The 72089-nt window shown below is 39.9% G+C and overlaps 2 protein-coding genes across 3 annotated transcripts in view; one reads left to right on the top strand and one right to left on the bottom strand.

Annotated features, from left to right (window-relative positions):
• Nucleotides 1–3433, top strand: part of scnm1 (sodium channel modifier 1) — a 4452-nt gene extending 1019 nt beyond the window's left edge. Inside the window, exons 4-8 of the mRNA XM_083989961.1 lie at nt 285–379; nt 1438–1538; nt 1652–1779; nt 1890–2010; nt 2801–3433. Coding sequence (XP_083846087.1) covers nt 285–379; nt 1438–1538; nt 1652–1779; nt 1890–2010; nt 2801–2912 — 557 coding nt within the window. The 3' untranslated portion in view covers nt 2913–3433. The remainder of the gene's footprint in view (nt 1–284; nt 380–1437; nt 1539–1651; nt 1780–1889; nt 2011–2800) is intronic.
• Nucleotides 3434–6259: 2826 nt separating this feature from the next.
• Nucleotides 6260–28560, bottom strand: tmod4 (tropomodulin 4 (muscle)). Of its 2 annotated transcripts, none has more exons than XM_083989947.1 (10): nt 28379–28560; nt 18197–18364; nt 17365–17521; nt 16100–16219; nt 11305–11397; nt 11052–11182; nt 10333–10440; nt 9181–9324; nt 8781–8925; nt 6260–8216 (listed from the first exon to the last, which is right to left on the bottom strand). In XM_083989947.1, the coding sequence occupies exons 2-10, from the start codon at nt 18296–18298 to the stop codon at nt 8194–8196; spliced, it is 1023 nt and encodes a 340-aa protein (XP_083846073.1). In that variant the 5' UTR covers nt 18299–18364; nt 28379–28560; the 3' UTR covers nt 6260–8193. The 2 variants fall into 2 exon arrangements, with proteins under 2 accessions (XP_083846073.1, XP_083846074.1); XM_083989948.1 differs by lacking the exon at nt 28379–28560 and adding an exon at nt 20383–20404.
• Between the last annotated feature and the right edge of the window lie 43529 nt (nt 28561–72089).

The following is a 72089-nucleotide window of genomic DNA, read 5'->3' on the forward strand; positions in this document are numbered from 1 at the left end:
ACAAGTCACTTAATCACTATGATACACAAATTTTAAGGAGTATAATGCGATCACAGCACTAGATTCCGCCACCATCCGTTAAATCCAATAAAGCAGTCAAGCACATTGGTTTATAAACTTTCATTTGTATGTTGTCGTGCCCACTAGGATGTCATTTTACAAACAGAGATCCCTATGGTACTCCAAATGATTGGCGTAATTGGTGTGTTGAATAATGTTTCACAATCCACTCATGCAATTCTTAGAAAATGAAGATATCTATTTTTTATGTTCTATCTCCTCAGGATTAAAGGCATTTTATGGCAAGAAGGCACGGCTGAGGAATGAAATAACAAAAAGGAAACAAGAAAACTTTGTCCAAAGTGAAGACAGTGGACAGGTGGGTCACTGTGTGTGTGTGTGTGTGTGTGTTTCACCTATCAACAAACTCATTCAGTCTAGTTGACTCCATAAATATTTCATAATCTCAGAAAGATTGTGGATCGGAGCAACAACAGATATGAATCAGTCTTCTTGTCATTCAACAAGGAGATCGGTCAATGAATTATTTTAGTAAGTAATAAGGAGCAACAACATGAGCTGAACAGACTCTGTCTTTCTTTCACTGATGGAGCAAATCAGGCCATGTTGTTGTTGTCTGGCGTCACAGTCGTTGTGTAGCAGTGATGTGACCATCATATGACCGTGACGCACAACATCCTACAAACCAATTTCTGGTGGTTTTCTCCTGTGGAAAACATAAACAACGATTGACAAGAGCATTTGATTGAGTTGACGACTGACTGAGTGGGCTCCCAGTAGCATTTGAGACATTTCTGCAATCCACACAGACAGACGTTAAAGGACAATTCCAGGCAAATTCAACTCGGGGCTGTATTTTCCTAACATTTTAGGTCTAAAAGAAGGAATCTGAAGATTTTCTGTTTAATTGCTCCTGTTTTGCGGTAGTTGTGTCTGTCCCCGCATCGCCACAGCAGTGATGAATGGGAGTGGATGCAAGTACCGCTGCTTAGGCTGTTTACATCCCTCAAAGCCGTCATTTTTTTACTTGTCGCACTCGGTGTGTTTACGTGCTTCCGACTGCACGTAAACACACCGAGTGCGACAACTTGGGTTTCGCGCGAGACTCTGCGAGACTTTGAATTGAATTGCTTGAAGTAAATAAACTTCTCGGTGCATGTTTGAGTCGCCATCTGACGCTGTCAAAAATTGTGGCTTTGAGGGATGTAAACAGCCTAAGCAGCAGAACTTGCATCCACTCCCATTCATCGCTGCCATGGCGATGCAGGGACAGACACAACCACCGCAAAACAGGAGCAATTAAACTGAAAATCTTCAGATTCCTTCTTTTAGACCTAAAATGTTAGGAAAATACAGCCCCGAGTTGAATTTGCCCGGAATTGTCCTTTAAGTTTGTTGTTGTTCTTGTGATTTTAGGAACCCTCCAGTTCAGCACCTTTACTGGAACAAACACGGAAGATCACACATCACGCTTTATTGAAGACGGTACCGTACAACAGTTGCCATCGAAAAACCAGGTGAGTGAGACACTTGTTTAAAACACAATTTACATTCCCCCAATATTTTCTACCACAGAAGACATGAAGGGAAAACACTATTTTAAACACAAACCTGTGATTTTTTTTTAAAGCACAAAATCTGAGAAAGGACCAAGTCCCAGTGGCAGCGCCTGCAGCAAATCATCATCTGAACAAGAACACGCACACTGGAGAACTGGCGCTTCAAACAGAGTCTCACCAAGCAGCGCTCATGCAGCAGGTAAAGTCTGTGAAGGGAAATCTTTTATTTTATTTTATTTTATTTTATTTTATTTTATAAACCTCAGACCTGATCATAGTTTAACTGTGGGGATGTATTGTCTCCTCTAGCCAATGAAGAGCCACAGCCATCAAAAGATGTAAAAGGACCTGAGCTCACAGTGTCACAGGAGGCAGAGCCAATAACAGCCCAGAGGAGGAAGGAGCTGGAGCACTACCTCAAACTGAAAAGGTACAGAAGAAGAAGAAGAAGAAAGCTGCTGAATATCCCGATTATTAAAAGACAGTTAAAGGGATAGTTCAACATTTTTGGCAAATTGGCCCATTGCCATAATCCCTATAGTTTTAGGAGTAGGTTTGTTACCTTTATTTGTCGGTGCAAGCTATTTTTAGAACGGCGGAACAGAGCTGCTCAGAGCTACGCTACAGAGGCTCATGGGATTTCTTGGTTTCCCTCATCAAACTCATCAAATACACAATCCAACAACTCTGGTGGACAAGTTGTGACCCCCAGGGAGTCTTTAATAAACATAAACATAAACATTCACCACGCTATGAGATAATAACACAATGTTACCAGACAGAGTTGTTTTAGAGGGAAATTCATGCAAAACAGCTGATGCACGTTGCCTTCAGGGACAGTTTTTCAGCAAGCAGTCTCTGCATTTACCTCTAAAACAACTCCGTCTCATAACGTTACATTATTATCTCATAGCGTGGTGAATGTGCAGGTCACAACTTGTCCACCAGAGCGTTTTGGAGTTGTTGGATTGTGTATTTGATGAGTTTGATGAGGGAAACCAAAAAATCCCATGAGCCTCCGTAGTGTAGCTCTGAGCAGCTCACGGCTCTGCTCCGCCATTCTAAAAATAGCTTGCACCGACAATTAAAGGTAACGAACCTACTGCTATGACTATAGGGATTATGACAATGGGCCAATTTGCCAAAATGTTGAACTATCCCTTTGAGGCATTTTGATGATACAATATTTACAGTGCATTTCATCTTTATGTCTTTCATAGTGATGGGTGGGTACAGGACCGCAGTGGCCAGTGGATCAAAGACGAGAATGTGGAGTTTGATTCAGACGAGGAGGAGCCTCCGTCAGTCTCCAGCCCCCACACAACTCACTGAGAGAATCAGCTTGTACCACGGACGGTGGTGCGTTCAGGAGCGGCGGTGCTGTTCGAAACAGTCACAGCTCCACGTGCAAAGACTTTATGTAACAGATTTGTGCATTTCATTGAATCACATGATTTGCTTGTGTTGATTCTACAGCACAAACTTACTGTTGCTGCCTTTTTTTGTCAGCTGATATCAAATTTCTGTGACTATTTTGCTGAAAATGTTTTATTTTTGTTACGACAAAAGATGTAAAACAGAATTAAAGATTTGAACAAAAGAAATCATTGAGCTCTTTGTATCTCTTGTGTCTTTCTTTTCTGTATCCACCCAAAAAGCTCCACTCATGCCTGTTTCCTAACATCTAAAGGATAATCCCGGTTTATTGCTGCTTGTGGATTACATAGTTTTCACCATCATTTTCATTGGTTATGATGATGGAGTAGTTTCTAAGATCTCCTGAGATGTTGCATACTGTAAGTGTTGCCTCTCATTGCACAGGAAACTGTACACAACCGTGAGTCAGGAAGTTGTGTGTGCAGGGATTCAAACAGCGCGCCGAAAAGCGAAACTCGCTTTTTTCATGACCAATTAGGTGACTTGTGTGAATCGTTCAGATCCGAAGAGTTTTTGTTTTTGGGAGGGGGGGGGGGGTCTCAGCGTCTCAGCTGGGGGGGGGGGGGGGGGGGGGAGGTCTCAGCTGGGGTCAGTAAAATGTTTTTCTAACAGGCTGACAGTGACAATCACGTGAAACTGAGGCGAACTCATTCATGGTTGTCTCTGGTTATAGCCTATATGTCCATTACACACTTTTAGGCCTTAAAATGTCTTAAATTTGTTGAATTATTGTGTTCAAGACTTAAATAAGACAGCTCTTAAATTTTCGTATGCCCACCATGGGCGAGCATTTCGCTCGCATTTGCCCCTAAAAAAAACAAACATGTGTGAACCAGGAAAATCACAAAAAAGAAAGAGCACAACCTGCGATTGGTCAAAAACTACAAATCCCACAATCCTCTGGCCTCAACAATAACAGTAGTTAGTGTAAGTAAGGGAGAGTGGAGCTGTAGGTGAAAAGAGGAAACAACGCCACGTCTGGTCCTGTTCTATGTTGTTGGTTCACACCGTCACCGTTTATTCGTTACGTCCGCGGTGTAAAAGGCCGTGACGCAAAGACGCGATTAGGCGCGAGACGCGGTAGACGCGACTTTTTTTTTTTGCGACGCAATACACCCGATTCTTTTATGGCGACGGGACCCTCGCGTCTTCGTCTATTTCATCGTGTTTGGTGGGAAGACCCAAAGGGGCTTCCCACTCAAACACGAGGAACGCTTTTTTTTCGCGCGAGCTTTTACGCGCAACCAAACGCGAGATACGCGAGATAAGCGAATTAGCGCTCGTTTTCACTCGTTTCAAAAAAAATTCACGAGCCCGCCTATTTTCACTACAACAATTTTTTTTTTTTTTTTCAAAGGAGGTTAAATCGAAAGCAACTGGACTTAGTTATTTACTTATTATAACTAAGTCCAGTTGCTTTCGATTTAACCTCCTTTGAAAAAAAAGTCTAGGAAGACGTTTCACCTTCATCCAAGAGGCTTCATCAGTTCATGTAGCATCTGACCAGGCTGGGACTGGTCCAACTATCTGGTGTGGAGACTCAGTATAAGTCCAGTTGCTTTCGATTTAACCTCCTTTGAAATACTATGACCTGGACAAATGAGAATATGCACAGGCCTACAACAACATTTCTGCTCTCACCAACCATGGTAACGACGCACAGTATACTGTTATGAGACACATTATGCATCCCAACTGTCTTTTTTTTAGAGGATTTTTTTTTTTTTTTTTACCAAGAATGCGCCCAAAAAAATCATGATCCAGGGGCCAAAATTCGAAACAAATATATATATTTTTTAATCATAATTCTCATTATTCTCCTGATGTCGGTTTAATGTAAACAGATTGCGCTGATATGCGTCATGTGACAGCGGGGCAGTGCTGCAGCTGCTGTGCTGTGATGGACCTGATCAGACTGGTGGTGGTCCACAGTCAATCAGTCCCAGAGCCTTCCTATTCACCTCCAATGTAGACGCGACGTGCGCGCTCGTTACCCAAAGCGGCGCGTATCCGCGTGCATTCGGTGCGACGGCGCCGCCGTTTTCCCCCCCGTGCATGTCCGTTGCTGTGTCAGGCAGGTGTCTCCCACGGAGCTCTGCCCCGTTTCTACGGTGAAGGAGAGACGTCGCCTCCGCGATGTAGAATGTGTTCAATTAAAGTGAAACTAACACATTATATCGGCCTATATGTCCATTACACACTGAATGGGATGTTAAATCCCATGTCTTTATTTCTTCAGTTTATTTTAATAGTAATAATTATGACTAACATTCAGTGAAGACCTAAAAATCAGTATCTCCAAAATTGAAATATTGCAATGGTTTTTATTTTTTTAAAGCATTTTTAATATAGAAATGTTGGCCTTCTGAAAACTGTCCATCTATATGCACTCAATACTTGGTTGGGGTTGAACTACTGGAAATAGACTTTTCTGTGATATTGTTAATGGTGAGCCCCCCCCCCCACGACAATTCCTCTCTTTTTTGGTCCTGACCCGTTTGCATCCCTGTGTGTGAAATGTGGTGAACGTGTGCAACCCAGGATTACATCAGATGTTTGTTTACACCATGTCTGCTTGTGTTTGCATTGACTTCACTAGGTGACAAGGTGATTCATTTTGTGAGAACAGATGTTATTACTGATGCAATGCAACGACTCCCACACTGCACCATCTTGTCTCAACAGGAAACATCACAGTTAAGCATCACTGAACTGAACTGTTTTGACTCTTTGAACTGAATGGATCACATTGACCACACACCGACATCGGCCCTCTGTCTCGTTCAGGATCAAAAAGAAAAGCACTGAAGAGCTGAACAAACACTTGAATTTTCGGGCTGAATATCTCTCGTCTCCCAAAAGCCGTTTTCATCCCCCTTTGTTGTCTGTTTTACTCCTTTGAATAGGAGTTCAATCGCCTCGATCTGGACGGACTAATCCTCACTCAATCAGCAGTATCGGTGCTAATCTGGGCGGAGAAGCCACTGGTTAGCATTCTCCACAACACACACACAGTTGGTATAAATTGGATAATACCATCAGGGTCAGTGGGGATGGAGCTGAGGGACTTAACATGGGTTAGTTTCTGATGACGCCGCTAATATGTGTCGAAAGCTCACTTCATTATTTTGCAGCTTCGCCACCACCACATGGGGACGCACTTAATATACTGTATGAGTTAAGGATCTTTGTCACTCGTCATGGAGACGTGTCAGGATGAAATAGAGACAGTGGTGCGATGGTTATCGACGTTTAAATTGTGATGACCTTTAATATCAGGCCTGACCTTTTTAATGGTACAATTTACACAGTCCTTTGACGCAAATATGACAACAACAAAAAAAAAAAAGAAAAGAAAAGGAGAAGAAACAATTGGAATACAATATGGTGAATACGTCTGTCACAGTAGTACGCATGGCATCCTGCATTACAATCCCAAAATACACCTGAGTTTTATTGCTAAACACCAATCAAAGGGGAGAGGAACTCAGAATAGACCGTGGCCATGGAGGCACCGCTGACTTTAAATCATTTCAAGATGTCAGATGCCAGTGGAGGAGTCTACACGGCTTCGAGGGAAAAAAACAAAAACATGACCTTTGGAGAAGTCTAGAAATCAGTTGGTGTTATGTCAGATTTGACATTAAGTCAAACAGCGTTTTAAATAAAACAAGGAAATAGGTTAAAGTAAAGACACGGACGGAGGGGGAAGGAACCAGAGCAATGCTGTCAAAATCCTCAGAGGTTAACAGCTGTTTCTGTTCATAAATCTCCACGGGTGCACACAGGTGCAACCCTCTTAAACTTGGTTCTTATATTTGGAACAAGGTAACTCAAGCCCAGTGGACTAGGTTACGTTTCCCATCAGGGTTTGGCGGTGGAGGGGGGGATGGGGGTGGGTCGTGAGGGTGGGTGGGTGGGGTTAAAAATAGCTCAGGTGCTTGGGGGAAGTCAGAGGATCAGTGGAGACTAAGGGATTAAAGAGCTGTGAACGGTTCCTCTCTAAAAGCACTGTAGTGTATGTTCAATTTTTAATAATTTTATTAATCACTATATAGTTTTTGACGACATCAACATTTTGTAAACAAAGGACCGGGACATCAAGTGATCCTCACCTGATAAAGGTACCAATAAGGTCAAGTTTACATTATTATTATACATTATTATTATGTCCATTAGACCTATCATGAGTGAGTATTTCCTCCTTAGGACAGATAAGTATGAATTCAGACATTCATATATGATATAAGTTATAACCTAAGGAATCAAACTTGACAAAATAAACCCAAACTCTTGTCAGAGAACAAGAGTTAGCATTAGCATAGCCACCAACACTGTGCTAGTCGCTGCAAGTTACAAGCTAACAGTCAAAATAAAGTCGAAATAAATAAAAGATGCTAATGAAGAATCATAAATTTGTCTCTCTGAGACCAAGCATCATGATTTTGGCGGATCAGAAGCATGAATGTGTTTCCGGATCAAAATATCAATCACAAAGGACTGACACAAACTTAAACACTTGTTTGTAGGTGAACTTTGAAGTAAATTTGTGCAGGTTTCTGAGCTTTCCCCAGGATCCAGTTCTACCTGTAAAAACTGAAATGTAGCAGAATATGAGCAGTTTTGAGGCATTTTATCCAATATTATGGTAATATGTATGTATTCACATGGCCAATGTAAGATACCCACATCTAAATAAGGTGTAGTAGAAACAATAGAGTTAAACTTACCAAACATTTACAGAGAATACTTGAATATATATTTTTATTTAAAGTATTTACAGATTGTTGTCTTACCATAGATAGATAGCACCACATTGAAAGTGTTTTTCATAGATGAAAAGAGTTGACCTTTTTTTGGGGCGGGGTTGATGTTGGCAATGCAACAAACTAAAAGCACAAAAAAAAGACACTTCACATTGTTGCTTGTGACCTATACATGCCTTTATGATGAATTCAGCAGTCTACAAAAAGCTGGCCGCGGTAAATGATATGAAATGGTTGGACACGGATGCTTCGTTAGTTGTTGGATGCACGCTGACCATGACTTGATTCAGGAGCATTGATTCAGCTCTGGTGCACCACGTTGAGAAAGCTGGCACGCGGCTGTCGCTGGCTTGTCTTTGGAGGCCGTAGCGGCCCAAACTGGTTGATCTTCTGTTTGCTCCGTGTTGCTTTCATCTTAATCTCTGCTGGCGGACTGTAATGAGGAGGAAAGAGAGAATTATGAAGCAATTAATTTGAGCATCTTTGCACATGGGCGGGCGGCTCTTAAAGGGATAGTAGCATTTTTTTTTAAAGTGGGGTTGTATGATCTACAAATAGCCTCTAAGTACTTTGATTGCAGTAGAAGACTCTCTGCACTCCTCCCGTTAGCAACGCCAGCCCATAGCCCTGCCCAGAGATTTACAACATACAGTGTTGTGAATGGACCCAAAGAAACGGCCTATTTTCACGGCCTAAAAGAGGTTTTACCTGAAAAAAAAAACACAGTTCCATTGTTCGCTATAATATAATTTTTCCGCGAAAATAGGCCGTTTCTTTGGGTCTGTTCACAACACTGTATGTTGTAAATCTCTGGGCAGGGCTATGGGCTGGCGTTGCTAACAGGAGGAGTGCAGAGAGTCTTCTACTGCAATTAAAGTACTTCAGGGCTATTTGTAAATCATACAACCCCACTTTAAAAAAAATGCTACTATCCCTTTAACGGCAGACGTTCTTTTCCATGCTGCAAATTCTAATTGATTTTCCAAGTGTTGCTCACTCATGTCGTTGTTTCGTGTGATGGCCATGGCGGCTCTGGCGCGGGGCCCCTGCTGGGTGAAGTGGTAGCCGAACTTGAGGATGCAGGAGTTGTTCTCCAACATGGAGGCGATCTCCATCTCAACCGAATCTCCCAGCTTCTGCCTCTGTAACCAGGAGAGAAGGAAAACCACATCAACATTCACCGTATTAAACTGACAGCCACATCATATACAGGTCAATAAGTCAGTAAGTAAAGTAAAATTGTATTTATATAGCACTTCTCACAGAGAAGACTCACAAAGTGCTTCACAGATACATAAAAAATACAAACATGATACCACTATTATACAAAATAATAGTGGTATCATGTTTGTATTTTTTATGTATCTGTAATATCTGTGCAATAAGCTCTGTCCCACCTGGTTGTCGATCTTGAACTCCACCAGCGTGGCGTTGTTGGCCATCGCTTTTATGATCGCCATCATGCCGTCTGAAGTAATGAAGTTGGATTCGATATTAAGACTCTGCAAGCTGGTGTTCTCCTGCAGCATCTCAGCACACGCCTGAAACACACACATACACAAGTTATTTAACTGACATCCACATTTTACAACCAACTTTGTGAAACGGCCTCGTCACCAGGTTTAATGGAACAAGGCTTTAGAGAAGGAGATATTTACTTCCTTAGCTTCATATCTCCAAAGCATCTTCTAAAGAACTTGGTTTATTTTTTATCTTCACCACCAGACACCATACACAGGTTTTTAAAGCCTTTAGAGACACCTGTAATCCTTCAATGTAGGTCAGAGGGTTGAGTTTAATGGATGTTTTTACATGAAACATCACATACTGGCGCTGGCGATGTAAGTTAACCTCTAATGTGTTTTAGATTACACCAATACACATACATTCTTATTGAAAGTGCAGCCAAACACCAGACTGAAGAGTGAGGAACAGCAGAGCTCCTCTGACAGCTCCTCTGTGGAGCTGCAGGAAAGCCTTTTTTTCTTCTTTTTGCAGTGCCGTTGTGATGCACATCTATGTCCGTGTAGGCTACATTTATTGTCTGATCTTCCTTCATGGTGCACAGTGTCAGTCCTCCTGTGAAACTTTTAGCTACTAAATATGACTGAAGGCAGTGGAAGTTTGCACGTGTCGACACGCCCCCATGAGTTGACGACATAAGGAGCTAATAAAAAAATAAAAAAATAATTAACTGGTATTATTCGGTCAAGTTCTTGTTATAGGTTAATGGTTAAACAGTTAACCATGTGCAGCCCTAAAATAAACCTTTTAGGAAAAAAAGGCAAACTTGACTCCTTTATTCCACACAAAAATATGCTAATAGCTATGATATGTGTTAAAAATGCTTATGAGTGTATTATAACAGTTCAACACAATGAAAAATATACAAAACAGCTATAATTTTTGGCCAGTAAAAAATCTTTCTGGCCAGTAGATTTTTAAAGCTCACTAGCCAGTTGGCCAGTGAGCAAAAAAGTTAAGTTTGAACCCTGAATGCACCTGTTAGCTACATACAAAACCTGTTTTGCTGGAGACAGTGAACTCACGTAGGCCACAGGGTCGTTGCTGCGGGTCGCGGCAATGCTCAGAAAATCCACGTGAGAGTTTCCCTTCATCGCCTCAAAGATCTCTTTCAGTGTTGGGATGGGAATGTCCTGCAGGAACGATAAAGAGATGTCCTCTTTATGAGTATTGGAGCTCATGCATCTGCAGGTTTTATATTATATTCACCTGATCAATACAGTAGACTAGACCAGGGGTCTTCAACGTTTTTCAGGCCAAGGACCCCCAAACTGACGGAGAGATGGAGCAGGGACCCCTAAAATTGTGTATTATATTGAACTGCTCCCAGTATCATGTATAAACCTATTGTTATTGTGCATTCAATACTAAGCTACTTATATTGTATATATTCATGTTTTTTCTAAATGTGTACAAGGTACAGTAAGTAGGGGGCTGTCCCTCTGCCATTTATAAACAGACCTTGTTCACTGATGACAATGCCAAAATCAACTTTGTGTGTCAACTGTATGATAATCATGCAGAGAAGCTATTCCAATTGACATTTTTATCTGAAACATAAATGTGGAAACTAAAAGATATAAAACATTGTCTAGTCAACGAAAAATTTCACGACCCCCCTGCAGCATCTCCGCGGACCCCCTAGGGGTCACGGACCCCCTGTTGAAGACCTCTGGACTAGACGATTTATGGAAATCTATCTTTGAAGACTAAAGTATCTTTGTTTTTCTGCTTTTGGACCGACCTTGATGTTGTTAAGGTTGACTTCTGTCAGGCCGCTGTCGTTGTTGTGGATCCTCTCCAGGGTTTCCTCCACGTTGGTGGGGTTCGGTGGCTCATCGGGAAAGATCTTGAACGGATCTGGTTTCACCACACCTTGAACGGGCCAGACAGTATACCACGTCAAAAAAAATAAAAATAAAATGACGCTAACAAGAAGCTACTTTCCCAGAATATCTTTCCAGCCAATTGAAGACGAGGGCGTATACTGTACGTACTGTTGATGCCCTCTGTGTTGGCGATGGTGCCTGTGGTGCCCAGAGCGTCGTAGTACTGCTTGTTGCTCATCAGCGTGTACATGCCGAGGATAGCTGCAAGTACAAGAAAACAATCACTATGAATACACGTCAGGGAGGAGGCGATTCAGATAAAAATATCTCCGTGATATTTGAAGAAGCTCATGTGTCCAGGGTTGTTGTTGCTTCTGTCGTGTTTGTTTTTACAGCGAGTGCTGCCTGATATCCCCAAGACAAATACATGTCTGTCGAGAACATCATCACCCAAAGTGTTTCTGACTTAGAGTCCAGGACACAAAGAGACAGAGTGAGTGAGGTGTGTTACCGTCATCTCGTCATGTTTGGCTCTGCTCTGTGTTGTCTGTTTGCTGAGATAATAAAGATATGGTTGTCTTATTTCAGCAGGAAACTCGGTCACTGGCTGTTTTATCACTGTTTCCCCACACAACACAAAAAAACACAAGTTACAGCAGGATGAGGTGGTGGTGGTGGGCCTCCAAGTTTCTCAATGTTTTTCTTGTTGATGTTGAATTAGTTGTACAGGAACACATCTAATTTACATTTGCTGCCGCCTTGGACTGCCAATCTATGTTTATGAAGGTCAGAAATCAGAAAGTGAAGAGTCACAGTTGTGGTTTGATCTGCACCGACTCCTGAGGGAAACATCTGCCTCCTTGAAATGAGAGAAAAGTTAGCTTGTTGCTAACTAGGTCTTGTCTGCAGATTGACGCTGAGCAGGCCGGCGATAAATCATGCGTTTATGTAACTATAAAAACAAAACTGGAACCAACCAAAGCAATAGCCCGAAAGGTGCTACAATCCTTTGTCGAGCTGAGAACAACTGCAGAGTTGGATGTCAATTCTCAGAGGGTTTGTCACCACAAAGTCTACAAGTCATATTATATCTAGTTATTTTGTCCACCCTTCAGAAAGATAAATTACTCTCTGATGCATTTTGATATTTTCATGTATCAAGAGTCAACAGCAAAGAATACATATGTGTCTATCTAACTGAAATCAGCCCCAACTGTAAGCACTTTTAAATCCAGGTTAAAAACATTCTATTATCTATTTTCTTTTCTTTTCTTTTACTTTTATTTGCTCTTGCTTTTAACCCTGTTTTTAGTGTTTTGTTAGTTTTTATTCTGTTTTATGCTTCTTTTTTTAATGTTTTGTCTTCATGTAAAGCACATTGAGTTGCCTTGGTATGAAATGCGCTATATTAAAGATGCCTTGCCTATCTTTTGAACGTCTAAAGCTGAAGTACTGTATGTGTAGTAAAATTTACATTATTCTCCTCTGAGAGAGAGTAAAAGAAATTAAAAATCCTAAAAGTATCGTACTTCTGGTAGTTTCATTGATTTGGAGATTGAATGACAACGTATTAGAAGAACTCAGTTTACATTGAAGCATATTTGCTCTTGTTCCAGCTCCTGTTGTTCATCTATATGACCAGCAGGGGGCAGACCTGCTGGCTCATTTCTTGCCCTTTTTTTGTAACCTCTCAGAAACTGTGTCACGAGCCAACTGCTGTGACAGCGACCCCACCCCACCCCCTATATACCCACCACCACCACCAACCCCTTCCCACCCACCAGCCTCCTGACCCGGTGTAGGGAAACCATGGAAAGGAGAGGGGGCCTTGTGAGGAGGAGACCAGGCCAGGCCAGGGAGACAGCTGCCTGCTCTGGTGTTGGTGTTGGTGTTGGCGTTGGGGGGGCGTTATCAGCCCCGAACACCCAGACGTCATCCGGTCTGGCCCTAGGAATAACCCACAGTAGCTTTACAGAACAAACTAGGCTGCAGATAACTAAAAAGCTCAATATAGCAACGTGTTAATGTCATAAATATAACGTGAAAATTAAGTCTCCAGGCAGGGTGACTTGTTGGCCCCGAGCTCACGGAGCGGCTCGGCCAGGCTATTCATCCCCTTTTAGTCCGTTTGCCAAAAAGTCCAAACAAAAGACTGACAGAGGCTAACTGAGGTTTAATCCTCCGCTGGACCCGGTCCAGGGTCTCTCCCTCTGACAGGCCGATGGAGCCGGACAAACAGGCTCCCCTGCTCTGGCTTTCCGGATGCCTGCCTGTTCGGTCTGTCACAGCAGTGTGGCACAGGGGGGTGTTCACTATGTGAGAACGTTTTACAACTCAATTTGGCCTTGATATCATATTTCAATGAATCTTACACTACATATTTCTTTTGATTATTTTAGTGTTCAGTATTTATTTTTAAGGGAAAATTCACATTCATTGACATAACTGACCATTCGCTAACCCCATCTCCAACTGGCCACTGTCCAGTCATTGATTAGCGAGGTGCAGCTAGGTTTTTGTTTTTTTGTATCTTTCTTTACCTTTCTAACACAAGTGTTTGCCTTATTTTGCCTCCTTTGGGCCACATATTTGTTTTCTTTTGACCCATGTATAAACTTGGTTCCACGGCCCAAAACTGGCCCATATACAGCATGACTGTCAGATGCTACGACCACATCTGGACCAGTTCTGGCGCCCACATGGAAAACCTGTCGACTTTCAGCCAGTACCAGGACAACAGCCAGATTCTGCCCAGATGTGGAAGTACTGTACAGGCCCGAGGACCTGAGTACAAGTTTGGCTAGAAGTTTAATTTGGTTATCTAGGTAAAACATCAAGTTTGTCAAAATATGTTTACAACCTACGTTAGCAGGACATGTAGCTCTAGCTTCAGTCTTTTAGCCTGATGTCACATTTGTATTATAGTAACAACCAACTCCTTTAGCTATCTTAATTAGCATGCTATTGCAGGACCTGAGGCCGCACAAACCTCAGAATTGGACAAGAGTTTAATTTGGTTATCAGACTATACTTCAATTGTGCCAAAATATGTTTACAACCTACATTACAAAATACGAATACAAATACGAATTGCTTTATTAATCCCCATGGGAAATTCATCTGGCAGGCCATGTAGCTTATTCAGTAGCCTATTTTAGCCTGATGTCATTTGTATAAAAACTAAACATTAATAAAGAACTAGATGCACCCCCACCCCAATCATTTATCAATTTGAATTAGCATGCTATTGCTAGCTGAGAGTTTGGCTAGGAATTTAATTTGGTTATCTGGGTACGCTTTAATTGTGTCAAAATATACCTACATTAGCGCATGTAGCTTTAGCTTCAGTATTTTAGCCTGTTTGTGAAAACAAGTCTGTTTAAAACATTAGTAAAACAACCAGAAACACATTTTTTCACCCAATTTTAATTAGCACACTATTGCTAGCAGACAGTGCAACAGCTGTAGGTCAGACAGCTTATTGTGCTATGTCACTAAGACAACTAATTATAGTGTATTAATAAAATGTCAAATCTACACTTCGCATGTCTAAACATTGGTTGTTGATATTGATCTTTAGCTTCAGAGGACAACACCTTCCCACTCTCTGTTTTAAAGAGATACAGCCTAGTATCTCTGCCTCCACAGTCCACACATCCACTCCACCCTGCTGCCGTCGGTGGCCTGGGGGGTGGAGTGGAGTGGGGGTTGGACAGGCTTATTTATTTCTGTGCTGCTGAGTGTGGGGAATCGGACCCCGTTGCATGTCTGTCCATGTCCGTTAGCCTGGGACCAGTGGACTGTCTGAGTGTTCAGACTAGGGAACAATATGGAGCAGCAGCAGTGGAGGAGATAACTGGGTTCGTATAATAAAAACTATGTGGGTCAGAGCCACTGTGATGAAAACACTGAGGTCACACTATGCTGTGTATGTCATACCAGGTTAATAAGCGCTTTGCTGCTGGGAAACAGCGTGAGGGCAAACAGATGACCTCATAGGGAGAACAGACGTTTTGGGAAAAGCACAGGTGTAATTGATAATGAAGAACTCACTCTATAAGCTCAGAGCTTCAAAGTTAAAACATGTTGGATATGATGGTGGTGAAGCTGGTTTGTTGTGACATGATTTTTTTCTCCTGTTGCTATTATTATGAATTTCAGTGATTTTCCATCATGTCTTCATTTGGAAGTGTGACTGCATTACTTTACCCAATTTTAATCTCTCATGCTTAACTCTAGATGTTTCTGCTTGATAGAAGTCACTGTTTTTTCATCTCTTTTCATTTTTTTGCCCCTAATTTTGCAAATCTGAATCTTCACAACCTTGCTTATCATCAAACCACTACTGTTTCTTCATCGTTTCCAAATTAATCAAATCCCTGGACACATGTATTTGGAAATAACAAGCAGTGCAATATAAAAAACAACTGCTTAACAAAAAAAAAAGTTTATAAAAAAAGAGTAGAAACAAGAAATGTGTAGAAAACCAAAGGTTAAAAATCAAAACAAATAAGATAACTGTACAGAGCCATAGGCTATGTGCAATTAAATCTGCAGGCAATGCAAAAGTCTTTGTGTGCTCAGTTAAGAACTGAGGTAGTCAGATACAAAGTTACTTCTTCAGTTATCTAATTAGTTTGGTTTCAATTTGGGATTTTTAATGTAGAGACTTTTATTTTGGAAGTTTTGAAAGTTAAGAGGCTTAGCTGTTGAGACAGAAGATGCTGATAGATTTTAACCTTGTGTCATTTTAGAAGTGTTTGTGATGACTTGTTATGTTTTCATATTCATTCAATGATTGACAGAAATAGAGATGTTGAATGGTCAGAGTAGAAGAAGCACAGCTGGATATGTTAGTTTGTACCTCCTGTGTTTACGATGTACAGTTTGTCCTTAGTGAATGTGTGTTAGACTTGGTATTATAGACTTCTATGAATAGTATTAGTGACAGTGTTTGTCTCACCTGCAATATCACACATCTCAGCGTCGGTGGCGTTCTTCAGAGCCTCCTCCAGCTCCGGTTCCAGCTTTACCTGCTCGTGTTCGGGGATCTCTGCTGGTTTCTTTGGCACGAAGGTCTTCCCTGGTGACACACACAAAGAGACGGGAGTAAATGTGACACTGTGTGAACAACACTTTCCCACAGTATCTTTTACCTGACCACGTGAATGCATCAGTGTCTAAAACCAAATATCCCAGCGTTAATGGCCGAATTGTACAGTAAATGTGTCTCTGTTTGCGGTGAAAGCTCTCTTCGGATCATGTTTCCCCAAAACACGAGTAAACAGGGGGGGCTTATCACAGATTTTACAGACCGGTCTAATAAACCCAGTTTTCCACTGGAGTCTAAACCTATCTCTCGTTGTCACAGAGATGTGTGTGTTGTTGCACTGGAACTACAGAAGTCATTTCCCGGCGTAGGTGTAATAAGACGTGTCGGCCTGTGTGTGTGTGTGCGTGTGGACTTCGATGAAAATGGCCCTGAAACTCAGTGAGCTGCAAAAAACCACACACATAACCTGAAAGTATAAGAGCTGAAGCTGCTGCTGTGCACCGGTGCATCACAAACTACAATAGAGAGCAGCTGTCGGAGTCAGGAGGAGGAGAACTGGAGTCTATGGAGACTGAAGGTATGTATGTATGTATGTATGAAGTGTTATGTGTGGTAAAGACCTACTGAACCATTATATCCAGTGTATAGAGCTGTGGTAATTATATCATTACATCTCTGCTGATGCCTAATTATGCAAAAATGGCGACAACCCTGAACAGAGATGACTCCACTGTGCTGGTTGGACACACTTTCTTCATTGTTAAAGGGATAGTTCACCTAAAATTCAAATTTCATTCATTATCTACTTACCCTCATGTCGAAATCAATACATGACGGACATTACATACGAGCAGCATGGAGGTATTTGGATGTTTTTTGGTGTGTCTTTTTGTTACGAAGACAGTTGGTATCCATTTGCAACCGTTATATGGACATGCACTGCTACGCCGAGACCCCCTGTAACTCAGAGAAGCCACGGAGGACTCTGAAACTTCTCCCAGCCCTTAGTCGACATGAGGGTGAGTAGATAATGAGTGAAATTTCAATTTTGGGTGAACTATCCCTTTAATCTAATAATCTTCCTTTGCACACATGCAAACATGATCATTTTAGATTATTATGTGTTTTGTGTAGGTGTAAATATCGAGCCTTCTCCTCCTCCAACACACTCCCACCTTTCTTCTCCCCAGTGAAGGGCACCAGGTCGTCCCTGTCCGGGTGCTCAATGGCCGTCTTCTCCAGGTGCTGCATCAGGGCGTCGCGGTCGTACGGCCCCGTCGCGGTCTTCTTCGTCTGGTCGCGCTGCCGGTAGCCAGCGGGAAGCATGGCATTCTGGGAGAACAGGGGGGGTGAAAGGTTATGTTGATGTGACCTTAGGAGCAGAGTAGAAGAGAAAGACTAGAATGACTGCTAAAGTGTCTGGATGGACAGAACGAGAGGAGAGGAGAGGAGAGGAGTACATTTTAAGACAAATTTCCTTTAGAAATTATAATTATTTTTCATTTTTCTTGGATTTACAAGCAAATCATTCATGCATTTCAACACGACGCCGTGTAGTGCTGCACGCTTTTGCACTACACTACACTACACAACGAAATTTACAATGAAACCTGAGAAGAAAATGGGACAAATGTGTCACTGTGACCTGACGAGTGCAGGAGCAACAGAGGTCACTGAGCTTGTAGATCTTCAGCGTCTTCCTATTTTAAATTCAGTGAAGTATGGCACATGGCAAAATGTCTGTTTTGATATTTAGCCTACTAATCACAGTTGTAGATGCCTGTCTGGATGCATCTTCATTCAGTTATGACTAATTGTGGGAGAAGAAATAAACTGGAAAAGTGCACAAAATATGTCCAGTTTTATGCGTGCACATTATTTTAGTCATGAATCTACAGAGTTTTCTAGGAACACACTGATCGACCACCTGGAGAAACAAAAACCTGCAGGACTTGTGGACTTGAGGCACCACATCCGGCCAATCAGAGGAGTCAACCTGGTTCCTACCTCGGGGTCCATCTCCTGCAGCTCATACTCCAGCCGATCCAGCTCCTCGGCGCTGAGGCCCTTGAGGATGGCATCCTCGTCGATGTCCCTGGGGTCCGACATGGCTCCTGAGGCTTCGGCTCACACACAACAACACACACACTCACTCATACACACCACTGCACACCCCTGGGTGGGGAAGAAGAGAGAGAGAGAAGAGGGGGAGGGGGGAGAGAAAGTGAGGGTCATAGTGAGGTTTTTTTTTCTGGTTTCTTTGAACTTTGATCTTGTCTTTTGCAAAATATTTAAAAGGGATAGTTCACCCAAAATTTAAATTGTTATCCGTGGCTTCTCTGAGTTACAGGGGGTCTCGGCGTAGCAGTGCATGTCCATATAACGGTTGCAAATGGATACCAACTTTCTTCGTAACAAAAAGACACACCAAAAAACATCCAAATACCTCCATGCTGCTCGTATGTAATGTCCGTCTTGTATTGAAGCCTTGAAATGCAAAATTGTTCCGAAAAAAATTAAATTAGTCTATATTTCAAGCTTGTTTTGTAGCGGAAGCTTCTCAAAGCTCCTCTTCGCGCTACAAACAAGCTTGAAATATAGACTTCTTTTATTTTTTTCGGGACAATTTGGCATTTCGGGGCTTCAATACAAGACGGACATTACATACGAGCAGCATGGAGGTATTTGGATGTTTTTTGGTGTGTCTTTTTGTCACGAAGACAGTTGGTATCCATTTGCAACCGTTATATGGACATGCACTGCTACGCCGAGACCCCCTGTAACTCAGAGAAGCCACGGAGGACTCTGAAACTTCTCCCAGCCCTTAGTCCACATGAGGGTGAGTAGATAATGAGTGAAATTTCAATTTTGGGTGAACTATCCCTTTAATGTCGATAAAGTTGGCTGAAATATTGTTGTTCTGTGACGACAACGTCTGGAGCTAAAGGTGTTTTGTATACACGAAGACCTCCGTCCCGTTCACTGGAACCAGAGACCTTGAACCCCTGATCAGATATTTGGTTGTGAAAGGTCAAGGGTCAACATCACCGTGACCTCACGCCTCATTCCCGCTCTGGTGAACACGATACACCAGGAACAGTTGGACAGAATTACAGAAAAACATCTGGCACCAAAGTCGAAACTGTTGGTGGTCAAAGGTTAAAGGTCAAGATCACTGTGACCTCGCCATAAATCAGGAACTTGACACCTTTTTTATTATTATTATTATTATTATTAAACTCTTCACTGCTTTGTCCTTAAATCTGTCCCATTGTCAAGAACACAACTTCTGAAGAATTAAAGGTCCAGTATGTAAAATGGGGGGAAAACCGTGATATCCAGCGTTCAGATTATAGTTTGCAGTGCTCGCTTGCACTCACCCCTCTCATTGGCAAAGTGACGATGGCCTCCAAGGACAAAAAAACTTTTTTTTTACCACGACTGGGACAACTGGGAGTATTTCAGGAGCATGGAGCGACCAATGAGGTGAAAATCTAAACCATTTTACGATATGTCTGCTGTTTCCTACTCCTTCTTCTTTCCTTCTGCCTTCTTCTTCTTCGTTATGAACGTGAAACTCTTGAAACGCGCTCTCTAACTGGCTGGATTTTCCGTTCGGGCTGCCGTACAAACATGGTGGCGCAAGATGGCGACGCTCTTTAAAGCAAGACCCTTGCTATATGTAGATAATAAAGAATAATTATAAGGCTACGAAAACCAAATTAATTTTATTTTATAGCGATTATACACTTATACAAATGTATTCATGGGTAGTATTATATTAAGATTTAGCCAATAAACCTTGCCAAATATTACACACTGGACCTTTAAATTTTGTTGCTCAGAAGTCAATGTGACCTCACAAAACTCTTTTTTCTATTTTTTTCTATTGATTATTGTATATCACATGATAAACGGTTCAGTTCAGAGACCCTCCACTGTCCCACTGTCCTTGCCCAACAATTCCAGTGATCTTCATTGGGCTTATCAGCTGCCCTCAGCCGAGCGCTTCAATACTGCGACAATGATAATAATAGTTGCATTTCCAATAACAAAGGTGCAGTACTCAGGAGGGCACAGTCAGGGTAAATATGCTGCAGCAGCCTCAGCTTCAACCTCAGGAGGAGGAGGAGGAGGAGGAGGAGGAGGAGGAGGAGGTGGGGGCGCATTTCTTACGTAAGCTTCATTTTCACCTCAAAACAGAGGAGAGGTGATGCCACCGGCTGCAGTCTTCTGAGAGGCAAAGAGGCCGAGCGTTGAGGCAGAGAGAGGAGTGAAGAAAGTGAAAAAGAGAGACAGAGAGAGAGCAAGAGAGAGAGAAATCAAGGACCTTGTAACTCTAAACCCTGAGCTCACCACACTAAGAATAGCAGGATGGAGGAGAGAGAGAGAGAGGAGAGGAGAGGAGAGGAGGGTGGAAAGTGCAATCCCTTATTTATCATTGACAGACATTCACTCTTCTTACAGTAGGGGACCCACCCTGAAACATATCAGCATGAAGAGCCATACACACACATACACACACACATAAACAACACAATTAGCTCTGTGTGATACAGCAAACAGCAGCAAGTTCAAAACAGAAAAAAAAAACGAGGAAATACCACAACGATAACATACGTACACCCACCCGGGGTCAGAGTATGAGTAATGCAGCTATCGGGTTTGTGAGATCCAATGTTTTTAATTTTCGGTCCAAATTTCATCCCAACTTGGCCAGAGAAGAACCCCCGCCCCCCTCCCCTTCCCCTCCTCAGGTCACAGATGTGTTTTTTTTTTTTCATTCAGCCAGTTCTGCTTGTAGTAGGCCTATGTCAGTAAGCATTAACATCTGGGATCTGTGATGGCAACACGGGGTTCAAGTATCGTACAGTTTTACTTTACGCTTCAGGATATGATCGTGTTTATGCTCAGGGAAGAAATGAAAAAGGAGGAAAAAATGCAACTTTTTCTTGCACATGGACAAGGATAAGGGTCGTAGCTGTATCCTGCATTAAAACGGTGAGGCACAGTGAGACTGCAGAGATGCCAGGAGGAACAAGGTAACAGGTAATGACGCTGCACTTTTCTGCAGGTAAAAAGCCTCTGTAGGTTAAGTGTTAGCAAGTTTATACACAAAGGGAATTTAAAGTGTCTTACGTAACCCACTAAAAACACTCAACAGAGCTTGTACCTCCGCCTAAACCTGGCTAAACCTTCCTACACACGTCAGATAGATTCAGATTATTATGAGGAAACTGTCAAAACTGAAACCTTATTTCCTGGAAGATTGATAAAAAAATAAATAAAAAAAACTATTCCTGGATCTGCACTTTAATCAAATCATTGACAAACTGTCCCTGGCCCCTGTCTTCATCAAGGTTTTCACAAATCAATAGTTTTTCAGTAATCCTGCCGATAAACAAACAAGTAGAAAGGTAAAAACACCTCATGGTCGTATCCCTCCACCACTTCTTAGACCAGTTGTGTGAAATGTTGTCATAATTTTTTCGTGTCTGAGATCATTGTGACCTTTCGCCTTGAGTCCAATTGAACTGAAGGTTTAGTGCCAAAAAAATTGTAGTCATGGAAGTAAGTTAACGTTACTGCGTCGTTCAGAGGGACAAAAGCAGATCAGTTTGCGGTTGAATCCAGTTGAACATTTAATTTAAAGACATTACGATGCTGGATGATGGAGATGCTGCGTTCACAGGCGGATATACGATGCTGAATTTGCAATCTCAGTGTTTGTCAGATGTCATAGCCTATCCAGAAGAACAGGACAAACAACCTAAAAACACAGCATGGCTCTGACTTTTAGCAGCAATAATGATATAAATTAAATTTAAAAACTCACAGTGCCTGACCTGCATCCGCCTCAGAAACACAGCTTACGATGCAACAACTTGTTTACAGTGTAACTTGTCTGTGGTGCCATCCTGATGGTTTCCTTGACAACAGGACAGTCGCCACAGAAACAGAACTGGAGTGTTCCATTGAGGAACAAATCGCCTTGTTGTTTACAACTACTTCCGGGTAGAAAACCAGCATGAGAACAATAGTGACGGACGAGGGTTTCGCTATCATCTCATTTTTCATGTCACTATATCACCGTTTAGACTAATCTGATGTTTGTAAAGTCATAAAACCAATGATTGGACAAACATCACTATTTCTTTGTGCACGTTTTCAGTTACTCAATAAACGGTCGATGAAAAAATATTTTCTCCAGCGGATATCTTAGTTACAACATGACTGAGCTAACTGGAGTAGTTTCATGTCGTATATCCGACAAAGGAAGGGTTTTAACAGTTGACGTCCTGATGTTAGCTTAGCTACTGCCGTTAGCTCCACTGCCGTTAGCTTAGCTACTGCCGTTGTCCCTGTCAGCTGAGCCACTGATGCTTTCTAGACACAGTGATTCCCCAAAACTGAATAAATACCACACATAGCAACACAAAACTGCTTTGCTCGTGCACACAGAAACAGTAAAGTTTCTTCAATCATTTCAAATCTGTCTTAACGGTGATATGAAAAACATGATACAGTAGGCTATAGAATAGCTAAAGTCTCAAATTACATGCTGGTTTTCTACCCGGAAGTAGTTGTAAACAACAAGGCGATTCGTTCTATTATTTTGTCCCAGTGACACACACACACACACACACACACTGAGACACAAACACACACATAAACAAAACCATTTTTTCCTCATCCAACAGTATAACAGCTACAAAAGCCAACACATGCAGACCTCAAACTTACTTCAAAACTTCCTGGTTGTGTGTGTGTGTGTGTGTGTGTGTGTGTGTGTGTGTGTGTGTGTGTGTGTGTGTGTGTGTGTGTGTGTGTGTGTGTGTCACTGGGCCGCTGCTCCGCGTGGCTCTAATGCGTAAAGCCAGTGACACAAACAGCGGATCACGCAGCTGAGAGCGGAGGAAGATGGAGGAGATTTAAGAGGATGAAGGGGGGGGAAGGAGGCTGCAGCTCAGGAAGAACCAGGCGGAGGATAAATCTACCTAAACTCACTTTTTATCAGGGATAAAACAGGTTTTACTCTTTAACACCAACAAGCTAAAAGAAACTGCCTTTAAGTCTCGACAGCTTCACTGACATCACACTCTTAAGGTGCCTTTTTATAAGGTCAGCAGCACAGGTTTAAAAGCAGTCAATAATAAATACAACTCTTTTTTATTTTTATTGTCATGCAATGATTTATACATCTTAATCATAGCTTAATGAGAGCTAAATGAGATTTTATTGTCTTAAAGGTCCAATATTTTACACTTTTCCTGTGTTTTATTACAAAGTTTTGATCTCCAGAGGCTATAGGCCTATTTGTGGTTTTAAGAACCAAAATAAAGAAGAGTTTTGCATCTCCGCTCTGTAAAAGTCAAAAGACAACAGGTTGGCTGTTTCCTGAGTGACTGAATAATGAATAAATAAAGAAAAAGCTTGAGGTTGGATATAAAAATAGAGCTGATATCAGGTAGAAACCAAATCCTGCAAGGTTCGGATGGTGGGTCCAGGTGGGTGGGGCTTAGGGTGACTGCTTCATTGTGACATCACAAAGTTACAGGAAGTCCTGACGGCTGGTTTTTAAAGGCTCAGTTTCTGAATACAGGCTGTGTGCATTTCTCTGTGAACTGAGGCTTTGATACTTTCACAGTATTAATATAGAACCTAGAGCTGCTTTATAATCACACTACACATGGGCATCTACCTTTATACTGTATGGAGCTTTAACACAAACATCTACCTTTATACTGTTTAGAGCTTTAATACAAACGTCTACCTCTTCGACTAACTACTGTATCGACTCTAGTTTGTCAGTCTGTGACTTAAGAAGTGAATGTGGCCCCCGGGTTCCCTCCAAACAAGGCTCATGTGATTTGCCTGCAGTGAAGCCTTTGAGCCTCGCTTATTGTTGAGTTAAATACACGGCTGTTTTCTGACACTTGAGCTAAGAGCGACGGCTCAGACGACTGCATACCACCAGCCTGCCAGCTAAGGAACTGGACGTCATTATAAGTTATACTGCACAGTCTTCCAGAGAGCTTTTAGAAAGACAGATATTCGATAGCCTATTTCTTCTTCTTGTATACGGAAAAGCAGAAATTCTAAGCAGCTATAGTAGAAACAGTCGGACAGGCCCACACTGCAAAAACTCCAAATCTTACCAAGAATATTTGTCTTATTTCTAGTCAAAATGTCATTTCTAGTCAAAACAAATCAAATTATACTTAAAATAAGACTCATCACATAAAAAGTAGCTTGTTTTTAGACACTTTTTACTTCTTTCAAGCAGATTTTCACTTGAAATAAGTACAAAAATCTGATAGTGAAGCAAGTTTTTCTTTCTTATTACAAGCACAAAAACTTACTTTCACTGGCAGATTTTTCTACTTAGGCCTACTCCAAGTGAAAATGTGTTTGAAACAAGTGAAAATTATCTAAAAACAAGTACATTTTTAGCTGATGAGTCTTATTTTAAGTGGAAAGAGATTAGTTTTGACTAGAAATTAGACATTTTGACAAGAAATAAGACAAATATTCTTGGTAAGATATTGAGTTTTTGCAGTGCAACGTTGTGTTGTGTTGTGTTGTGTTGTGTTGTGTTGTGTTGTGATTTGCTCTGAATGGAAAACAGGCTGGATGTTTTGTGAATGTGCATCTGTCCCCTTGCAGAGTCCCAGTGGGTTTCTATACGAACCAAACCAAGCTGGGAGGGAGGGAGGGAGCGGTGGCGGTCACCTGCTGCCGCTGCCAGCTGGCCACCGTCCGGACGTTTCTTTTTCCAGCCCTGAATCTCAACCATGCTCTGCACCTGCAGCTGCTGCCTGTAGGGAAGTCCTGAATGACACCGGTCTTCTGAACAACCGGGTCATAAACGTACGTCCAGGTTTTTATTATTGTGGTTTGATTGATGACAGCTGCCATATTGTCTCATCGTTGTCCAGTCTAATTTCTCCTTTAATATGCGCCACAAGCCGCCGCCGTATGACACAAATCTGATCCAGAGGCCGTCAAACCAACCTGTGACCTCTTCTCCTTTTACAAGCCAGGGCTGAATTTCTCGACGGTTAGTAAAAAGTTTTTTTTAAAGGATTCTCCTGAGACTGATGTGATAATTACAATAAACGCCCTAATGTGGGACAACGACGACGAGGCACAAGGAGGGACAGACTCATTTAGATTTAATTAAAACCCCAGGGCTCATTATGTAACTAAAATATGCTCAGCAGAAAGCTGGGACTTCTATTTTAGTCTGCAGTGGGAGGGGAGGATTGGATGTACATAAATCATATCAGGTGAAGGAGAAGAAGGAGGAGAAGATAATGAATGCTGATTTCCAAAAGTTTGGACAAATAAAAGTTGTGTTCAATCGCCTGTTGGTGTTTTTCTTTGGCAGCTTCACTTGTGAGGTCATGTTTAATAAAATCTGAATTTTGCATCAAATCCAATCAAAGACTTTATTTTTAGTTTGTGGTAAATACTGGATCAGTTCAATCTGAATCATTCAGGCCCTTATCCAAACACTTATTATGTCTGAACAAGATTTAAAACCCACGTTCGTCCACAACGACCTGGAACTGGACCAGAAACTGATCATCAGATAAATCAAACTCACAGTTCAACAACATCCAAACACATGCTTACAGGTCATGTGCTGATTCCATGCACTATTTCCACCCATAGAGAAGTGTAACGATAAAAATAAAATTATATAAAGAGATATTATGTTTTATATATATTTATATACAGTTTATTAAAGCAGCCTACATATAGAAGTCTATATGCTCAGCTTTTTCATGTCAGATTCATAGTTTTGTTTATGTATTCTTATAAAACAAACATAAAACCCATATATAAAACCAATTATTATGAGTTTAAGTGGCCTATTTATGTTTATATTGTAGACATGTGGACAGTGGACACATGTTAAGTCTGTCAGTATTTGTCTTAAAGTCTGAAACCAATTTAACATTTTGAACTTACACTTGTGAAGCGCTATAATTGAAACGAGGCAATGTCTATATCAAAGAAATATGTATTACTGATACACTGTAAAAACATTTGAAACAGAAAAAGATGAAAATTAGTTGGAAAAACCTGTTTAAGCATGTAGATATTTTCATGATATGCACACATATTGACTAATGACTATAGGTATTTCAAATATTCTGTCTGTATAGTTGTATCTGCACATGCACAATAACATATTCCCTTATAAGTGACATATATGGTAACATAAGTCTTGATATAGTCACATAATATGTCATATATTACATTTCTGTTTGGAGAGAAACCCTGCACGCTGCATCGCTATTGGCTGACTGAGCCAATTGAACAAAGCTGAACAAAGCTGACCTCTGATCTCTGACCTGAACCAGGTGGAGTCTGAACCAAAACAGGAAACACATGTTTGAATTTTGTTCTTGTTGGGGCTCCAAACACGAGAACAGAGAGAGAGAGAGAGAGACGGAGCAAAATATCTGCAGGCCAGGAAGTGTGATGAGCTCACAGGTCCTTAGTCTACACATCCACCTCCACCCATCTGTAGGATGAGTATCTGGAGCAGCATGTAGCTACATTAACGAAGACATTGCCAACTGTTGCTGCTTTACTACTGTAGTTTTGGAGCTGGTGCAGTTTCTGATTGTCCTTATTAATGTGCAGCAGCAGGAGCTCAGGTGACTCCTCAGAGTTGCTGCATGTTTTACAAGTCAGAGCCCATTACAAGGGTTTAGATTACACAGTGACAAAGGTTATACTCTCATAAATGCTCCAAATTGATTTACACTCCTCCGCTGCTTCTGTGCGTTTTTTTTGCACTGGAGAATAAACTGAGGTCACTTAACTCTCTTTAGTTTAACTGGTTCTTCTTATAACCATGAAGACCTGAGTTTTAAACCAGTAGCAGAGTGGAGTGAAGTCCAAACTACTGACCGACCGCTCAGCAGATTTGTCGCCATCCTCGGGTCATCTTCTCCACGTCTTACCGCCCCAGTGTGACATACCGAATCAGCCCTCAGCTTAATTTTAGCTTCACAAGTCAGCGACTTCCAGCAGGCAGGCAGGCAGGCAGGCGTTGGGTTGCTGCTGCTGCTTCTGGACAGACATTTTGAAGAAGAGCAACCTGGCTTCTTCTTTTTTTCTCAATCTAACCAGCGCCAGTTTGAAATGCAACAAGTGGAAAAAGCTTCTCAGACTCTTATATCTATCTGTGTTTTTCTTCCCCCCCCCCCCCTTTTCACCACATCTGAGCCATGATGAGATCCTACACTGCAAAAACTCAAAATCTTTCCAAGAATATTTGTCTTCTTTCTTGTCAAAATGTCTCTTTCCACTTAAAATAAGACTCATCACCTAAAAATTTACTTGTTTTTAGACAGTTTTCACTTGTTTCAAACTAATTTTCAATTGAAATAAGTAGAAAAATCTGCCAGTGAAAGCAAGATGTTTGTGTTTGTAATAAGAAAGAAAAACTTGATCCACTGGCAGATTTTTCTACTTACTTCAAGTGAAAATCTGCTTGAAAGAAGTAAAAAAGTGTCCAAAAACAAGCTACTTTTTAATGTGATGAGTCTTATTTTAAGTGGAAAGAGATTAGTTTTGACTAGAAATGACATTTTGACTAGAAATAAGGCAAATATTCTTGGTAAGATTTTGAGTTGTTGTATACAGTAAAACACACTTTTGATCCAGGGGGCAGACACAAATGTCAGACAGTCACAGAGATCCTATCTATCAGAGGCTGTACAAACCCCCCCACCACCACCACCACCACCAGCTCCCCCAATAGGACAACATCTCTAAATCCCCAATCCCCAACTCAGTGTGGAGCGACGGGCAGCTAAATGGACGGCTTAACCCCCCCACATGCCACTATGATGGCTTCATGTGTGAGTGACAGGATTTCACTTTTCACCACAATGACAGTGACACAACGACCACCACAGTGACACAACGACGAGAAGAAGAAGCTCAGACTTTTCAAAATAAAACGCCTCTGTGACACTGACACATGCAGTGAAGTCACATTAGAGACTTTACCCCCCATCCACCCTCCCTCATCGACCCCCGAGGGGACAGATAGATTAAAGTTGGGATCACCCCGACATGCCGCATGGATCCCCCCACCACCAAACACACACACACACACACACAGACACACACACACTGAGAGCAGCAGACAGGAGGACCTACCTTCAGAGAAGCAGAAGCACTGCTGAAGCCCCTCGTCAAGGCAGAGCAGAGCCTGCAGTTAGAAACCAGAGAAAGTTGTTTCTCTTTTTTCTTTACCTCACCCCCCCTCCCCTCTCTTCCTCCTCCTCTTCTCTCTCTCTCTACACCCCCCCACCCTCTTTCTCTCTCTCTCTCTCACTCCTCTATCTATCTTTCTCTCTCTCTCACGTCGGGCGTCAGAGCTGCTATGCTGAGACAGGCAAACTGATGGCACTTTGAGAAGTCAGCATTTTATTATTTTGGCTGTGAGAGAGTGAGTGAGTGGGCGGGGGAGGTAGAGAGAGAGAGAGAGAGAGAGAAGAGAGAGGGGCGAGAGAGGGAGGGAAGTGGGGCATGAACTCATACTCATCAGTCATTCAATTAAAACTGAGCGGAGTCAGACAGAAAGAGAAACACTGACATCTAGTGGTTCAATGATGAAGCTGAAACTCTGTCTCTAATTCAGTGGTTCTCAACTGGTGGGTCGGGACCCAAAAGTGGGTCGTGGACCCGTTCTGGATGGGTCGTGGACAGCTGGTCAAAAAAGTAAATAATATTTAATGCACATCTGACGTTGGACATGTCTTTTATTTTGAAAAATAACTTATTTTGAAAGGCACACGAGACACGTGAACACATGTAGTTGTAATGGTCCTCCTCACTTTCTTATTATTTGCTCTGAATGCAAAGATATCAGTTTCTTATTAATGTGGCCTGAATGCAGTGAATCTTGTTTTGTTTTGTGAGTCTTTATTTTGTGCAATTTGATATTTATTCACTTTTGTGAATATGCTCTGAATGCAGAGATGCATTAGAAGTCAAATATATCATTTTGTTGGTCTCCATTTTGTGCAGTTTGATATTTTTTTATTCACTTCCGTACGTGCAGTTGTCATGCTCCTCCTCAGTTTCATTCATGTGCTCTGAAATGCACTTTGCTCAATAAAGAGCTAGATGAGTTTTTAAAGGCTTTAAAAAAAAATTCTTGGTTTGAATTCTATAAAAGTGGGTCACGACTTAATGACCATGGGAAGATGTGGGTCCCAGAGTGAGACTAGTTGAGAACCCCTGCTCTAATTAACCCTCCTGTTGTCCTCCTGGGTCAAGGAAGGAAGGACGAAAGGAAGGAAGGAAGGATGAAGGGAAGGAAGGACAAAGGGAAAGATGGGAGGAAAGAAGGAAGGGGAAATGAAGGAAAGATAGATGGAGGGAGGGAACTGATTGGGTCAAGGAAGGAAGAAGAATGAAGGAAGGAAGAACGGAAAGAAGGAAGGAGGGGAGGGGAAAGGGGATTGTGGAAAGAAGGATGGGAAAAAGGAAGGAAAGAGAGATGGAGGGAACAGATTTGTTCAAGGAAGGAAGAAGGAAGGGAAAAGGGAAGGAAATAAAGATGGAGGGATAGGGAACAGATCAGGTCAATTGGATCAAAAGAGGAAGGAAGAAGTAGTAAGGACGGAAGGAAGGAAGGAAGGGAAAAGGACTGTGGAAAGAAGGAAGGGAGAAAGGAAGGAAGGAAGGAAGGAAGGAAGGAAGGAAGGAAGGAAGGAAGGAAGGAAGGAAGGAAGGAAGGAAGGAAGGAAGGAAGGAAGGAAGGATGGATGGATGGAGGAAGGGAACAGAATTTGAATTTGACCCAGAAGGACAACAGGAGGGTTAAGAGTTTGGTTTTACTCGAGTTATTCCACTTTGCTTTAATTCATCATTTTAAATCTTTTTTTGATGCAAATTAAATTTGATTGGCCTTTATGTAAATTAATTCATGATGGATTTTATGTGTGGATTTCACTGTATCACACACAGAGCTGAGAGATGATGATATATTCTGTATATGCTCCTTTATCAAGACTAAGACTAATGTTGCTGTACATGTATATAATTATGAGTCATACATCACACAGACCAGATACATCTTCTGGATATATGATACGACAGAGTCAGAGAAGATATTCATTTCATGGGTAAAAATTGTATGGTTGTGTATTGAAATATGATTTCATTTTACATGGTTTTACATGTACAGTAGACCTATATGATGATTTATAGCTAGATTTGATTTACATGCTTTATGTTTATGTTTATGTTTAAATAATATATCCTATTGGTTATGTACAATAATGCAGGTTTTTCAATGTTCATCTTCTAATTTGTTTCTGTTTATGATAATTGGGCTTGAATAATAATAAGGCTATAAAGATAATGTAGCTGTAGGCCTACTGTAATATGAACCTGAATACTGAAACAGACATTTGTATGGACCTGAACATACAGAAAATGTTAGTATAAGGAATTGTTCCAACTTTTGGTAATAATTTTACATAAAATGAAAATGAAATAACCTAGGTTATCTGAACTATCATGAAAATCCAGTGTATGCTATGTACATATTATATTTGCAATGAGTAGCTACATGAGCTTAATATTGTCAATACCTTTTCATTGCCTATTTTGTTTTTTCACTTTAACCCATGTGGTATTAATATTGGTATTGATAATCTCCATTATTGTAAAAGTCAATGGATGAATTACTTCAGAACATAAAGTCAAATAGATTTAGAGATTTTAACACGACTAACGTGTTTATTGAGAAAAAAGGTCAACTCAGTTAACTCGTAAAATATTTAGCTCAGGGTTTGTTGTTGTTGTTGTTGTTTGGCTCCTTTCATCTTTTAGCTCCTAGCTCGTTTATTCTGAGGCCTCATTCACTTTATGTTTCAGTCTCAGCCTTGTTTCCAGATGCTGAAGGAACCTGTGTGAACCCCACTACTACACAACTGAGCAATGAACTACACAACAGACACACAAAGTTAGAGACGAGCTTGTGGAGAAACTGAAGCAGATAGCATCTCCACAGGCAGCTAGGTGGAACAGGTGAGTGGAGGACAAAGAGAAGCTGTGAAAACCTGAAAGAGGAACAGTGTGTGTGTCTCTTTCACCTGTCGAAGGTACAAACCAAACCTTATTATTACACAACGTAACTTAACACAACATGCGTTTCATTTCACGAATTCCTCACATAGCTCTCATATATCTCGGACATGCTACCTGACTGCATTCTCCTCTATATTGTCTTTCACACCATGGGGGCAACACACAACAACAAAGACGGGGAGTGTTCTGCATTCATTCAGTTTTATTCTCGCCGATCCAGATAATCCAGACTGTGAACAGGTCAACTCCCGAGTTCCGACGCTGCTGCTGCTGTTGCTGCTGCCGTTGCCGTTGCTGTTCATACCTGTTTTTCCCTCCATCATCATATAAATAACACACAGACACAGTTTTTTCCTTATGCAAGTCTGCACATTCCTGTTTGTTAAGTCCTGATATGATCTCTGTTGCACCTGTATGAATGACTGACTGAGTGTGTTTTCTTTCAGACAAAACATGAAGAGAGGGGGAAAATGTTATAAATTATCTACATGTCTCCACATCAGGGGAAAATCTAATAACAGATAACAGACAGCGCAAAATGTGTGCATGAACATGTAAATATCCATATCTTGGTTTTTAGATGGTATAAGATGTTGCAACCATATGTATATACTGTATGTATAAGCTTGTGTGTTTCTTTTTCATTCTGAATCTTTATGTCTGTTTATCTTCCTGTTGCAAAGACTATTTATAAATATCAACATATTTTATACATATATTGCATAATGGAGATTACCTGCATGCAAATGTATTGTATTTATGCACACAGATAAAACTACTACTACTAGTTTTGCATCTTATTGATGGAACAACTAATATAATAACTGATACTAGTGTTCAGTGTATTTCTATATGAAATAAAATACCTATATTTATGTGTAATATTAAAACCTTGAGCTTCTTCAAGTGCATAATTTCATATTTATACTAAGCGAGGCATCCACCAAACAACAACAAAGACACAATCACCTGAATCTATACTGTCAATAAAAGTCAATAAAAATGTATATTGTTTTATATCAGTGGTGCGTTCAGGGTCATAATAGAGAATGCATTTCCTGAAGGAAATACGGGTGAATGCTGAAAGCTGGAAGCTGAATGAGCTGAATAAATTGTTGAAACTATGCTGAATTAAGTTAAGAAACTGCTGAAGAAATCTTGAAGAGATGAAACAATATATGAAGAATATGAAATGGTTTGAAATTACTTGAATTGTTGAAGATCAGTATGAAGAAATTGAAAGTCTGAAGTCTACTCAGATTTACTTAAAACTGACAGTTTGAAAACCTTTTTGAACCATTTCTTATGTAGATTAAACAATATCTGAATAGTAAAAGTAGAAGATGAAAGATGGAGGATGTATGAAATGGGTGGTAATTACTTGAATTAGTGAAGAATAGTATGAATGAATTGAAAGGTTAAAGTGCACTCAGATTTATTTAAAACAGTTTGAAAACATTTTTTGAACCATTACTAAGATGAAACAATATCTGAAGTGTAAAAGTAGAGGGTGAAAGCTGGAGGATCTATGAAATGGGTGGTAATTACTTGAATTGGTATAGAATAGTATGAATGAATTGAAAAGCTTGAGTCTACTCAAATAAGTTTAAAACTGACGGCTTGAAAACATTTTTGAACCATTACTAATATAGATGAAACAATATCTGAAGTGTAAAAGTAGAATAATATAGAAGTAGTTACAATCCGTTGAAGGGCAGAATAACTAAAAATAACTACAACATATCTGAAGGTTAAAAGTTAAACATGTTAATAAAAAGTTTGAGGAAAATGTAGAAATCCTGCATATTTATAGTTTAACAGTTGAATGGTTGAAATCTGAAATACGTGAGAAAATATTAAAAAGTAAAACTTATAAGAAGGATGTCGAAATTTGTATGAAATGTTTGGAAAATTGCTTGAATTTTTGAAGATTAGTATGAAAAAATTAACATTTAAGTCTTCTCAAATCAATAGATCATTAACAGCTTAAAAGCATTTGTTGAACAAATATGTATAAAGATGAAGCAATACCTCAAGTCTATAACTTGTAAGAAGGAGGCTGAATGATATGGAATGGATGCAAATGCCAGAATTGTTTAAGATAAGTGTAAAAAAAAAAAAAAAAAGAGTGTGAAGATATACATTTATGAAGGAAAAATGTGAAAGTCCTTAAATGGTTGAGAAATGGTCTGAATTGTTGGAATTAATGAGAAAAAGTTCAAGTCCTTCAAAGTAAAGGGTTAAAGAGATGGAAAAGCCGAAAGTCAGGACATGAAGAAGCTCCAAATCCTGAAATCTCCCTCACAAGAATAAACTGAAATGTATGTAAGAGAAATAAATTATTAGAGATGTTTAAAAATTCCCCTCAAAGATATGAACTCATTTAGAGGCTGATTATGAGCTGTAAGCCAGTGTGTCTGTGTGTCTGTGTGTTTGTGTGTGTCTCTATCTCTCTGTGTCTGCACCACACAGAGCAGAGCAGTGAGATTTGAGCTCGGTAGAGCTCCCGAACAACAGCCTCTGAAAAGAGAACCGTACCTCTTATCAGAGTGTGGTAGAGACTGGCTTGTCCAAAAGACCTTCCTGAACGTGGTCATGTGCATTAAATGATTGTAGGGCAAAAACTTTTCTCACAGTCGCAAGAAAGATAAGGAGGTCATTTCTGCTTTTCTCAGAAAATCAGCTCCTACTTTTGAATGGGAGTCAATGAGAGGAAGAGAGGGAACTGGCCACACTTAGAGGCACTCTGAGTGCACTTTAACCTTTCAATTCATTCATACTATTCTTCACTAATTCAAGTAATTACCACCCATTTCATACATCCTCCATCTTTCATCTTCTACTTTTACTATTCAGATATTGTTTAATCTACATAAGAAATGGTTAAAAAATGTTTTCAAACTGTCAGTTTTAAGTAAATCTGAGTAGACTTCAGACTTTCAATTTCTTCATACTGATCTTCAACAATTCAAGTAATTTCAAACCATTTCATATTCTTCATATATTGTTTCATCTCTTCAAGATTTCTTCAGCAGTTTCTTAACTTAATTCAGCATAGTTTCAACAATTTATTCAGCTTCCAGCTTTCAGCATTCACCCGTATTTCCTTCAGGAAATGCATTCTCTAGTTTTAATTTGAATATTCTGCTTTTATTAGTAGTTTTATTTGGACTAGGTTTTATAAGAAATATTGTTGTCATGCTGTTTTTATATATTCAAGTCTTACCTGATCTTCAGGGCATGTCTGTCTGGCCTCTCTCTACAGCATTTCCATCCCTCTCTAGTCTGTGCTGCCTGCAGTGTGACCAGATATCATTATTATTTTAATTTGCCAATTTAAATAATCTGTTTTTACTGCTAACTGTTATTTTCTTTAACAGCCAAGCCTATATAAAGTACCAGATGAATTTTAACACATTACACACAGAGAGACACATGGCACATGAGAGACAGAGACAGAGACAGAGAGAGAGACGCAGAGAGAGAGAGGAACACACATGGATAACAGGAGTGTTCAGGATCCCTGTTTAAAAGTTTTCCCCACCAGAATCTAGCCAAACTTTGGAGCATAATTTAGCCCGTTTTCTGACAAGCTATCACTAGCCTACATGGTTGGTACCAACAGAAGCCTTGTGTCTCCTGGTATGATATCTGTATCACCTCACTAGCTTTAAAACCGGGCCGTTTATAACGCGATAAATATTCACATTATTTTTTTTTAAATGATCGCGGTCATTTTAACAACAACACTGCTATTTAGAGATCTAGTAGCTTACTGTCTGAGGCCTGCTGGTCCTGCTTTTTAGCTAAATGTGGACTGACTCTTAGAGCCGGATCGTTTGCGGCTTCTTTGTGGGCGTGTGGTGTAGCAGTGTCACGCTTTTTTTTTTATTATTGAGCAATTGAAAATACAAACTCTCAAAGAGGATGATAATAACAATAATACAGATGAAAAACCAGGACAGTATAAAGTGCAAAAAACATAACTTCAGTCAGGACCATTTTGTCAAAATAATCTTTATTTAGCTACTTGCGCAAGTTTCATTTGGCAGTAGGCTATGGTACTGTTCTGGGACACCCTGCTCTTCCACGCACTTGCAAGCCTGAGGCAGGAAGAGCACCTTCCTGCCCTTCATGAGCCATCATGAAGGGCATAAGCAGGGAGTGAGCACAACAGCAAAGAAAACCCAGACGCAACCAACAAGATACAATAGGATTCATTACAGATGACGGGAGGAGCTGGGGTGGAGGTGGGTTGATGCTGATTTAGAGCTTGACGCCGTGGCCTGCCAGAACTAACGCTACGCTTGGTATTAGGGGATTAAAGCAGAAGCACTTACTTCTGTGACTGTTCACACATTAATACAATACAAACCACCAGACCAGTCTCAACATGGAGCTGCAGGAGAAGAAGGAGGAGGAGGAGAAGAGCCTATCTCCGTGTCCCCAACAAAATAAAAGTCCTAATCAGGCTGCTTTGTTGTAAAGTCATCTGGGTCAGGAACTTCTGCACATAACGAGATGCAATAAAGATATGAAATAGGTGTAAGAACAGTGACGGTGACATTCAGTGTCAAGCTGAAACGTGAAATGTGGTGAAAAGGTCGGATTTGTGGGTGTGGCTTCAGCAGCGAACAGGTGTAGGTAGGGCACATGAATCACACTGTCAAAGGTATGTGATGATATGAATGATAGGGAAGTTAAGTAGCTAGACTACTTTTGCCATTTAAGTTGGTCCTGAAAACTAATTATATTTCACCAATAGCCTGTGTCATAATGGTTATTCACTCAATCCAAACACAACTGTTTTTGCCTCATTTGATTTCACTCAGACCTCTTCACATTTTCCCATTCAAATAAGTGCATGGGTGTAGGAGTGTGGTGTTGTGGGGTGGAATAAAGGAATCAGAATGCCAAACAAAGACCAAGAGGTGTTGCAGGTAGGAGAGAGGGCCACTAACTGAGCTCCAGGAGAATGTCGTAGGCCCAGAGCCCAGGTTATGCCAATGCTGCTGACGACCCTGCTGATGTCAAGAGAGAAAGCAGGGAGCAGCACTGCTCTCTCCTCAGTAAGGGGGAGATGGAGAGATTCACAAATTAATTCCACATTAAGGAGTAATACAATTATTGTCATCACATTCTTTTACTTTTGTAATACTACTTTCACATTCATAATAGTCGACCATAGGCCTCCCCTTTTCAAATAAATCTACACATGCTCTTACTGACATTATCTATTTATCATTTAGCTCATGAATTCTTGTCTGTTAATATCTTGTGTTTTTTCTCGTGGCAGAGTCAAAGAAAACATTTCCATCTTGGAAAATAACGTTTTCTGAGTCTAAAGTAATGCCAGCTTTTGTAGGCTACTTTAATATTCATAAAAGCCTGCCTTAAAAAAATCTTAACATTTGTACGCTTTTGAATACATTTATTATAGGGCAAAGAATGCGTACGCAAAATCGTTGACTTTTGTGCAGCTGGAATATGCCCAAACTGTATTTCGCTGCTTGGGGTCATATACCTTTAGGGCGTTCCTTGTAATCATTGCCAGAGACTTGCCTACTGTGGGTGGGGCTTAACGTGAAACTATAAAGTGAGCAGGGCAAGGAAGTGTGTAGGAAAACACTGCACAAAGATGCTCTTGACTGAATCATAGTGTGAAGGAGTGATCGTGTCAGTAATGTTTGAAACTCTTCTTCAGTGACTGTGAATCTGTCTGGACACAACCCGAGCAGCACCCAGGTGATGAACTGTCAGGGCTTCAGTTACAGTCTGCTCTGGATCTCTGTCTGCTGGATACTCAGGTAAACAGATACGTTACTTAGCCTACTAGAGCTGCACAATATTGTTTGAGCATCTCCATCGCAATGTGCCATGTGCACTAGTCACATCGCGACGCAAGATGTGCAATGTTTTTTCTCTCTCTCTTTTTTAGGGCCCAGGCTACCAAACCAATGGTAGGCCTACATGCTACAGTTTTGCAACTTTAACCAAAATGTAGCTCCAATACTGCTTAAACTTTTGTTAATAATAAATCTAAGGTTAATAAAACACTGTGGAGAAAAAGAACTCCCTTTTCATTACCTTAGGGATGAAAACAGCAACTAAAAACAACGGCTGTAAAAATGTATCAGATCAATATTTTTTTTTAACTTTTTTTGCACAGATCTTTCAGTCTACTTCTGTACTTCTCAAAAATATTTCAAAATCTTTTCTTAGGATTTTAAGATTTTTATTAGCAATTTAATAAAGGTTACAAAATTAAAACATTAAGTCTGCAGGTATTTATTATTATAAGAGGCATTATAGCGCTATAGCTACCTATGGCATGAGTGAACGAGGGTAAGTGCAGTTCAGTTTTTCTTTTACACTTTACCTCCGCTCTTCAAGTGGCCTCCAGGGAAACTCAAACTGTTATTGAAACTCAGCTCTGCTGTGTGGCCTCACAAATGGTCTAAGATAAGTTACCATGGTGACAGCAACTGTCAAGGAAGATTTCAAATTGTAAAAAATTCGTTATCAAGACAAAAAAAATCTGATAGGCTAATACATATTGCATCCTGACAGCATAGAGATGTTGGTTATATGTTTTTAAAGGTATAATATGTAGGAATTCCCCCCATCTAGCGGTGCGGTTGCATATCTGAACCATAGACTGTAAAAAGAATGGACGTAGCACCCGTGACGGATTTGAGAACCTGCCCACTGAACTCGGAGCAACCAACCCCCCCCCCCCCCCCCCCCCCCCCACACACACACACACACACACACACACACAGTGTTCACGGAGGTGGAAACTATCGGTAGAGACCAAAAAAATAGAATGTACCAGGCTGTAAATATGTTTTTTTAAGCTGTAAAGTCGGCTATTTTAACATGGGGCTCATGCCGCTGGCTGAAATCCAGGAAGTAGTGGTACTTCCTGGTTGGTACTACCTGAATTTCAGCCAGCTCCTTTATTTCCTGTTGTACAGGATTGGCCAAACTGATTAATCCCGGTGTGTCTGACCTCAAAACAATAATCAGACACACCTGGCTGGCTGAAATTCAGAAAGTACCAACCAGGAAGTAGTGGTACTTCCTGGTTGGTACTTTCTGAATTTTTTCAGCCAGCGGCATATAGCCTGAGTTGCTCCCTTCTGGTCCCAGCCCCCAGAGGCCGCCGAGGGGACTGCAGCTTTTTGAACGCGGAAGTGGTCTTCACTTGTAGAACCCACAACTCCCCCCTTGATCTGAACGTATTCTTGATGTTGCATTCACGTGAAATCGGGCAGATGTCAGACAGACAACAGACGCTGCATGTAACAGGATAAACAAGCGTCTATGTAAACAAGTGGTCCGCCAGCACGAGGCAAAACAATACAGGCGTGACAACATGTTGTCATGGTGATGTTGTATTGTTTTACCGTCTTTCTCTCGTGGAGTAAAATGACATCCGGTTGGTTTTGCCGACGGCCGTCTGCCTGACTGCACCTGAATGCAACACCAGTGCCTCCGTCCTTCCTCACACTACACAGTGGTGACAGTTTTAACAGGCCGAGCCCACAGCTCCGCTCAGTTTCCGTGGTTACCTACGGTCACGCTGCCACTCAACATAAAAAATGGCGATGCAACATGGCCGCCTCGGTTCGGTGCATCGCCCACTTATGTATTTGTAACGACTTATAACAGCTAATTATAAGGAACGAGAAAGCTTTCAAAAGCTTTTGTATGCGGGTGTGATTCCACTTTAGTGAAATACGTATTATGAAAACAATATTTGATTTTTGCTAATAAAAAGCCAAATAAGTTACACACTGAGGCTTTAACAATAAGTTTTTGTGTGATAACATGTGCTTGCAGTTGCAGCCGAGCAAATCTGGGAAATATGGGAGTGGACCTTTTGGGTCGAAGTAGGATTTCCTACGAAGAAGAATATTGAGGAGGAGGAGAAAAGTACTGTCACTTGCAGTCCTGAGATAGCCTAGTTTCTGGAGTTGGAGTTGAACTTTGAAGACTTCATGAACACCTCTTCTCTCTGGACTTTAATTCTCCTCTTGGCTATTGTCTCCTGCTCACCTGGTAAAGGTAAATAGAGACATTACCAACACATAAACTCCCCCAAAACAGGTCTATTTATCAGCTATTTTCAATTTTTTGTTGTTTGTTAACAGTTTGATCTTAAGTACAGAAATCTCAGTGAATTTCTTTTGTTGGACAGTCTTAGCCTCTCAGCTCATTTGGTTGAAGTCAGTATGACTGATGTCTAGTCCAGTCATTGCTACAGAGCTGTGAACCTCAAAGTTTTAGGATTCACAAGTGAAATATTAAACATACAATCGATCAAATACCAGACTTCCCTCACTGTACACACACGTTTTTTATCTCCATTTTCCAGGTGAGGTTAGGATGATCTGTTCATCTCAGCCAATCGTTGCAGAGCCAGGAGATGATGTCATCCTACCGTGCCAACTGGACCCTGCAATAAACGCACAGAACTTTATTGTAGAGTGGTTTAAACCTGACCTCAAACCCGACCCCTCAAAAGGTCTGAGCTGGGATCACTATGTGCACCTGTACCATGGTGAGCGAGAGATCCTGGAGCTGAAGATCCCATCGTACATCAACAGGACTCAGCTGTTCACAGAGGAACTGAATCATGGAAACATATCACTCAAGATCCTGAATGTAACATCTGGAGATGCAGGGAGATACACGTGTTTCATCCCAAACTTAAAGAAGCCTGCAGTTGTTCAACTTGTTGTTGGTGAGCAAATTTGGTCAGTTTTTAGTCGTATTGTAGTTGATTTTCATGTTGTGTTTCTTTTAATGTTGTGTTGTTAAAATTTTGGACCCAGCCTTCAAAACCAGGACGACAGAGACGCCACCGTACTCCGGATATCTCCAAACTCCTGATCCAAGAGACAAGACGGACGATAAAGGTGAGGAAACAGTCCGACTGGAATAAGACTCATTTTCAGACAATGCAGTGTTTTCTGTCCTGTCAGTGACTGTAGCTGTTGTTTCATTCTTTCACAGAAGTTGATCAGACAAGACGGGTCGTGCCTGTGATTTCCTTCTTCTTATTTTTTGTCCTGACTGTGGTCGTCATTGGATTCTTGATTAAGCAACAACGTCAAAAACAAAAACATGTAAGTAAATTAACAAACATTGTCAATTCCTGTAATGTCAAACTTGTCTGGGATCTTTCTGACTAATGGATGAACATCGGATCTCTCTTCATCCAGGATGTGGAGTGTGATGTTGTCCTAAACACACAGTCTGTTGTACATTTCACTGTCCTGGATCTTTCAAATTAGTTTGGGGATTCAAAACAACAACTCCCGGTTGAAAGAAGGTGAGTTATTTGAAAACTCGCAAAGGTTTCATCTCCTGGATGTAGTTTTTTTTTTTTTTTTAATTTCCTGATTATTTTACTCACTTATTACTTATATTTCTTAAAAAAAAACTAATGTGCTCTTTTTCCTTTATCCACAGCTTCAAAACCTGGATCTAATCCCTTTGGTGGAATCAGATGACTTTAAATGACACCTGTTAAAACTGTTGGCTTTTCTTTTTTTAATGGGCACTTTTGGTTTTGATTTTGGAAAGAATAACTTGGATCACAAATGTTACAGGTCAGCAGCAGAGTCGCTTTGTATGAGACATTTTAATCCCCAAGGGAAGATGGACAAACTGTGCTGCAGTCATAGTTTTTTCACTCCAGATCAAGTTGCACATTTCTGACAGTGACTTTTGATCCTTGAAGACTTTTCAACAAGATCCAACCAGCTCTGATGTCAAAGCTGAGTGATGGTGCAATATGTAAATATAATGTATAAATGTCTAAGATAATGTGTCAGAAAGTTGCAGTTGGTCTCACAGGCTCCAAACTCTCATGGTGTTGTTAAAAGAGGAGCTGTTGAAACAAAGACGTTTCTCTTTAGTCACAATGAGGAAACTTTGTCCTGTTGTCTAGTGTCCTCTAGTGGTTGGAAAGGTGGAACTAAGGACATTAAATGGAGCGAGGTCCCTTTATTGATCTTTCTTCTCTGCAGAAGTATTACGTTAAACCTCTGTCTACAGCACTTAGGATGTGTTATGATCTATGTATCATGGTTACATATTTGCCCAGGACATTTTTGGGATTTCACGGTTGCCTTTCCTGACTCATTGTCTGTTTAATTTGGTAGGGGCGGTAGGGACCCTTCACTACCAATATCCAGCAACTACTGTGTAGTCCGTGTCAATACAAACGCTTTGCATAGTGTTAAGTCAATGATTATTTAACCTATAACATTACAGAAGGCATTCAATTCTTGTATTCTCTTTGGAGATAATATGCATTAAACATGTCAAGTAACTGATATTTTCTTTCTGATTATGACTGTTTGCCTGATCAGCTCTACATGACATGAAATTGATTGGATATGCAAAAAAATCAATCAATCAAAATCAACTTTGCCGCTGCCTTGGGCAACTTTTATGTCCCCACCAATGTAAAAATCAAACCTACTCCGTTGATTGCTCCATATTTTAAAAGAACATTTTGTCACGTTGACTCAGAGACTATTCAGAGTTTAAAATATCAAACTATGCACTGTCTGATTGTTATCTATAAACCATTTATATGTGATATATCACTCACAAACTTTGGAAGTTGCAGCTGTTGCAAAAGTGCATTACATTTCCTTTTTTAAAACTGAGCATAGACAGTCTGAGTTTAATCACTGCAGCACATGCAGTAGCCTAATGCTTTATTGGTTCACAGGTGTAAAGTGCATTACATCCAGTTTCTCAAAGATCAATAAAACATAATAAGAATACATAGAAAACTAGAATATTGTAATGTAAATATGAATATTAAGGTTGCACTGTGTCTTTTTTGTGCAAATGAACAAACAGATAAATGTATAATGCAGGTAATGTTCGATAAATTCAAGGTCAAATTCATAATAAAACTTATTGCAACCGTCTCTGGTTGCAACCATTTCTACAGTGTCCTACTTATCACATGATCACATGTTAAATTGAACCAGATGAGTATTGAATTTATATCCAATAAACCAAGTGTACCGGTGGTAACGTGGACTTGATCTGATAAGACTCAGATAAAACTTGACCTTTAGGTTCATTTCTATGTAGCAACTCATCCCGATGCATAGTTACATGTCAGAGTTCAGAGTCATCATGCCACTGTGTAGCCTAGTCATTATGACATTCAGGGTGAAGGATTAAGTCAGCAATGTAGCACAAAGAGCGACTGATGGGTCAGTGACACGCAGGACGACATGTTGTAATTAACAACGTAACCATGGCAACAAAATTCCTCCAATCTAAACCTAAAATATGTAGGCCTAAGCCTCCATGGGGTCCTGAGCAAACATTTTTATTTTGGGGCCCTCTATTTCTGCCATTAATACTGATTATTAATAATTTCCACACCGACTAAAAACTTATTTCATTTTTCTAATCTGTCATTATGAATCATCGTCCTGGCCTGGCATGTTTTTACCCATCTATGGATTCTAATCTGAAATGGTACCATGTAGAGTTCATTTACACTTAGGCTAATATTCAAAGTGGTATAGTACTGAGTGGGATACTGGATATCATCTAGGCCGACAAAAAGTAAAAAAAAAACAAAAAAACAAATGGACAAAAAAACAATAGACAATGCATTTGCTGTAAACGCGTCATCTACTTTTAAATTTTTTTTAGTTTTAAATAAACTGCTACAACAACAATTTAGGGTTTTTGTAATTAGCCTACGCAGGATTCTCTAGGGATCGACAGAAGTTATGCACTGTAAAATTTGAGGCCCCCTAGTGGTCACAGATGCCTAGTGCTGCACCTAAAACAAAACCATGTAGCTGCTGCCACAAAGCGAAGCTGCAAGTCACTTCCTGTCTGTCATATAATGCAACCATGGCGATGAAGGTCCATTCCATGTATATATTATGTCTAGTTCCATTCTACTGTCGGGCACCGCGACTCTCATTGGTTGCATTCTGGAATGTTCGTTGACGACGTAACCATGGCAACGAAGGTCCATTCCATTCTACTGTCAGGCTGCATTCTGGAACGTTTGACGATGTAACCAAGGGGACCGAGGTCTGGTTGGTTGGTAGCTTTGCCCTGCTGCTGCTGCTGCTGCTGCTGCTGCTTCAAACAGGTTGATGAATCATCATAAAAGTTTATTATTAAAAGACAAAAGAAAAAAAACAATGAATTAATCATATCAATTTTAAAAAAATATCTTAAGAAGAAGTTGAGGAACAACAGTGACAGTAAAAGGGAGTAGGCTCTGAACAGGGTGTTGGCTCTTTAAAACTTTGAGCTCAGTGCAGCAGCTGATGTTATCAGACATAGCCTATGTGAAATAATAAACAAATAAAGGTTTTTTTTTTGTTTGTTTTTTAAAGACGCTGTGGATCAAATAAGTTATCAGCTACACATCATGTCACCAGTTGACTCCGAACCCAATGATATCACTCTGCACAGTGAGCACTTTCATTTCTCGTGCAGCCCAGGCCTGCTACTAGTCCAGGCAAAATAGCGATTTACGACAGACTAATTGTCACAGAAGGTTTTTCACCATACATCATTTCTATGAGGTGTCTAGAACAACATACTAAAAGTCCTAAGAAATCCTAGTTGGGGAAATATGTTTAATTCGCATCATTATTTACTGTATAAAGTCTATGGTGCCGACAACAATACACCCCAATGGTGTTATTTTTTCCCTTTACTCCTATCACAATGAAACTTTACACAATGAAAGTATCCATGAAATGTAACATTTTTTGTATTACAAGTTTCTTTGAAAATTAATTTGAATATGCAAATGAGCCTCATACTTATCAAATATGCCCAAAATACACCCGAATAGGCTTCTTTTTTTCCTTTACTCCTACCACAATGAAACTTTACACAATGAAAATAGACATTAAAAGTAACATATTTTGTATTACAAGTTTCTTGGAAAATGAATTTGAATATGCAAATGAGCAATACACTAATGGAATATGCCCAAAATACACCCGTATAGGCTTATTTTCTTCCTTTACTCCTACCACAATCACACTTCACACAATAAAAGTATACATGAAAAGTAACATTTCTGTATTTCAAGTTTCTTGGAAAATTTATTTTAAATATGTAAATGAGCTCAACACTAATTGACTTATGGTCAAGAAGCCATAAAGCCACAAGCAGCAACAGGGGCCAAATAACTAACACATTCATGTCCATTCAATAAGTTAACCTATGCACTGAGTGCTGTCACTTGCCACACTTGACTTATTCATACACACATGTCACTTGCCACACTTAAAAGACCTATATTGACCTTAAGAATTAATTGCACGGTCTTGTCTCCAGTTGCTTTCTAAATTATTTTTTTTTATTAGCGAACAAGCCTTACCTAAAGACTTTCCTCCCAGTTTGCAGAGAACATCAGATGAAAGTCAGAATTCATCAAAGTCATTTCAACGACTGTGTGTGATGTTATATTAAATATGCTGAACTATGTTCAACAACATATGAGCGGGACTAAGAACTAAGTTATTCTGCCCCTGTTTTTGCTGCTTGCGGCTTTATGGCTTCTTGACCATAAGTCAATTAGTGTTGAGCTCATTTACATATTTAAAATTAATTTTCCAAGAAACTTGAAATACAGAAATGTTACTTTTCATGTATACTTTCATTGTGTGAAGTGTGATTGTGGTAGGAGTAAAGGAAGCAAAGAAGCCTATTCGGGTGTATTTTGGGCATATTCCATTAGTGTATTGCTCATTTGCATATTCAAATTAATTTTCCAAGAAACTTGTAATACAAATTTTTTTACTTTTAATGTCTACTTTCATTGTGTAAAGTTTCATTGTGGTAGGAGTAAAGGAAAAAAAGAAGCCTATTCGGGTGTATTTTGGGCATATTTGATTAGTGTAAGGCTCATTTGCATATTCAAATTAATTTTCAAAGAAACTTGTAATACAAAAAATGTTACATTTCATGGATACTTTCATCATGTAAAGTTTCATTGTGATAGGAGTAAAGGAAAAAAATAGCCCCATTGGGGTGTATTGTTGTCGGCACCATAGACTTTATACAGTAAATAATGATGCAAATTAAACATATTTCCCCAACTAGGATTTCTTAGGACTTTTAGTATGTTGTTCTAGACACCTCATAGAAATGATGTATGGTGAAAAACCTTCTGTGACAATTTGTTCTATTTTGGGGTCCAAAATGAGCTAAATTGCCTGGACTATACTTAACAGTCACATGGGGGCAGTAAAAACCGCTTTAACCCTTTAAGTATGAATCTAAGATATGAAAAAAAGCCTTAAATTTCATGGTCAGAGTTAGGGTTGGTGTTTAAGGAAACCTAATGAGCAAAACTTCCTTTAATCAGACTCCACCAGTGCAACAGGACCAACTTCAATGGCAAAAGTAGTCTCTATCATTCATATCATCACATACCTTCGACCTACAGTGTGATTCATGTCAGCATATTATTATTTTTGCTGTGAGAGAGTGAGTGGGCGGGGGAGGTAGAGAGAGAGAGAGAAAAGAGAGAGAGAGGGAGGGAGGGAAGTGGGGCATGAACTCATACTCATCAGTCATTCAATTAAAACTGAGTAGAGTCAGACAGAAAGAGAAACACTGACATCTAGTGGTTCAATGATGAAGCTAAAACTCTGTCTCTGTTTATTTTTACTCAAATTATTCCACTTTGCTTTAATTCATCATTTTAATCTTTTTTTTTTAATGCAAATTAGATTTTTACTGGCTTCTTTGTAAAGTGGTTCATGATGGATTTTATGTATGGATTTCAAACACAGAGCTGTAAAATATGATATATTCTGTATTTATGTCCCTTTATCAAGATTAAGACTAATGTTGCTGATGTATATTGTACTAGGAGCCATTCTTTAGAAAGTGTTTTGTGCAAGTACTTTACTTTGACCACAAAGGTGAAGTACCTTTTCATTTTGTTTGCTTAACACCCAGCAGCTGCCCAGCTGCCTGAAATGAAGGGTTATTAGTTTGAGTTGGATGGTGGTGGGTTCTCATACAGTAGTTCATACCGACAGCCAGAGGAAAGCCAGTTATCTTTGTTTTTGCTTCAATCCACATCCACTCAGTCATTTTCTGTTTTATTAATGACCTTTTTTGTTACAATAAATTTTTGCGTCCTCGTTTTATTCTTTATTAGGCCTCGTTCACTTTATGTTTCAGTCTCAGTCTTGTAGATGCTGAATGAACCTGTCTAAACCACTACACAGCTGAGCAATGAACTAAACAACAGACACACAAAGTTAGGGACGAGCTGGTGGAAAGTGATGCTGTGAGGAGGGTGAACACTGGACTTACATGGCTCAGGTGGACAAACAGACGACCCTCAAGCGTGTGTGTGTGTGTGTGTGTGTGTGTGTGTGCAGAGTTAGCAGCTAATAACACAACAGCGGCCACATGTCCGAGCTGTGAGCTTCTACCGCCTCCTAGTGGCCAAACTACAGCAGTGCAACATCCAACATGTAAACAATGAGGCTGGTGGAGTTTCTCTTCTTGTTATTGATCATCTCTCTGATTATTTGTGTTCAGCAACAGCTGGAAATACCTGCACCGTTTCTAGGAAGGAACCCTCTGTCTTATCTTGGTCAAAGTGTCTCTGTAGTTTTAGGTAAATTTCTCCAACAAACTTGAAATGACTCATGAACTAAAAAAAAAAAAACTCCCGTCCTGCCAGGCAGCTGCACCAGATCTTTGTTAACCTTATACTCACTCATCTGTTTGGTTATTGTTTAACAAGTTTACACATCAATAAATGAAAACAGGTCATACAACACAACACAACACACACACACACACACACACACACACACACACACACACACACACACACACACACACACACACACACACACACTGTGGAGAGACAATAAACTGTCAATGAATAACTCTGCAGGCTGCGAAGTGAGCCAACGGACAAAACCGACGCTTCCTTTGAAGATGCAGCTTTTGTTTGTGCAGAACAAGTTCAGCTCAATAAATGACTGCGATTTACAATAACCGAGCAAAGAGGAAGTATATAAAAGACATAATTACTAGATGATTTACCATTAAAGATAAAAAACAAAACAAAAAGAGGAGGTGCAATGTTTCAAAATAAGATATTATTGCAGGTATAGAGTAGGGATGGATGCTAAAGTCTGTAGCTTAAACAAAGAATCAAAAGGCTGCCAGCTGGGTTTGCATATAATCAGACTGTTCCCATTCATTCTATAGGGAGAGCTGTACAATAAGAAGTCAGTTTGCAGCTGGGCGTCTCTGAACACAGAGTCCTTCATTAGTTTTGACATTTACACTTTGCACAACCTGATTGATTTAATCTGTCAGGTTGAAACTGGCTCCACATACAAATAACTCATCACCATTCACACCTGTCTCTTTTCTTTGACTTCATCCACTTCTCTTTTTCTCCCCCTTCTTTGTTTCTATAGCTATTGATATGTATGTTGGTAATCTGTGGGCGACTTTCCTCTCACTTCTTTCTTCTTCTTTTCTTGAACTCCGTTATTAAACCTTCTTGGTCTTTTCTAAGTTTCCCTTCTTCTTTCCTCGTCTTGTTTTATCTCAGTTCGCTGTTTGTGTCTCACATGACATCTTCGGTCTTTCATTTCCCATTTTGTGGGAAATTTCTCGCTGTATAGGAAATACTGTGTGAAACAGTGTGGGAAAAATACTGTGAATTACTCACTCTGTTGAGCAACAGTATTACGTATTATTTTATTTTCCCAGATTGGTTATCTAAAAAAGGTGCCACGTGATCAAGATAATGGGAAAGTTATCATTGTAATTCCCCCTAAATAACCATAATATAATAAACGTTTAGTTTTACAATGTTTTTATATTGAAATCTCGAATAAATTATTGATCACCAGGGCCGTTGCTAGGAATTCTGGGGCCCCGGAAAGGATACTAAAGTGGGCCCCTGTCCCCTGACTTTTCCACTTATTTTTCTTAGACTACTTATGTATTATCATTTTTTATTTAGCCTTCTTTGTTTTGATGCTAATGCAGCATTACACTGCAAAGACTCAAGTATCTTAGCAAGAATATTTGTCTTATTTCTAGTCAAAATGTAATTTCTAGTCAAAACAAATCTCATTATAATAATAAAATAATAAATAATATTATAAGACACATCATATTAAAAGTAGTTTGTTTTTAGACACTGTTTACTTCTTTCAAGCAGATTTTCACTTGGAATATGTAGAAAAAATCTGATAGTGGAGTTTTTCTTCCTTATTACAAGCACAAAAAACTTACTTTCACTGGCAGATTTTTCTATTTATTGTGAATTTGTTGTATGTAAAATTGTGAGTATTAGGGTTAGGGTCTTATGCAGAATAATTCAGTCATACAAAGATTAGACTACTGGGGTTTTTATGGGCCCCACTGGGCTCTGGGCCCCTACAATTATCATCACCTTTCTCCCCTATACAACGGCCCTGTTGATCACACATCTTTTTGCAGCTCCAAAAACATTTTCTGATCCAGTCTGTCCACATTCACAACCTGTCATTCCTCCTCTTTCACCACTAGATGGCAGCAGACAAACACTGACAGTTACAGCATCTTATGAAATCATTGCTGTGAGATGGGCAACACTGTGTGCAGTGCCCTCCAGTGCTGCACATGGCCATTAATGAGGAAAAAAACAAGAGCAACAGTGCAGCAACTCATCATTATTGGAAGGAATAGATGAATAGATAAATCTTATTATGATGATTAATTGATCAGCATATGTCTGATGATGAATTAAACACAGAGCTGCAGCGCTGTGAAAACCTGAAAGAGGAACAGTGTGTGTTTCTCTTTCACCTGTCAAAGGTACAAACCAAACCTTATTACACAACGTAACTCAACACAACATGCTTTTCATTTCACTAATACCTCACATAGCTCTCATATATCTCAGCTGGACTGAGCAGCTATAGACATGCTACCTGACTGCATTCTCCTCCATATTGTCTTTCGCACAGATACCATGGGGGCGAGTGCGACACAGAACAACAAAGACAGGAGTGTTCTGCATTCATTCAGTTTTATTTTCGCCGATCCAGATAATCCAGACTGTGAACAGGTCAACTCCCGAGTTCCCACGCTGCTGCTGCTGCTGCTGCTGTTCATACCTGTTTTTCCCTCCATCATCATATAAACACACAGACACAGTTTTTTCTTATGCAAGTCTGCACATTCCTGTTTGTTGAAGTCCTGATATGATCTCTGTTGCACTTGTAGCTTTTCTGTATGAGTGAGTGTGAGTGATGAGTGTTGTTTTTTTCTCCTGCAGTTCAGACAAAACATGAAGAGAGGGGGAAAATCCTGAATCATGCAATCATTATAGTTTCTACATGATAAAAAGGCTGCAGCACAGGTTAATGATCAAATCTGCAAATGATCAAACATAATGGCCTCCCCTGATTATTCTCACCGGTGGTTTCAGTTTTACCTGAGAGAGGAGCTCTGCTTCTTAAACAAAAACCTAAAGAGCAGCAGCGCTGAGCAGGAAGAGTGCAGCGAGCAGCAGCAGCAGTTATTACTCTGGTTAATCCCCGAACATCACGCTCCACTTCTCTGGGCAGTGGGGATTTTTACTACTACTACTACTACTACTACTACTACTTATAATAATAATACTACACCTAAACTACAACTTCCAATTCATCTTCAGATTTCCTGTAAAGTTTTGCCTGATGCAGAAATGTAATAAATGACCCACATGTCTCCACACCAGGGGGAAATTTAATAACAGATAACAGATGGCACAAAATGTGTGCATGAACATATTAAAAATATCCATATCTTGGTTTTTAGATGGTATAAAATGTTGCAACCATATGTATGTGTATGTTTAAGCTTGTATGTTTCATTTTAATTCTCAATCTTTATGTCTGTTTATCCTCCTGTTGCAAAGACTATTTATAAATATCAACATATTTTATACATATGTTGCATAATGGAGATTACCTGTATGCAAATGTGTTGTATTTGCACACAGATAAAACTACATGTCAGTGAGGTCGGTTTTGCATCTTATTGATGGAACAACTAATATAATAACTGACACTAGTGTTCAGTGTATTTCTATATGAAATAAAATACCTATATTTATATGTAATATTAAAACCTTGAGCTTATTCAAGTGCATCATTTTATATTTATAGTAAGTAGCCTAACTAAGCGAGGCATTCACCAAACAACAACAACAAAGACACAATCACCTGGATCTATACTGTCAATAAAAGTCAATAAAAATGTATATTGTTTTATATCAGTGGTGCGTTCAGGGTCATAATGTGAATAAATGTGTTGAGCTCAGCAACATTTGTTTTGAGTTTGAGTCCAAAAGAAATTCAGCAAAACTTTAATGATCATGGAATTTCCAAAAAAAATAAAAAGAATGCATGCACCGTGTGTTTATGTGTGTCTCTCTCTCTCTGTATGTGTGTGTGTGTGTATGTGTGTGTGTGTGCTCGTTTTGGTTGTGCGTGGGTGTTTCCAGTCAGTCATTGGCAGGGAGGGGGAGGTGAGAGCAGCTTGGTGATGTGAGACAGAGACTAACAGTGACTCAGAGTGAGGTACAGAACTGAGGGACAGATGGAAAAGACAGGGTCCAGAACCCCCCCCCCCCTAACTCCATGTCCAACCCCATCACCAGCAGCAGCTGCAGCGCCACCACCTGGACTAAACACAGAATCACAGACTGTAATACACTGTAAAAACTCAAAATCTTTCCAAGAATATATTATGTCTTATTTCTTGTCAAAATGTCTCAATTTAAGCCAAAACTAAACTCTTTCCACTTAAAATAAGACTCATCACCTAAAAATTAACTTGTTTTTAGACAGTTTTCACTTGTTTTAAACTAATTTTCAATTGAAATAAGTAGAAAAATCTGCCAGTGAAAGCAGGTTTTTTTGTGCTTGTAATAAGAAAGAAAAACTCAGATTTTTTCTACTTATTTCAAGTGAAAACATGCTTGGAAAAAAGTAAAAAAGTGTCTAAAAACAAGCTACTTTTTATGTGATGAGTCTTATTTTTAGTATAATTAGATTTGTTTTGACTAGAAATGACATTTTAACTAGAAATAAGACAAATATTCTTGGTAATATTTTGAGTTTTTGCAGTGTAGAAGCAGGGATAAAAAAAAATTAAAAAAAAAAAAGATAGATCAGCCCTGAGGCTAAATAAGAAAAAGTGAAAGTAAACCTCAGAGGAGCTGCATGGATCAACATCTGGCAAAGCACAACCTGGACATGAAGACTTTCCAATGCAAACATGGCAACCCAGACCAAAAAAAAAACAAAAAACACACACACACAACAAAACAAAACAAAAGTGTGTCAGTTAAGTTAAGAGGAAGAGGCCGAGCGGCACTTCCTGCTGCAGCTGCACAGTCGCTTCGTTTGAGAAAACCTAAATACAAGCAATAAAGCAGCGACAGTACTGTACCTATAAAGAAAATGGTGCCAGAACTTCACAACCTATAAAAACCTGTTCAACAACACCGAGCTGAGCTGTTTCTCATTTCTCACTGTGACTCATTGCTTCACCTTTACATTCATTGTGTAGTTTCAGTCAGACCTCAGGAGGCGGATAAGCATAATTTTCCAAAATGTCAGAAGAGACAGCTGCACATCCCTTTACACAGGGTACAGTCATTTATGTAGCTGTGTGTTTACTTCCTAATGCTGAATAGCCTATATGTCAAAAAAATGTTGATTTAAATGTCATTTTTCAGAGCAGGTGTTTTACCTCGGCTCGGACATTTGTGCTTCACCCGGGTATTTCCTTTTTATTCGAGTTTGACCTTTAACTCCATTGAAATTCGATCGGAATTCACCAGGGTTATAGTTACTGGTTATTTTACAAAAACAATATGATTACCAGTAATATGTGAAATCACAGTGAGAGGGGATATTCTACATGCAAAACTGTAATTACATGACACATCTGTCTCTGTGTCAACAGGGATGTTATTAGAAACGTTTATGTGGTAAAAGATGTTTATTTTGTTAACATACCGTATGTTTTTATATTTGCATAATATCAAAATATATTGGGTTTTTGAGGGTGGATCTGTGCAATATACATATATTTACCGGTACATACTGTAAGTGTATGCGGGCTAGAGATATGTAGGTATACAATAAATGCAGAGAAGTTTCTGAAGCATCAGTGAAACCATGGCAACAAGCATCAATAGTAAATGTGTCTTTAAATTGATTTATAATTGTTATTATTATGATTATACTCTTGGACATTTTCTCTTCTGAAATCATCAACAGAGTCTTTATGACATGATAAAAACTATTAAATGTACTTGTTTGTTTGTTATATACGTAGCCTATGTAAATGTATGATGAATTCTGTTTACATGTGTTTTTAAATGTATTTCTTACATTATATTAAAATGTATTGATAGGTTTTGGGGGTGGATGTGTGCAGTATAAACATATTTATATAATTATATGAGCTAGACATAATGTTTTATTATGATCATCATCATTTTTTCTCTTGGAGATTTGATCTTATTATTATACTGATTATTAATGATATAATATTAAAGACAATTTAAAGGTAGAAAACTCCTCCTCTGCTCCGTAACTCCATGTTTATGTGGAATAACATTTTTTTTTTGTAAGTCCTTAGGCGACAACGAAAACATAGTTTTTCTTGCACTGATTAATTTTGAGATTTTGGGCTATTTTGCTTCCTTTGCATGTCTTCTTTCAGACTAGAGGGGGAAGAAATGGTAGAAAATACACTTTAAGGTTGTTATTTTACTTCATCTTGTCTTCTTTCATCTGTCGATTTCTAACCTTAACCCTTTGTTGATATATCATTCATTTTTACAACATTTTATTTCTAAAAACATGGTCAAATTAGATTTTTTTTAGGGCTGGTGACAGTATTTTCTCATTTACAGAGTGATAAAAAGAGATATCCAAAATCCCCTTTGTAAAAACCTTTGACCCCAATATGTCAATAAAATAAAACATGAATTTTGAAAGTAGCTTTATCCAATGTTCAGATTTCTGTTCTGGGAATGTATGCAAATGAGCTCATATTTAATTAGACATTTCTTTATTTACATATTTAAACATAAAGTTTGACAAAACTTGTAATACAAAAAATAACTGTCTCAATGTGAGTGATAAACTTGGGAAGTTTCATGGTGAAATCTGTTAAATTAAGTTAAAATCTGTTAAATTTTTTACCTGTAGTGTCTCACCTTGAACGACTTACGAATTCTATTTGTTTACATGTGTTTTTTTTCTAAAATAATGGTTCATATTTACAAAATATCAAATATATATGGATCATTTTTTGAATGGATGCTTGCAATATATGCTTATTATGTAATTATATGACAACGTATGAAATTGTTCCAGTGTTTGATTTTACATGTAAATCTACTTCCTGCTTGGGAATTCAACACACATTATTCTTTTGCATACAGGATTACTTCTGCTTTTTTATGGATGGATTATTATTATTATTATATAGAAATTTGCATTAACGTAGTCGGGTATTTTTAGTTTGTGGTGTTTCTATTTTTTACCCAATAAAAGGATATGAGTTCTTCTCCTACTTTGGAAATTCTGTGTGTTTCTACTTGTGTGGTGATGGCAGCCAAGCAAATGATGGATTTGAATATGAGAGGCGGTGAAACGAGGCGGTGCTGTCCCACCTCTACAGGAAGTCAACGGGGATCTCCCCCCCTCGCTCATCAACAACACAGGCTCCTTCTTTTCTTCTCTTTTGATGTTATATACTGTTATTCTAGTGTCCAGATCTCTTCCTTTGTCTGTCCGTCTTCAGTTCCTCCAGACTTTATCGTCAATGCTTCCTCTGCTTCAACCACACACACACAGAGGAACCGGACGTTCAAGCTTCGAGCTTCCTCCTTCAGAGAAATAGGGAAACACATAGGTGGGATTCTTGTAAACCTGTTCACCATTGACCACAAGGGGGTGTTAACCTGATCCTCCACGAGCAAGACAAAAGCCCTTTGTCTCCGACACGCAGCGAGAAAGTCCAGCCCACTGCTGCTACTTCTGCTTTGTGTGTGTGTGTGTTACGTGCACAGTGTGATGTACAAGCTGCATTGAGGTTGTGTTGACAGCAAACACAAGCCCTTCGTCCTTCACTGACTTCACTTTTCTTCATCATGTCCCCAGCTTTTTTTTTCTTTTTCATCCCAACCCACCGAGGGAGCATCAAACAAAACCACATGAGACACATTCCTCAGTGTCTGTGACTGTTCACACACTCACACAATACAAACCACCAGGCCAGTCTCAACACGGCGCTGCAGGAGGAGGAGAAGTGCCTATCTTCGTGTCCCCGACAAAATAAAAGTCCTATAATCAGGCTGCTTTGTTGTAAAGTCATCTGAGTCAGGAACTTCTGCTCATAACGAGATGCAATAAAGATATAAAATAGGTGTAAGTACAGCCGGGACAGTGACATTCAGTGTGGTAAAATCAAGGTGAAACTGAAATGTGGTGAAAGGTCGGATTTGCCATGACAAAGCAATTTGTGGGTGTGGCTTCAGCAGCGAACAGGTGTAGGCTAGGTAGGGCACATGAATCACATTGTTCTGTAGGTCGAAGGTATGTGATGATATGAATGATAGGGAAGTTAAGTAGACTACTTTTGCCATTGAAGTTGGTCCTGTTGCACTGGTAGAGTCTGATAAAAGGAAGTTTTGCTCATTATGTTTCCTTAAACACCAACCCTAACTCTGACCATGAAATTTAAGGCTTTTTTTCCCCATATCTTAGAGTTATACTTAAAGGGTTAAAGCGGTTTTTACTGCCCCCATGTGACTGTTAAGTAGCAGGCCTGGGCTGCACGAGAAATGAAAGTGCTCACTGTGCAGAGTGATATCATTGGGTTCGGAGTCAACTGGTGACATGATGTGTAGCTGATAACTTATTTGATCCACAGCGTCTTTAAAAAACAAAAAAAAACATTTATTTGTTTATTATTTCACATAGGCTATATGTCTGATAACATCAGCTGCTGCACTGAGCTCAAAGTTTTAAAGAGCCAACACCCTGTTCAGAGCCTACTCCCTTTTACTGTCACTGTTGTTCCTCAACTTCTTCTTAAGATATTTTTTTTCAAATTGATATAATTAATTCATTGTTTTTTTCTTTTGTCTTTTAATAATAAACTTTTATGCTGATTCATCAACCTGTTTGAAGCAGCAGCAGCAGCAGCAGCAGCAGGGCAAAGCTACCAACCAACCAGACCTCGGTCCCCTTGGTTACATCGTCAAACGTTCCAGAATGCAGCCGACAGTAGAATGGAATGGACCTTCTTTGCCATGGTTACGTCAACGAACATTCCAGAATGCAACCAATGAGAGTCGCGGTGCCCGACAGTAGAATGGAACTAGACATAATATATACATGGAATGGACCTTCATCGCCATGGTTGCATTATATGACGGACAGAATAAAGTGACTTGCAGCTTCGCTTTGTGGCAGCAGCTACATGGTTTTGTTTTAGGTGCAGCACCAGGCATAACAGGCACCTTCTGTGACCACTAGGGGGCCCCAAAGAGCAATTCAATTGTTTAAATATTACAGCGCATAACTTCTGTCGATCCTGCGTAGGCTAATTACAAAAACCCTTAATTGTTGTTGTAGCAGTTTATTTAAAACTAAAAAAATGTAAAAAGTAGATGACGCGTTGTTTTTTTGTCCATTTGTTGTTGTTTTTTTACTTTTTGTCGGCCTAGATAATATCCAGTATCCCACTCAGTACTATACCACTTTGAATATTAGCCTAAGTGTAAATGAACTCTACACGGTACCATTTCAGATTAGAATCCATAGATGGGTAAAAACATGCCAGGCCAGGATGATGATTCATAATGACAGATTAGAAAAATTTAATAATTTTTAGTAGGTGTGTAAATGATCAATAGTCTGTATTAATGGCAGAAATAGAGGGCCCCAAAATAAAAATGTTTGCTCAGGACCCCATGGAGGCTTGGGCCGGCCCTGCAGCTATAGCCTATAGGCTATTTTAGGTTTAGATTGGATTGGTTACGTGGTTAATTACAACACTGTCGTTCTGCGTGTCACTGACCCATCAGTCGCTCTTTGTGCTACATTGCTGACTTAATCCTTCACCCTGAATGTCATAATGACTAGGCTACACAGTGGCATGATGACTCTGAACTCTGACATGTAACTATGCATCAGGATGAGTTGCTACATAGAAATGAACCTAAAGGTCAAGTTTTATCTGAGTCTTATCAGATCAAGTCCACGTTACCACCGGTACACTTGGTTTATTGGATATAAATTAAATACTCATCTGGTTCAATTTAACATGTGATGGTTTGTGATAAGTAGGACACTGTAGAAATGGTTGCAACCAGATGGCTGCAATAAGTTTTATTATGAATTTGACCTTGAATTTATGGAACATTACCTGCATTATACATTTATTTGTTTGTTCTTTCGTACAAATAAGACACAGTGCAACCTTAATATTCATATTTACATTACAATATTCTAGTTTTCTATGTATTCTTATTATGTTTTATTGATCTTTGAGAAACTGGATGTAATGCACTTTACACCTGTGAACCAATAAAGCATTACTGCATGTGCTGCAGTGATTAAACCCAAACTGCGTATGCTCAGTTTTAAAAAAGGAAATGTAATGTACTTTTGCAACTGTCAGCTGCAACTTCCAAAGTTTGTGAGTGACATATCACATATAAATGGTTTATAGATAATAATCAGACAGTGCATAGTTTGATATTTTAAACTCTGAATAGTCTCTGAGTCAACGTGACAAAATGTTCTTTTAAAATATGGAGCAGTTACATAAATCCACCTGAGTCACTAAACCTGAATAAACAGTTTTTGAGAACATCGTTGTTCCAGTGACCTCTTTTTCTTTTTTTTCTTTTTTTTAAAGGTAATAATCTCTCAGAGGATGTCGTCACTCGTCATACATCAGCTGTTGTATCTGCTGCCGCACCTGCCCCGCCCAGCTGTGATGTCACCTCCAGGTGTGGCCAATGGCGTCGTCAGGATTTTCTTGATTGACTTGTAAAGACAGAAAACGAAGAAGACGAAGAAGACGAAGCATCATCATCATCTGAGCCTTTGATGATGGAGCTTCACTGCTGTAATCCCTGTGTAATGATGGTGTTGGTGACGGTGTGTGTGTGTGTGTGTGTGTGTGTGTGTGTGTGTGTGTGTGTGTGTGGGATACACCTGGAACACCTCCACCAGGTGCCCATTAAGATTGACGCCATCATGGCGACCAAAGGCCACACCACATTACTCACCATGACTGTGGAGCTGCTCCACCATGGACAAACAACTTGTGTTTTATATAAATATCTTTAATAAGATATAAACTTTCCAATGCACAAGTGAAACCATGGCAACAAACATGAATAGTGAATGTATTTATAATTGATCTATTATTATTTTACAATCAGTTTTGTTCTTTTAATTTGAACTTTTTCTATACTTGAATTTTCTTTTAAAATCTTCATGCTTCTCTCACTTGTCAATAGATTATTGATAATGTAATAATGATAATTCAAATGTATAAAACTCTTCATCTCCTCCATTAGTCTTATCAGTCTTAATATATGTTAAAGGGATAGTTCAATATTTTTGGCAGATTGACCCATTGCCATAATCCCTATAGTCATAGCAGTAGGTTTGTTACCTTTAATTGTCAGTGCAAGCTATTTTTAGAACGGCGGAGCAGAGCCGTGAGCTGCTCAGAGCTACGCTACGGAGGCTCATGGGATTCCTTGGTTTCCCTCATCAAACTCATCAAATACACAATCCAACAACTCGAAAATGCAACGTATATTCATGCAAAACCGCTGATGCGCGTTCCAGTCGAGGGCAGTTTTTCATCAAACAGTCTCTGCATTTGCCTCTAAAACAACTCTGTCTGGTAACGTTGTGTTATTATCTCATAGTGTGGTGAATGTGCAAGTCGTTGTGGAGTTGTTGGATTGTGTATTTGATGAGTTTGATGAGGGAAACCAAGAAATCCCATGAGCCTCCGTAGAGTAGCTCTGAGCAGCTCACGGCTCTGCTCCGCTGTTCTAAAAATAGCTTGCACCGACAAATAAAGGTAACGAACCTACTGCTACGACTATAGGGATTATGGCAATGAGCCAATTTGCCAAAATGTTAAATTATCCCTTTAAATATTTACATATTATCAAATTATATTGATAGGTTTTGGGATGGATGTGAGCGAGCCATGTTGATCAATGTTTGAAAAGTTCCAATGTTTTATTTTACATATAAATCTGTGTAGAAATGTAGAAACTCCTGTATCCAAACATGTTTTCATCAGACATGTCTACCAGCTGATTTCCCGTTGCTGCTGTTCCGGTATTTCGCACCACTCAGATCATGTGGATTCAAGCCCAAGGTCACAACTGTTTTTGTTTTTTTTCTTTTTTCCTTTTTTACAGTCAGGAGATGAAGCCTGGAAAGGTCATAAAAGATCAGAGGGAGGGAAAAAAAACAAGTTAAACATTATGTGAAAAATATAAAAATAAAGATTGAACTCCAGTAGCCTATCACCACCCCACTGAGGCACTTTGTCTCACGTGGATGAAAATAAACAGTGACTGTAAACGCTGCAGGAGGACGTTTGGCCTCCAGACGTTTTGGTGATGAGGAAAAAAAACAAAACACGTGAAAATCACAGGCCGACCAACGCTGAGGGTGTGAAGTACTGCGATGGAAGAACTCGCCCAGCTGAGACATGTCGGGGCGAATAAGTGCCATGATGATGTCTCTATGCATGAGTGCGGAGCGGAGCGAGCGTTGGGGAGCGTGTGTCACAGTTTCTGTGGTCGATGATGTCACCTGGTGAAATCAGCTTTTATTTTGACAACCAGCTGATTTGGCAAACTTCCTGTCAGAGCCGCGGAGACCGAGCCAGATCATTCTGTATGTCTATTAGAGAGGTGAGATGAAAGATTTAGACATTCAGTTGTTCCACCACAACATAAAAAACAAAGGAACTGATGATGTTTCATCGAGGTTGCCATGGCACTTTGGGGTAGATCTCCCACCAACCAACCAGACGGTTCCTATGTAAACACACAGAGGATGCAGTGGGCTCAGAGGTGACTCACACACACACTGAATGCATAAATGCAGAACACAAAGGTCCAGTCACAGCAGAACGTGTTGCAGACCAATGGCCGGATGGTAAAACTGCTACACACACACACACACACACACACACACACACACACACACACACACACACACACACACACACACACACACACACACACACACACACACACACACACACACACACACACACAGTGGCTTCACTGTTTCCACTGACACTCGGAAAAAAATAAAAAACAAGCAAAGTGGTTACCAACCTGTGGTCTGACGGGCCTGTGAACAGTTAGTCCATGGGCTGGAGCCCGAGATTTCACTATTCGGTATCACTCAAAGGGAAGAAGGCTATCTATATTTTTTTGGAAAGATATATATCAGTAGATATTTTTTTTTGTATGATAGCCTTTCCAAGTGAGTAGTTAACCACCCCCTAAGGAAAATTGCATGTTAGACGCAGGTGCATAGCCTGTTTTACCCTCATGGTTAGGAGTTTTCTCAATGTTCAATAATATTATATGGTATCATTTTAAAGGGGACCTTCTAAGCTTTCTTTTAAACCCAATTGCGAACCTTTCGATACATATGGAGGTCACTGCAGCTCCTCAAACCACACAAAAGCACACATTTTTTCTAAGTCTGCAAGTGGGCCCACAAATCTTTGGCAAAACAGTGTAAAATTGGTGAAAGGATGTGATTATATATCAAATGTAATGTTTTAAACTCTTTTAAAAACATTAAATCTGCTGAAAACCATCAAGGTGATGAGCCAAAGATGGGAACTCTTATTACTGTACAGTAATCAAATTTATAGCACATGAAGCATGTTTCATATAAAAAGAAGTTCTTTACACAATAAAACAAGACAACAAACATCACCCCCCAGAATAAAAACATAGAGGAATTTAAAACACTGGAAACACTCGAGACAAAAAGAATTTAAAAAAAAAACAACAAAACAAAAATCTTGTTGCAGATCACAATCAATTTAAAACTGCACCACTTATAATGTCTGTGTGATCATTTAAATATCACATCAATGGAGAATCAGCTGGTTAACAACAGGAAAGAGCAGATAGAGTAAAAAGGCATCATATAGCCTCCATATTAGTACGGTTTCTGATATTTTTGAAATGTTTATGCAAGAAAAAGTTCGAAAACACTGAACTAGAACAAGAGAGTTTAAATAATTAAGTGGAAAATCAATTTTGCATCATAATCCCACAGATACTGGACCTTTAACTCAACATTTTCTCATGCTTCATTCATATATTTCAGGTCGGTACTGGTCAGATTCCTGGATAATGGAACAGAAACTGGTGTGACGGCGTTTCTAACGAACTTCTCTCACGTGCATCATGTGATGCACCGCTAATGAGCCACAGTAACTTCCTCCATGTTGGACAAGTCTCTCCGTCAAAGGTCAGCGGCGTCAACTCAGCCTCCTATTGGTCAGCCACGCAAATCTGTGTGTCAGAGTTGAAATTGCTGGAAACAAGTGGGAACTATTTTCAAAGCAAACGAGACAGAGAAGTCATGTGACCTGGACACACAGACGGACCAGCTGTTTTTTTCTTTGTGTCATTTTTCTTTTTAAAATAGATTATATAAATAAAGTTGTATTGAATTATTCTTGTTGATTGACAGCATGCAGTGCAAGAAGAGAGAAAAAAAAAAGGTTGTAAAAGCATTAGTGAAACACAGGTGTGAACAGGAAGGTTGCAAACGGAAAGGAAGGAGGTCTGGTCGAAACCGTGAACATGACTGAAAGAAAAAGCCACAAACAATCCCAACAGAAACACACATACACACACACAAACGGCAAGACAGACAAAGAACCCCCCCTCCTCCTCCTCCTCCTCCTCTTCCAACAACCGACTCAACAGACAAAAACCACAATGTAGGAAAAAAAACAGAAAAAACCCTGACACACACTCTGCAAACCACCAGAAATGAAGCGAAGGACAATTTGAAGTTTGTGTGGGGGCAGAGCAGAGTGTCCGTGGGGCCGGATAAAGCTGAATGAGTGAAAAGCTGAATGGAGCCAGACGGGGAGGGGAGTAGAGTGGGGAGGGGAGGGGGGAGGATGGGGGAGAGGGGGGGAGGAGGCATGCGTGGCGTTCACGGTCACATGGCAGATCGCGTTTCATTTGTCTCTGAACCCCTCGGCCGCTTTGTCTGAACGAGGGGAGCCGATTTCCCCTCGTCTTTGATGTCTCCTCCTCCCACGCTTTCACGCCTGATATACCCCCCCACCCCCAACTCCCAGCTCCTCCCACTCCCCCCCAACTTTCCCCCCTATCACCACCACTAGGCCTCCCACACAGCTACACACACACACACACACACACATTGGGGTGCTCTTACGGGAAACCTGACACACATACGCATCTGGAGGCCCAGCACCTCGTCATGTGGAAAACACGCAGCAGCAGCAGCAGCAGCAGCAGCAGGTAGAGATCAGGCCAGAAAAAAGAAGAAAAAATCTGCTTTATGTCCAAAAACAGAAACAAAAGTGAGGAGAAAAGGTGATGCAAATAAAACAACTGGACATCAACTATCACCATCATTATAAAAATACCCCAGAATGCATCTTGCTGCGTTTGAATTTGAAATGTCATTCTGAGAAAACGAAGGAAAGACGATTTTTATAAACAACCCTCAGATCCAAGTTTGGCCATGCTGGAAAAGGTCAAGTATTCATTCAACCAACCAAAACACACCGAACAGACGACCTTATAAGGCAAAAAAAAAAAGAAAAAGATCAAAACACAAAATAAAAGCAGGAAGATGGGTTTCAGTTTCAGACTTAGGAGTCTACTATCAGTAATTAGTGCCACCTCCGCTCTCAGATAAAAAACGCTGTCCAACTCGCTGCATGATTAATACATCAGGGCCTTTTGTGTGCGTTCATGCAAAGTACCTTGAGTCAAATGAATGGGGAAGGTTCCCCCTGTTTCTGTGTTGTTAACCTTTTTACCACCCACTGCCTTTCCCTCGGGACGTCAGAGCTGTGTGGAGAGACTTTAGGGAATTTATTTATCTCGTCTAGTGTTTTCAGTCATGTGCATGGTCACTTGAATGCACGACAGCTTGGATCACTGAAACTCTACAAAAACATGGTGTCTCGTACCTATGTTCCCCTTTTTTCCCAAAAAGGGTCCTATGTTCCCCGGTCGCAATAGCCTACATACTGGGGAACCGCTGTTGCCAATAGATGGACTCTCTCTACTTACCTGGACTCTATCTGGCCTGTCTAGCCTCTACCTGGTCTTTTTACTAAACTTAACCAACTCCCTTCTTCATTGCCTAAACCCAACCAATGGGACAGTTCAACTTCTCACTCAAAAATAGCCAAAAATCTGCAAAGTCACAACTCCACTTCCAGATTTTGGCACCAAAATTTGCATGTTCCCCAGGTCCTTTTCGGGAAAAGCGGGGAACAAAGGACCCTTTTTCTAAAAAAAAAAAAAGTATCATCCAAAAACCAAAATGTAAGAACAATAGTTGTTATTGTAGCCTACCTCTTGAAGTAGCCTATCATCCAAAAACTTTGGGGTCGGATACCCTGGATAGGCTATATGACGAAGGTCTAAAGAGAAGGAGAGTCTAAACAGCCATATTATTGATAGGAATCATCAGTCATCAGTGTCTGTTGTTGTTGTGTTTAGCCTTAAAGCTAAAATAGATTTAGTTCAGACATCAGGTTGATTGAACGACTCTGCCATGAAATTTGCTTTTGATAGTTTTTTTATTTGTCTGTAAGTTTGTGTCCAAATTTATACAGAGTTAAAGCAGAAGTAAGCGATCCGGTCGTTTTGGCTAACTTCCTGTCAGCCGATGGAGTTAGCAGTCCCTGCCCTCGTCCCTACGTCACCACATTCACGCGCATCCCTTGGCTGCACACACAGAGAGGACCGCCCCTTTATGCCGTTCTCTCTCCTCATTGGATAAAGGTTGTAGGATACAAGGAAAGTTTTCTCCTCGGCTTACAGCAGAGCAGAGTGACTGAGAGACCCGTGTTTCGGACCAAACACTCTATATAAGTGATTGCTGTCAGAAGATATACCGGTAGCCTAACTATTTAACACAAATAGTGTTACTTCTGCTTTAAGGACATTTCCATCATCCTCAAGTATAGTTAACAAATGTCAGCATGCTAACATGCCGAACTAAAATGATGATCATTGTAAACATTAGCTTTAGCATTTAGCTCAAAACAACATGGTAGCCTAGCGCAGCAACACAGAGCAGCTAGCGTAGCATAGCTGCAGACTCTTGAGTTCTAACAACTTGTTGACATGTTGAAAACGACTATTGTTATTGTACATTATTGATCAGCATCTCAGACTGATCAATAGTCAATCAAATTGTCCTGTAAATCATCTCTAGACGTAAACTCAGCGCTTCAGTAAACACCCCCAGACAGACAGACAGACAGACAGACAGACAGACTGTAGTCCACATGTCTCCAAAATAAATTCCCAAAGCTGGAAATAAAACTTGGTATGCACAGCTTAATGTGTCCACAAACACACACACACACAAACACACACAAACACACACACACAGTCTGCTAAGCCGTCGCCATGTGCAAATACATGAGTTTATCCAGGACGAAAATATTTCAGGCCTCGGACCAAAACTCTAAACAAGCCATCAGTCTTCACCCAGCCCATAATATTTACATTCAGCATGTGACCTAAATTTCCATATAGCCCATGCATCGTCTATGGGGTGGGGTTGGGTATAGGGGTAGGGGTAGTGGTGGGGGGGATAATCCATCTTAACGATCTCTGGGCATCTCCATCTAATTTATACGGCAAAACAACATGTGGTATGTAAAGCATCCCTTTGATTGCATTGTTGTGGGTGGGGGGCTTCTGCTGTCAGGGGTGGCGGGGGGGTCCGCCAGCCAGCCAGACTGCCGAGGTCAGAGGGTGGTGGCGATAGCGGTGATGGCGAGGTGGGGAGGTGGGGAGGGGCTCTTCCCGTACACAGCCGTTATGCTATTGAGGCAGCAGCAGCAGCAGCAGCGTCCTTCCTGCAGCCGAGCTGATGTCAGGGCTGAGGAATGTGGACAACACTGGGGGGCCTTGTTCTCCGACACTGAATAGTCCATGGGCAGGAATCCAAACCACATGCCACACACACACACACACACACGGCCTGAAATGGGGTGAGGAGGGCGGGGGGTGCACTGCACACAAATACAAGGACAGAGAAAACAGACGAACTGGCAGCAGCAGCAGCAGGCCTGTGAGTATTTTGAGGTGAAGCGAGCGAGCGAGCGGACGTGGGGTTTAACGGATGGTTTGAGGCGATAAGATCTGAGTTATTGTTATGTAACAGATGACCACATCGCATTACACTGCAGCTCGGACATGCGTCAGTTGTGAAAAGCATCACGTTTAACCAAGGGGAACACTTTGTATTTGCTTTCGCTTATGAAAAGTTTCAGTCGGCTGAAATAGCTGCCAACAGGTATATAGCATCAGATACAATCGACTGAAACATACTGTATAAACAACAAGGGAAGGTTGTTATATTTTGGTTTATTCATCATTACTTTTTCTTGGTTTTGAGTATTTCTTCCTACTTCCTTCTGATATGTCATACTGATGCTTCATCTTAGTTCAATTCCTTTGATACCTCTGCTATGTGACTCATTTCCAAGACGGCATCTGATCCATCTGATCTTACCTGTTGAACAGAGAGGTCAAGCTGCGATACTCATGTAGCCTGTTCATACAATGAGGAAGACGTGACTGAAACATTTTTCTATGTCACTCTGACACCTTGAAAATAAATGTAAGGAACGCTAGTTTATCTAGTGGAGTATCACTAATGCCACCAGTTTAAACACCAGTGCTATTTTTGATTTTTTTTTTTTTTTTTATGCATTTTTGGATACCCTTTAACAAACGCGGAGGGACTACCAATGAAAATTAGCCTTTAGCTAACTCGAGCACAATTACATTTTGTTACAATGTTCCTTACAAAAAAACTTCCTTACAAAAAAACGTCTTTTCTTGTTTATACCTACTATTTATACATTTCCATTGGGCTACATTATACAAAACACAATACAGGTAAAAACATGACTGTATTGGATTGTATTTAACCATATGCTGATGACACCACACTTTACCTATATATGTATATATATGAAAGCAAAATTGATATACAGAGGAACCCAAGATCATTTAGAGTGTTTTCCATCTTAGTGATGGATACAGAAAACTCGGTACTTTGGAAACTGATGTAGAAGTGAATGTCTTCAGTAAAAGTGAAAACAGTGACTAACTTCTCAGAAATAGAAGGTATTTCTTATAGTTTTTTTGTTTTGTTTTGTTTTTTTTGGACAACTGGAAGTTTTGGACTTGTTTTTAAAAACAATTTGGGGATTTTTGTAAGGTCTCTTTGAAATAAATAACAAAATATACCTCTAAACCGAAACTTAAGACCGAAAAAAAAAGACCCACTACAACAGGTGACAGGGTTAATAATAAATCTTCTATCTGTCTGTCTGATGACAGGATACAGGAAATTAAAGGATAGGGACTTTTTACAGTCGGTAAAGTATGGTGCATGCCAGATTAATCAAAGGCTGATTCAAAATGAAAGAGAAAGTGTGATGAAAGCAAAAGGAGTGCAACAACAAAGACGGACTAATGTACCAGCCTATGGCAAAAGCCCGGTGATAATAACCTTGTCGGGAAGTTCAAGTCAAAAATGCAAACGTCTGAAAACCGCTCAGGAGAAGGAAAAAAAAAAAAGCCTGCAGGTTGGAGCAAAGCAGGAATGAAACTTGTTATGATTCCTGCAAAGAAATGAGATGAAAGAAAGAGAGAAATAAAGAAAGAGCGATGAAGAAGGAGTGTGGACGAAGAAAAAAAAATGCAGACAAGACGCCGAGACTGATAAAGCTCTTCAAAACATTGTCAGACATCGCTGCACCTTCATCTGAGATCCTGCAGAGACAGAAACATGACGACATGATGAGGCCAGAAACAAACCAAAACATACACAAAACATACAGTCACCTGTGTGAAGAGTCATGTCATGTCATGCCTAACGCCTGACGCCTAACGACAGATTTCAAAATAAAAGCAGGGGTGTCATCTTATGTGTAATCCAGTCAAACACACACTTTGTCTAGGACGCTATGTTCCCATGATGAGACACAGCGTCCTCACCCAGAGTGACACGCCTGATGAGCGAACGAACGCTACATTCCTGAAATAAATCATCACATTGTGTGGTCAGTTTCTCAGCCAAGGACAAGAGCTTATGAAATAATCATTATCATTATTATAATAATAATTATTAATAGGCTATCATGTGGAGAAAACAGCATTTGTGTTGCAAAGTTTATCAAGGCGATACATCTATGAGTCGTGTGTTAGATAAAATATGATTAAATATAGTTACAAAACTAAGGAGGAGTTGGTAACAAAGGCCTGATTCAAGCTTGACTGGAGGTAAATAAAGGTCATACGCAATTTGCAGAGAGTTTGCATAATATAAAAAGAATCCATGTGAACTCATATTGTGGTTAAATTTATAGACATGATGACAGACCACACACTGTCTGGATGTGACCGGCTTGAACTGAACTGAGCTGAGCTGAGCTGAACTGTGAGCAAAACAAACAACAACATACTGTATAAAGCTCCTCATTGGGCTTCTATAGCTTCTATACATATATATTATATATCTGTGAAGATGGTGTTTAAATGTTCTCCTTCTTGCTGTGGTGTGTCATCAGTCATGCTCTGGAGCCGAGCCAGCCTGTGACCTCCTTCCCATCCTGTGTGTTGTCTCACGTCTGATGAGATTACGTCCCAGCTCAGCCCAGCTCTTATGTAAGAAAGACCTCAACAAGTCCAGACATGCACCTAACCCTTTCTTCAGATATTTCAGCCCTCGGTGCAGGAATCTGCCCCACTACAGCAGCAGCAGCTCAGTCAGAACAAGATGTTCCTGCTGACTGCTGATGCATTTGCGTTTATGTGGAGTGTCAGGCAGGTTCAAAACAACCTCCAGCTCTAACACATCTTCTCCCTACACACACACACACACACACACGCGCACGCACAAAGGGCAACAGTGTGAAGTTAAGTCAACACCTGCAGGACCGGGTCAGTGACAACCTGTTTCACGCTCTAAATACTGAATTTCACTTTCGAAATGTTTCTGAGAAGCTTTTTCCTTTTTTAGATTTTAAGGCAAATGTCTAAGAAACTATTATAAAGAAACTAATAACAGAAATTAATGGTCCAGAGAGAATGAATCATACTTCCTTTTAGTTTCCTCTGACTTATATAACAAGATGCACATTATACATGCTTGTACATGTCTATTTAACATACCGTATCCACTATAAAATATTATTGTATGAGCTGATTCAATATGCTTTAATTTCTATAAGTTTGTAAATAATAATTTTGACATGTTTTAATTCATGTTATTATATACTGAATTTTATCGAATGAAATGAAAATAAATAAACTTTACTGTTCCAGAAGGATCATTTGTCTTAGGCACATAACTGGAAGCATAAAATAGAGACATACAGAACACATACGGTGACAAACGAATGTTAAAAACAAGGACATTGACATTGACTAAGTTATATTACATGTGTTTTTATATTATTTTATGATTTAATTTGATCTATTTATTATTTATGTATTTGTGCAGATTTATCAATTTCTTGTCTATATTGTCATACGCCACATGTAATGTATACATTTTCTTATACATTTTTATTTTTCTACTTTTCCTTCTTGATTTAACTGTGCTCTTTATTCTTTTCTCTAGTCTGCTGCTGCTGCAACGATGTAAATTTCACCAATGGAGGACAAATAAAGGATTATCTCATTTTATCTTATATTTAGGCCATATGGAAATCCAATGTGTGCGTATATATAACATTTGCTTATATTATTACTCTTGCTCTAATTATCAAATGTTTGCACAATGAACAACAGCACACTGAAATGTTTACCTAAAGTTTGCATTCAGCACAAACAACCTCACACAGATGATTTTATAGTGTTGTTTTTCCTTTGACCTCCTTTGTTACCTTTTAATTTTTTTTACTATAGGCTACTTTAAATATAATTTTACCACTTTATTACTTTATATACAGCTTCAGTAAGTATCTGAGAGTTCATCCCATCATATCTGGATGTGTCCGGTGGTATAGCTTCTTCTTGGACCTCCTCTTCACAGACAATAGGAGCGTTCATTTAGATAACAAAGTAGGCCAACGCTGTTTTAAAAAGGCTTTACAGACCGCAGACGTTCTGCTGCTGGTTCCACTTGACTGACGCAATTGCTGTTGTTATACGGCAGCTTATAGTCTGAGATGGCTACTGGTTAAAAAAAAAAAAATTAAAAGCATGTAAACAGCACTTAAGGGTACGTCGTCATGTCTGCGGGGCGTTGTGATTGGTTGATGCAACAGACAGGAGCGGTTGTTAAAACAGTCGTCTTTATTTCACTGAAATCCAACAGAAATCCCCTCCATAATCCAGCAGCAGACTCCCTAGAGACATTCAACAACTGTAGAGAGCAAGAGGGAGAAGAAAAAAAAAAAACATGCCCGCCCACAAGCTGTTGGCTCCATTCAAAGCCATTTAAAGCAATAATAGAAAAAGAAGAAGCTTGTCTGATTCCAAAATCATAGCTCAAGGGGTGTGAGGAGGGATTTAAAGGAGGTGAAGTATTGTATGAAAGTGTACGACAACGCGGTGCAGCGTGGTGTTCAAAGTCGGGATAAAACCCGATTTACATTTGTATGGAAACATCCAGGAGAACAAAGAGCTGAGGAGTCGAGACGTCCACCTACACAGACCAGAGGCAAACGTCTCGAAACACCCCTATACTTCTTATTGTACAACACTGAGATCAACTGAACCTAAAGTTAATATTGTTCCCCATGTAAAACAAAAACAAAACAAAAAAACATATTCATATTCAAACAGAAAGTAGGTGAAACTTTATGGACACACAAAATCAAATACATGTGAGGTCTGAGAATAAAAGAAGCAGCTTCACACACTCACAAAAATACAAAGAAATTGAGATTTTTGTGCCATAAAACACTATATATTCACCCACCATCCCGCAGAACAGCTAAACATCTGGCTGGTGTTTGAGACAGAGAGAGAGAGAGAGAGAGAGAATAATACTCTGGAGAAAAATCCTTCAATTTCAAAATAAAAATAAAACTGTAAAATATTTATATAAAGTGCAAACACAGCAGAGCTTTATATATCCATCAGTTTGTTGTTGTTGAAGCTTATTTTTGTCGATGAGGCGTTCACTGTCACATAGAAAAGTTGTGATTTTCCTTTAATTCTGAATAAAAATTACATCTCATATTCATTTAAAAAAAGAAATTGCATCAGTAGTGTGTTTCTGTCGTCTTTTCTGTTTATTTTTGTCGTTCAAATGTCAGCTGTAGGATCAAATAAAGTTATATTTTTTTTATTTAATCCGAACAATCAGATATTTGAGACTCTAATAACATTATATGATATAATGATAGGTATTTTCATCGGTGCACAACAGACAAACTGTTTAGTTTTGCATGAACATGAAAAAAAAAGTGCTCATAAACATCAATGTAATGTACGTGCACAAACGAAGATAAACTAAAAAGATTTTAAAAAAACTCATGAGAGTAAAAATCTGTTGATTGAAATATTCTCACCACAAAAATATTTGCGTTCTTATCTCTGCTGCTATCGAGCCACGTGAGGAGTTTCAGTTTTTAAGGCGCTGAGGTTTTGAGATTTCTGAAACCTCTTCTTTTTTTTTTTGACACAAAAACACGACACAGGTTTAGCAAACTGGGTGTCAGTGAGTAGCACTGTCCACTCTTCATAGGGACTATTTCTTCTGCAGAAAGTAGTCCCATCCCATGTGTTGCACTTCTGAGACGTCGTGGTTTGAATTTGTGGTTTTAGTGTATAGTTTTCGTTTTAGTTTTCCATCTCCTCTCTCAGCTTCTCTCTGCAGCTCCATAGCAACTGGTCAGTGTCGGCCAATCAGAAGAGATTACACTCATCTCCTCTGTGCTGACTAAACCTAAAAATGGTCAGATTGCAATTATGGTCAAAGAGGGACGTGACTTGAATGTAAAGTCAAGATTAAAGTGCAGGTTTGAAGAATAAAAAAAGTCTTAAAGTTTGGTTGTTCTTGTCCTTTTAGTTGTGCTTTTTAGTGTTGAGTGGTCAGTTCAGAGGTTGATGGACGCTGCAGTAGATGATGATGATGATGACGGTTTCTCCGAGGTGACAAGTCTTCATAGTCTTCATCACATCACAGGATGGCCGCTGCAACAGTCAGAGAAAAAAACGCAGGTTATTAATCATTTCTCTGCAAATCAACCAAACATCATCATCATCTATCACCTGCAGAGACACCTGCTCCTTATCAGTAAACCAATTAAGTCATGCATGTGACGCTTCGTTCCTTCTCGGATGCTACGAATAGTTTGTTTTTGAACCTGTAAAGATCAATGATTGATTGATTGATTGATTGACTGAGCTGTGAGGTTTGTTTTTATTCAAAAAGTTGGCAACAACGCTGAAAAACTTCCCTCAGTTACAGTATCTCCCTGTAAACATCCGGGTGTTGGGAACCAACCTTGACCACTGGAGCTGATCCCAGTATCTACACACACACACAGCTGTCAATCAATAAACAGAGTGTACTTGAAGTCAAATTGCACTTGGCGTGGTCATGTTTGAAATAATCTTGTTGCACTGACAAGGAAGGTGTGTAGTGTACATGTGCAGAGAGGTGTGTGTGTGCAGAGAGGTGTGTGTGTGTGTGTGTGTGCAGGAATCTGATTGGCATGAAGAGTTGATCCTTAGAAAAACTTGGATCAAAACAAGCTGAGACAAACACATGCATGTTTCCTGCAAAAACACACAGAGTTGCACGTAGGCCTGTTTGTTCTAAGCAGAGACTTGATTTCTGCTTCAATCAGTGCAGCTGTCACACCTGGACAGATGTGTCTCACACCTGGTGGTATGCAACATGTAATGCTGCCTTCATGTGCTATGGTACAGATGGTATTTTCCACTTGTGACCTGGTATTTACCAGTGCGTTGTGTTCATGTGCTTTTTTTTGTTGTTGTACAGAGAAAATAAAGATGGTGGACACACAGATTCAGACTTGTTACTTGGGTAAAACCATAGATATATGACACGTGCGGCATCTACGTGTATGGGGTAAAACAATCTTGGATTGCCTATTTCATCTCTTACAGCAAGAAGATGAATTATCAAAACTCAAACGGTAAATATTAACATTCATGGAGATTTAGCACTGGCTATTTGGCTAGCTTTTTAAAAGTGTTTTTTTTTTTTTTTTACTGTACATGCATGCATACATAAAGTGAATAGCTGCTAACTGTTTTCTAAAGGCTTGCCTTGCTTACCATTAACGAATCTTGCATTGCTCGCCGCCATGTTGAAAAGGTCAAAGGTTATTCTCATCTCGGCAACTAGGGCATCAAAAAATTCTA

This window comes from Trachurus trachurus (assembly GCF_905171665.1).
Source record: "Trachurus trachurus genome assembly, chromosome: 16".
NCBI lineage: Eukaryota > Metazoa > Chordata > Actinopteri > Carangiformes > Carangidae > Trachurus > Trachurus trachurus.

What these genes read in the sequence shown, in the direction of transcription:
- tmod4 (XM_083989947.1), bottom strand. Translation starts at nt 18,298, where the DNA reads ATGTCGGACCCCAGGGACATCGACGAGGATGCCATCCTCAAGGGCCTC. An exon ending in CAACACAGAGGGCATCAACA is followed by an intron (nt 11,183 to 11,304) that starts GTACGTACAGTA and finishes GGCCCGTTCAAG; the next exon opens with GTGTGGTGAAACCAGATCCG. An exon ending in GCAACGACCCTGTGGCCTAC is followed by an intron (nt 9,325 to 10,332) that starts GTGAGTTCACTG and finishes TGTGTGTTTCAG; the next exon opens with GCGTGTGCTGAGATGCTGCA.